General features: G+C 47.2%; 1 protein-coding gene across 1 annotated transcript; it reads left to right on the forward strand.

Annotated features, from left to right (window-relative positions):
• Positions 1-23,724: 23,724 nt before the first annotated feature.
• LOC137531712 (uncharacterized) lies at positions 23,725-48,873 on the forward strand. The gene is made up of 4 exons (XM_068251704.1): positions 23,725-23,802; positions 23,906-24,226; positions 46,997-47,305; positions 48,743-48,873. The coding sequence occupies exons 1-4, from the start codon at positions 23,757-23,759 to the stop codon at positions 48,871-48,873; spliced, it is 807 nt and encodes a 268-aa protein (XP_068107805.1). The 5' UTR covers positions 23,725-23,756.
• Positions 48,874-72,089: the final 23,216 nt, after the last annotated feature.

A 72,089-nucleotide genomic window follows, 5' to 3' on the forward strand; every position in this document is an offset into this window, starting at 1 on the left:
ACGAACTTATTATCTTTTGTGTGCCACCCCCACCCGAGACACTCAAATAGCCGGCGGTCATTGCTTCATTGTGATACGCAAGCCCCTTCACCGCGGCAAGGTAATGATCACGAAGGGGGATGGGCACATGTACATGCCTTTTGATCTTTTGTTGCAGCCGCCACGCAGTGCAGCCATAAAAATTAGGCAGGCATGTACACGCACCAGAAAAATTAGTGTAGCGACCGCTGCTAGCAGCGGCCTTAAAAATTCAGGAATCCGCCTAGAGTCCTGGACCCTGTTGGTGGTGGCGGAGAAGGCAGTCAAGCGGCCTGCAGGCAGAGATGCTGTGTGTGGGGACTGACTTAGTCTTCGGTCGTGCAGTAGCCCTCCGTGATCCATTCCTCATTCATTTTGATAATGGTCAGGTACTGAACACTGTCGTGACTTAGGCGACTTCTCTTCTCAGTAACTATGCCTCCAGCTGCACTGAAGGTCCTTTCTGACAGGACGCTTGCGGCAGGGCAAGAGAGAAGTTGTATGGCAAATTGGGACAGCTCTGGCCACAGGTCAAGCCTGCGCAACCAGTAGTCCAAGGGTTCATCGTCGCTTTTCGCAGTGTCTACATCCACACTCAAGGCCAGGTAGTCGGCTACCTGCCGGTCCAGGTGTTGGTGGATTGTGGATCCGGAAGGACTATGGCGAGGAGTTGGACTAAAGAACGTCCGCATGTCCGACATCACTCTGAGATTGCTGGAGCGTCCTCTCCTTGCTTGCGTGGACTTGGGAGGAGGAGGGTTACTGCCAGTGGTACCTTGATTGCGTTGTGCAGCCACATCACCCTTAAACGCATTGTAAAGCATCATCGACAGCAAGTGCTGCATCCTTTCCACCTTCTGTGGAGTTGGTAACAGGTCCGCCACTTTGTGCCTGTACCGAGGGTGTAGTAGCGTGGCCACCCAGTACAGGTATACTGGTAGGTGATCAGAGGCACCAGCAGAATAAAATTAATATAAAATTGTTAAAAATTGCCGGGAGGGAAAGAGGTGGACTTCCCCTCAATAATTAGACACCAAGGTCTGTCATCAAATCAGAGGTGCTAAATTCACTGCACATTGATTGCTGTGTTTGTTGTCCCCGTTTTATTGCCTGAAGAAGTGGGTCTGTTCCCACGAAACGCATTGCAGATTTTGGGGTACTATTGAAATTTATTCGTTTGATTTGATGACAGACCTTGTGTCTAATTATTGAGGGGAAGTCCACCACTTTCCCTCCCGGCAATTTTTAACAATTTTATATTAGTTTTATTCTGCTGGCGCCTCTGATCACCTACCAGTATACTTGAGTCCACCCCAGGTGGAGGGGTGACCCTACCCCATTTTTTCTGATCTACAGAGAGCGACTTCTTAATCCTGAGTGAGGACAGGTCTAATCTCCTCACCTGCCTATACAGTGGTTGCCTGAGCGGTAACCCATGTTTGTGAGTATAACCATCTCACTTATTCATTTCCCTTCGTATCTCTGACATACTACACCATATTGGGCTCTCGATTTCTCTCTTTTCTACCCAGTACAGGTAATTCGCCTTGAGGTTTTTGATACGGGGGACCCTCAACAGGTTGGACAACATGAAAGAGGACATCTGCACAAAGCTGGATGCAGACGTACTCTCCATCTCCTCTTGCTCTTCCTCAGTGATGGGACGCAACTCCTCTTCCTCCCCCCAGCCACGAACAATACCACGGGAACGTGGAGCAGCAGAAGTCCACTGTGATGGCTGCCGCGGTTGTTCTCCTTCCGCCGCCTCTTCCTCCTCCACAGAATCACCTTCCTCATCATCACCATCATAAGAGTCTGACTCCTCTCCTTCCCCACACGACTCCTCTTCCTCCTCCTCCCCCCTCTGTGCTGCCGCAGGTGTTGTGGAAACATCGGGTTCATGTGTAAATGGCTCCCACGACTCCTGCTGCCGTAACTCTTCTTGTTCATGCTCCTCCACAGCTGTATCCACCACTCTACGCATGGCACGCTCCAGGAAGTAGGCGTAGGGGATCAAGTCGCTGATGGTGCCCTCATCGCGACTCACCAGTTTGGTCCCCTCCTCAAAGGGCTCCATGACCCTGCATGCATTTCGCATCAGTGTCCAGTTGTTGGGCCACAACATCCCCATCCTCCCAGATTGTGTCCTTGTACTGTAATTATACAGGTACTGGGTGACGGCTTTCTCCTGGTCTAGCAGGCGAGAGAACATCAGCAGGGTGGAATTCCAGCGAGTGGGGCTATCGCAAATCAGGCGTCTCACCGGCAAGTTGTTTCTACGCTGAATGTCCGCAAAGCGTGCCATGGCCTTGTAAGAGCGCCTGAAATGCCCACACAACTTCCTGGCCTGCTTCAGGACGTCCTCTAAGCCTGGGTACTTGGACACAAATCTTTGCACGACCAGATTAAGCACATGTGCCATGCAGGGTATGTGTGTCAGCTTTCCCAAATTCAACGCAGCAATGAGATTGCTGCCGTTGTCACACACCACGTTGCCGCTCTCAAGCTTGTGCGGGGTCAGCCATTGCTCCACCTGTTTGTTAAGAGCAGCCAGGGGAGCTGCTCCAGTGTGACTCTCCGCTTTCAGGCAAAACATGTCTAACACTGCGTGACACCGTCGTACCTGGCATGCAGCATAGGCCCTGGGGTGCTGGGGCTGTGTAGCTGGAGAGGAGATCGCGGCACCAGCCAAGGAGGAGGATGATGACAGCGAAGCGGTGATAGCAGGTGGAGAGGAGGTGGCTGGAGGCCTGCCTGCAAGCCGTGGAGGTGTGACAAGTCGGTCCGCTGCGCAGCCACGTACTCCCTGCTTGCTGCCATCAGTCACCAGGTTGACCCAATGGGCTGTGTATGTAATGTAGTGGCCCTGCCCGTGCTTGGCAGACCAGGCATCTGTGGTCAGGTGGACCCTTGACCTAACACTGTGTGCCAGAGATGACACCACTTGCCTCTCAACTGCACGGTAGAGTTTGGGTATGGCCTTTTGTGAAAAATAATTGCTGCCTGGTATCTTCCACTGCGGTGTACCAATGGCCAAAAACTTACGGAAAGCCTCCGACTCCACCAGCTTGTATGGTAATAGCTGGCGAGCTAATTGTTCCGCCATGCCAGCTGTCAGACGCCGGGCAAGAGGGTGACTGGCAGACATTTGCTTCTTACACTCAAATACTTCCTTCGCGGACAGCTGGGTACTGCTGTGGGCAGAGGAGAAGGAACTGCTGAAGGGAAGAGGCGGTGTGCAGGAGGGTGGCTGTAAAGGTGCAAGGGAGAAAGTGGATGAAGACGATGCAACTGAAGGGGGAAGAGGAGAAGGAGGGTGGCTTTTCTTTTGAGGGGTGCTGCTTTTCCTCAAGTGTTCTTGCCATAGCTGTTTGTGCCTTTTCTCCAGGTGCCTTCGTAAGGCACTTGTCCCTACGTGAGTGTTGGCCTTTCCACGGCTCAAATTTTGCTGGCAGAGACAACAGATGGCTTTGCTCCGATCTGAGACACACACGTGAAAAAATTTCCAAACCGCTGAGCCCCCCTGGGGTGATGGCGCTACGGTGGCATCAGCAGCTGACGTTGAAGGGCATGTTGGCTGGCTGGCCATAACTGGAAATACATGGCGCCGGACACTGCCCCCAGCTGTTTCTGAGGACGAGCTCCCTCTGCTTCTATCATGGAGTCGTCTCCTCCTACTCCTCTCTGACTCCTCCTCTGAACTGTCCCCCTGGTCATCTCCTCTACCGGGAACATATGTGGTATCCGTATAATCGTCATCATAATCCTTCTGGCCAGCTTCGCTTTCCTCAGACACCTCCTCAACTGCACCAACTTCAGGTGGTTCATCATCCCCCTCCTCACACGTTACGTCCATACTATCGCCACCTAACTCAGACGTAGGAGGTGGTGTACCTGCGCCTTCTTGTTGATGCAGTAGTGGCTGGGAATCGGTGATTTCACCACCACCACCAAATAACTCCTGCGAAGTGTCAAATGCAGTGGATGTGGTGCTTGTTGTAGCGCTGGTGGCTGCGGGAGATGAGGTGTTCTGTGTTAAATACTCAAGCACCTCCTCACGATTTTGGGAAGTGATGGCACGTGCCTTCTTCTGAGCACTGTATTTTGGGCCAGGTCCGCACGAAATCACAGCAACACCACCTCACACAGACCTGCCGGTGCCTGGTGGCTTTCCTCTGGGTCTGCCTCTACCTCTTCCTCTACCTGGTTTGTCCATTTTGTCCATCTCGGGGGGATGCTAAGTATATGCAGTGAGGTGGGTTCACTCAACACAACAGGTAATAAGATGCAGTGAGCTGGGTTCACTGAACAGTAAAGGTACTTAGATGCAGTGAGGTGGGTTCACTGAACACAACAGGTAGTAAGATGCAGTGAGCTGGGTTCACTGAACAGTAAAGGTACTTAGATGCAATGAGCTGGGTTCACTGAACACAACAGGTAGTAAGATGCAGTGAGCTGGGTTCACTGAACAGTAAAGGTACTTAGATGCAGTGAGGTGGGTTCACTCAACACAACAGGTATTTAGATGCAGTGAGGTGGGTTCACTGAACAGTAAAGGTACTTATATTCAGTGAGGTGGGTTCACTCAACACAACAGGTAGTTGGATGCAGTGTGCTGGGTTCACTAAACAATAAAGGTACTTAGATGCAGTGAGGTGGGTTCACTCAACACAACAGGTAGTAAGATGCAGTGAGCTGGGTTCACTGAACACAACAGGTAGTAAGATGCAGTGAGGTGGGTTCACTCAACACAACAGGTAGTTGGATGCAGTGAGCTGGGTTCACTGAACAATAAAGGTACTTAGATGCAGTGAGGTGGGTTCACTCAACACAACAGGTAGTAAGATGCAGTGAGCTGGGTTCACTAAACAGTAAAGGTACTTAGATGCAGTGAGCTGGGTTCACTGAACACAACAGGTAGTAAGATGCAGTGAGCTGGGTTCACTGAACAGTAAAGGTACTTAGATGCAGTGAGGTGGGTTCACTCAACACAACAGGTATTTAGATGCAGTGAGGTGGGTTCACTGAACAGTAGAGTTGGGCCGAACCTCCGATTTTAGGTTCGCGAACTTTCGCGGAAGGTTCGGTTCGCGTTAAAGTTCGCGAACCGCAATAGACTTCAATGGGGATGCGAACTTTGAAGAAAAAAAAAACTATGCTGGCCACAAAAGTGATGGAAAAGATGTTACAAGGGGTCTAACACCTGGAGGGGGGCATGGCGGAGTGAGATACACGCCAAAAGTCCCCGGGAAAAATCTGGATTTGACGCAAAGCAGCGTTTTAAGGGCAGAAATCACACTGAATGCTAAATGACAGGCCTAAAGTGCTTTAAAACATCTTGCATGTGTATACATCAATCAGGTAGTGTAATTAAGGTACTGCTTCACACTGACACACCAAACTCACCGTGTAACGCACTGCAAACAGCTGTTTGTGTAGTGCTGGACTGGTGCGCACCATGGCGAGAGTGCAGGTTTTGGTGGCTTTACAGCCCATATGGTCGCCTGGCTGATGAACAGAACAGGTATGCAGTGGCGGGTTCACTGAACAGGAATACAGTGGCGGGTTCACTGAACAGAACAGGTATGCAGTGGCGGGTTCACTGAACAGAACAGGTATACAGTGGCAGGTTCACTGAACAGAACAGGTATGCAGTGGTGGGTTCACTGAACAGGTATGCAGTGGTGGGTTCACTGAACAGGTATGCAGTGGTGGGTTCACAGAACAGGTATGCAGTGGCAGGTTCACTGAACAGGTATGCAGTGGTGGGTTCACTGAACAGGTATGCAGTGGTGGGTTCACAGAACAGGTATGCAGTGGCAGGTTCACTGAACAGGTATGCAGTGGTGGGTTCACAGAACAGGTATGCAGTGGCAGGTTCATTGATCAGAACAGGTATGCAGTGGTGGGTTCACTGAACAGGTATGCAGTGGTGGGTTCACTGAACAGGTATGCAGTGGTGGGTTCACAGAACAGGTATGCAGTGGCAGGTTCACTGAACAGGTATGCAGTGGTGGGTTCACTGAACAGGTATGCAGTGGTGGATTCACAGAACAGGTATGCAGTGGTGGGTTCACAGAACAGGTATGCAGTGGCAGGTTCACAGAACAGGTGCAGTGGTGGGTTCACAGAACAGGTATGCAGTGGCAGGTTCACTGAACAGGTATGCAGTGGTGGGTTCACAGAACAGGTATGCAGTGGTGGGTTCACAGTACACGTATGCAGTGGTGGGTTCACATAACAGGTATGCAGTGGCAGGCTCACTGAACAGAACAGGTATGCAGCCAGGAACAAGCTAAGCCTAACTAATCTTTCCCTATGAGAGACAGTCTGCAGCAGCTCGCCCTACTCTCACTAACGCAGGCACACGAGTGAGCGTAATGGCCGCCGCTGCCTGCCTTTTATAAGGGGGGGAGTGGCTCCAGGGGCTAGTGTAGCCTAATTGGCTACACTGGGCCTGCTGACTGTGATGTAGAGGGTCAAAGTTGACCCTCATGGTGCATTATGAGGCGAACCGAACTTCCGCAAAAGTTCGCCTGCGGGACGCGAACGCGAACCACTGAAGTTCGCATGGAACCGTTCGCAGGCGAACCGTTCGGCCCAACTCTACTGAACAGTAAAGGTACTTAGATGCAGTGAGGTGGGTTCACTCAACACAACAGGTAGTAAGATGCAGTTAGCTGGGTTCACTGAACAGTAAAGGTACTTAGATGCAGTGAGCTGGGTTCACTGAACACAACAGGTAGTAAGATGCAGTGAGCTGGGTTCACTGAACAGTAAAGGTACTTAGATGCAGTGAGGTGGGTTCACTCAACACAACAGGTAGCTAGATGCAGTGAGCTGGGGTCACTCAACACAAAGCTAGGTATATGAAGTGATGAGGTGGGTTAAGTAAACACAACAGGTACTGGGTATATGCAGTACTGGGTAGTACAATGTGCAGCTCCCTGTCACACACACAGGTAGTCAGTCACTGAATGTGCTGGGCTGCTGGCAGTGGCACACACACTATCAATTAGCAAGGCTGTGCATGCAACAAAAGTGTCAGTTTGACACACAGTAAAAATAAAATAAAAAAAAAGTACAGGATGAGCTCTGAAAAGAGCTATTGAGGGGTGCTTTAAAAGCAATAATAATAAGCCAGGAGCAAGCTAAGCAGCCAAGAACCTAACTAATCTGTCCCTAGAAGAACAAGTCTGCAGCAGCTGTCCCTACTCTGTCTCTAGCAGGCACACGAGTGAGGCTAATGGCCGCCGCAGCCTGCCTTATATAAGGGGGGGTGGGGCTCCAGGGCTTAGTGTAGCCTGAATGGCTACAATGTGCCTGCTGGCTGTGATGCAGAGGGTCAAAGTTGACCCTCATAGTGCATTATGGGGCGAATCGAACTTCCGCAAAAGTTCGCCTGGTGCAGGCGAACGCGAACCCCCAAAGTTCGCCTGGAACCGTTCGCAGGCGAACCGTTTGCTACACCTCTAGCGGACACAAACCAAATAGGTTCCTAATTCCCAAGTCCGCTGAAATTTGTGGGAGAGGGATCTGAGAGAAGCCGGGAACCCCAGGATAGGGGAGAGCATGAAGGAACATGATACCCAGGCCAAGCCTCGGCCATGGATCTGCCATAGTTTAATTGTAAATTGCACAGAGGTGAGGACAGAGTAATTTTAGGCGGGCTATTTAATTTCAAATGTTTCCATATGCATGGCAGTACTGAACATGGTTTCTGTTTCTAGAAGGACTAATCAAGCATGAGGGGATTTCTTAGCCCATTCTATGATTTGCTGAAAATGCGATGCCCTCAGCTTTTTAAGTATTTTTATTGATTTTTTTTAATGAAAAGTAATATAAGGCATTTCACATCATAGGCACTTGCATTCAATGTTTACATCTGAGCAGTGTTTACATATTGTATATAGCTTTGACAGGAATCTTAACAGAATCTTATAAGTAGCCTTCTGTATTTTATTAATTCATTCTTCATTTGTTAACCAGCATATTTTCCTACATTGTTTATCAATAAATATAGTCTTTTAGTCTGTTTCACATTTATTTGGAAAAGTGAGGGTGCCCTACTTGTTTTCCTTGGTTCCTGCCCTTGACAAAGTTCTTCAAAGTGAATGTAAGGTGTGAATGCATTTCCATTTTAATCCTTTTTTTTTTTTTTGCTGGGCAAGAAGTACGTCACTGGGATTACCGTAGATCCGTGCATGCACACCGCAACGCACAACGCTCCATCGTTACCACTGTGTCTCCCATAGACTTCCATTGCCCCAAGCACTGTCCGTTTAGCCTGGTGCTTGCGGTAATGAGTTGTTGCCCATTCGTCATATCAGATAATTCCGGCGCACCGCAATGAACTGTCTGCAACAACTTTGTAAGTCTCCATAGACTTTCATTGATTTTATGGTCCCTTGCCCAACATAGGGTAACCCAATGCTGGTTTACTCTGCAAGTGTAAAATGGGCCTAAGAGGCAGAGGATTAGCAGGCAGGCAATTGCTTGAAAGGAAATAAATATTGCAGCCTTCATGTCCCTCTTACTTCAGTTCTCCTTTAAGACGAAGGCACTAAGTCATCTGCAGTTATCAATCTTTCAAAGCAGATTATTGTCAGATGAAAACAGTTTTTCATCATTTAGAAAATGAGAAGTAAAAAAATAAAAATAAATAGATAGAAGTAATATCACACTTAACTAAATTTAAAACAACTTCTTTCAGGGAAAGTTATGTATGCTGGGCGCTGATAATTTATTTCATTAAGGTGTGAAAACATCTCCAGTTAGAAAACTCAACAGTTAAGATAGGATATAAGGGGCTTGATTCACAAAAGGGTGCTAAGTGTTAGCACACCTGTGAAAAGCCCCTTAGCACGCCTAAAAGAGCTTTTCGCGCGCTAATTCACACGCGAAACACATAGCACTAAAAGTTTTGCTTGCAAGACTCTGTGCACGATTTCTTGAAGCTTTGTGTGTGCTAACTACTTAGCACCAGTGCTGCTCAACAAGATTTCGGATATCCGGGTTACCCAGATAATCTGAACTTTTTCAGCTATCCGCTCGGATTCGGATTCTGGATACCTGGGCCCAAATCCGGATAGCTATCTGCGGATAGTTGTCAGGCAATCCAGATATCCACGGATATCCGCAGAAATCCGACTATTGAGATACTGTAACTAAGGAGATGACATCCCTGACGTCATTGAGCCAATCAGAGGGCTCCCAGCAGAAGCCCTAGCAACCAATCAGAATCAGAATCAATCAGAATCAGAATCAGAATCAAGTTTATTTCGCCAAGCATGACTGGGTCATGCCCGGAATTGGGTTTGGCACAAACAGAGAACTCAGCGACACAAAAAAGCAACACAAAAGGCAACAACAAAGACATTAAAAACAACCATGACATCTAGCAACCAAAAACAGTAAATGGATGACGCATTACAGTAAGCTAAGATGGGTGTGGCTTTAGCAGGGTAAGGTAAGGTAAGGCACTTTAGTTATTAGAAGTGGCGTTGGCGCTCCTTAACTAGACAACCTTCAAATGTTTGTAAGCAGTCCCAAAATTCAAATGTCCCAAATGCCACAAGGGGATGATCGCTACACATATGGGGATAGCAATTCCCCAATACTTGTATTTGATTAGATGTCTGTACAGCGCTCTATCCCCTAAAGAATTACACACAGTTCCACCATTAAATGCCCACAGTCTCTGATATCAAACAACACTCTGCATACAGTTCCACTGCTGCAAAGGGAAAAACCCGTCTCCAAGTCTCTGGTAGTAATATATACTCTCACCAATGTTGCAAGGCTGATTTGCCACAGATCAGCTAAACTCGTGTATGGGTGAAGATTCTTTCCTTGTATTTCTTCTTCCACCACTTCACTCCTGGGTCATTATCACCTCAGAGAAATATATAGCATATCATAGCGTGAACCTGTATATAAATTTTCCACATATATATATACAAGATTTGGGTGCACCCCAACACTGGTACGTGCTCCCCACTGTGTGTTCCACTTTACACCAATCCCACTCCAATGAGAAAAATTCCTGCTCACCAGATATATATGCTGACCTTTACGGACCAGCAACAGATCATATGGATGCCTTGAGTCTAGATATCCCTCCAGTACACCTCCAAAGTATTCCAGTATTTGCAGCACCTCTTTCCGCAGTTCCTCAGATAAGGAAAATTGAAAAGCACATAGTGTAAGCCTGTTCACAAAAAACCTACACCCGTGCTTGTTCACATGCAAGTGTTCCCCACTGTGGCCGCTACACACCCTGTGTCTCTATGAACTTCCACACCACTGTGCACAATAACCAGTAGTCGCTCACCAGATTTCCATGCTGACCTCATAGAGCCCAGCCAACAGCGCTTTCTGATCGCACAGGGTAGTTGCACAGGATGGGAGACTCTTTACCAACAGCGTTTTAAATTTCTCCCTGTAGAACTAATACACAGCTCCTCATAGCATAATACTGTTTTTATTCCTTAGTAAAATGTTAAAAGTACACTCGCATTCTGTAAAATCAATATGCGCATAGTATAAAACCTCCTGGACGTCCTCACCGCCACTCTCTCAGCGTCTTCCTGCCTGCCGCTTGAGGCCACGCGTGGCCTCAAGCGGCAGGCAGGAAGACGCTGAGAGAGCGGAGTTCATATGCCTAGCTGTCTTGGTGGAAATGGTCTGTAGCCTTCTTCCGGAAGGGAGCACATTAAAGTAACGGTGGCCTGGGTGTGAGCGGTCATTTGCGATCCTTTGTGCTCTGGAATGCAGTCTGGAGTTGTAGAGGAGGTCAAGTGAAGGGAGTGGTTTCCCAATGATTCTCTCCGCCGACCTGATGACCCTCTGAAGCTTGTATTTGTCCCTGTTTGAGGATCCAGCATACCACACCAGGATAGAGGTGCAGATGACGGATTCTATAGTGGCAGAGTAGAAGTTTGACATAAGCTCCTGTGCCATCCCAAACTTCCTCAGTTGGCGAAGGAAGAAGAGTCTTTGTTGGGCCTTCCTCTGTATGGTGCTCGTGTGAGTCTTCCAGCACAGGTCCCTGGTGATCTGGGTGCCAAGGAGGCGGACACTAGATACCTTTTCCACCTCCGTGCCTTCAATGAAGATTGGGGGTGGGGTGGGGGCCTGCTTCCTGAAGTCAATAACCATCTCAACGGTTTTGGCTGTGTTGAGGACCAGCCGGTTTTCCTTGCACCAATGGCAGATTCTGTCGACTTGTTGACGGTAGTCTTGCTCATCGTTTTTGGACACAAGACCAATGATGGTGGTGTCGTCGGCAAATTTGACGACCTTGACCGAGTCTGCTGTTGATCTACAGTTGTTGGTGTAGAGGGAAAACAAGATTGGCGAGAGGACGCAGCCCTGTGGGGTACCTGTGTTAGTAGACCTTACTTGGGAGGAGATCTTGCCCAGCTTGACGACTTGTGATCTGTCGGTCAGGAGGGAACCCTGGCCAGCCCCACCTGACCTTATTGAGCCAATCAGAGGGCTCCCAGCCTAAGCCCTGGCACCCAATCACAGAAGGGAACCCTGGCCAGCCCGTGGCACAAAAAGAGTGAACGCCACTCAAAGAACTATATAAATACAAAACTTTATTATGATCAATTGTAACAATTCCCAGTAACCCACTGGAATCCCCAAACCCAAAACCTCCCCCCATAAAAAACTGCATAGGCTGCCGTAACAGGAGCGCTCCTGAACTCACACACACCAACAGTTGACCACATACATACAATCGGGATCGGCCGATCTCCTCAGACTGCACCTTTATGAAACTGTGGGATTGCGAGCAAATGTCCAATAACTCTAGGCCTACTAATAAGACCCTTCAGGTGCCACTATGTTTAGCAGATCAAGGGCTAAATTGCTACTTCATCAATGGTAATTTGTCTATTCCTTCAGGCACCGTCCTGTTTGACAAAAAACGCCTGTATGACAAGCCGACAGCAATATTAGCAACAACAGCTATACCTGGCCTCAAAGCGTCCTTCACTGTCACTTACAGTAAGGTTGCGTCTTCCAACATCCGCACAGCGACAGCACATGCCTTTTACCTTCTCCTTGAAGTGTGTGGATGTTTACAGCAGAGTTGCGGCATCCCGCAACAGCCAGGTACCTGGTCTCAGAGGCCCAAGAGAGGACGCCAAGCTCTCACCCATGTGTGGAGTAGGGGTGCGGCAGTTAGCCACGCCCAACTCTGTTCACAAAAAAGGCATGTGCTGTCGCTGTGCGGATGTTGGAAGACGCAACCTTACTGTAAGTGACAGTGAAGGATGCTTTGAGGCCGGGTATAGCTGTTGTTGCTAATATAGCTGTCGGCTTGTCATACAGGCATTTTTTGTCAAACAGGACGGTGCCTGAGGGAATGGACAAATTACCATTGATGAAGTAGCAATTTAGCCCTTGATTTGCTAAACATAGTGGTACCTGAAGGGTCTTATTAGTAGGCCTAGAGTTATTGGACATTTGCTCGCAATCCCACAGCTTCATACAAGTGAAGTCTGAGGAGATCGGCCGATCCCGATTGTATGTATGTGGTCAACTGTTGGTGTGTGTGAGTTCAGGAACGCTCCTGTTACGGCAGCCTATGCAGTTTTTTATGGGGTAAGGTTTTGGGTTTGGGGATTCCAATGGGTTACTGGGAATTGTTACAATTGATCATAATAAAGTTTTGTATTTTTATAGTTCTTTGAGTGGCGGTCACTCTTTTTGTGCCATGTATCGATTTTTGTTGACCAGCCTTCCCAATGAATTGGGTGAACTAATTTATTAAAGGACCTGTGCACCGGATTCATACAATTTTGCAGAACCCTGGCCAGCCCCCCTGTATAATAAGGAGGGCTGTCATGATGAGAAATCTTGTCCTTGCTTGTGAATGCTCACTGAGAGACATGCTCCAGTGCTACTGGCCTAGCAAGTGCTGTATACTGTGATAATAAACCTAAAGCAGTTCAGTGATTAACCCCTTCACTATCACTACACTATTGTTATATTGTTAATTAGGTAACAGCTAGCTTGATTTCATTCAGTGAGTGACAGTCAGAGTATGTGCTGCAGGCCTGCTGCAGCTGCGATGTGTCTGTGTGTGTGCTGTAAACAGACCAGGCCAGCTGCTGCCTGCTGGCCAGCTAGCCTTAGCTACAGTATAGGTTAGGTTAGGGAATAGGATTACTGTGTTATTGTGTAGTTAGTACTGTAGTACTGCAGTCAGTGCTAGTAGTTGTTAGAGTAGTAGTATTACTGTGTTAGCTTACTACAGAACTGCTGTGCTGCTGAGCAGTGCCAGTGTGACAGTTAGTGTCTCCTCCTTAGCTGTCTGACTGTCACTTGGCACTTTGCACTTTGCACTTGGCATGTGGCACTTTGCACTTGGCATGTGGCACTTTGCACTTGGCACTTTGCACTTGGCATGTGGCACTTTGCACTTGGCTCGTGGCACTTTGCATTTGGCACTTTGCAATTGGCACTTTGCACTTGGTACATGGCACTTTGCACTTGGCACTTTGCGCTTGGCATTTTGCACGTGGCAGGTGGCACGTGGCACTTGGCACGTGCAAAGTGCCACGTGCAAAGTGCAAAGTGCCACTCGCCAAGTGGCAAGTGCAAAGTGCCACATGCCAAGTGCCACGTGCCATGCGCCACTGCCAAGTGCCACGTCCGGCATGCTCCTGGCAGACATTACACCTGCTGCTGCTGCATTGCCCTGCTCCTGCTGCCTTTGCTGTTCCCACCGCCAGGGTGCCACAGGTCACTGCTGCTTTGCTGATACCACCTATATTTAACCCAAAACACAATTGCTGCGTAATTTTTTGGAGGTGTCTGGGCTGAAAACTGTCATGTCCCAGTTGTGCAGTTGGACTTTGGACACAACGTGGGCTGCACGACCGCTGTCGCTCCCCACATCATCAATTACTGTTTCTCTTTAAAAAATAATGGTGCTACATGCCTCATTTACCCTAAAAAAACGTTTTTAAAGCAATTTAAAGGCCACTTCTGGTTTTTCTATCCAGCTATCCGAATCCGCCCGGATACCCCGGATACAGAGGTCGGATATCCAATTCGGATTCGGATCAGAAAAGTTTGAACTCGGATATCGAGCCCAGATAGGATATCTGGGTATCCGGATCCGAATCCAATCCGGATTTTGAAAAGGGGTATCCGACCACCACTGCTTAGCACCCTAGTTAGCAAGCCCAAAGCCTTTAGGTGTGCTAACTAGGCTAGCACCGCTTTGTGAATCGAGCCCTATGAGTGTGAACTGCAACTGAGACTGGACATAGCCAGTAATACAGAGCCTGCATGCAGCAAGTTGGAATAATGTGATCCGTTACAACGCAATACTCACCATCCTCCTGGGCCGCTCAGATCCCCCACTGGACAGCCTGGTACATCTGAGAAGTCGTGCTTCGCCATGCATGAGTGGTCCAGACCATCACACGTTCGTGGCTGGGAGCATTCTGAAGTAGTACTGTGCAGGCGCAGAAAGCTCCCGGCAACGGGATCACGCGTGTGGCAGGACTGTGCATGTGCCAACTGAATTTGACTGGTTGATTTTATAGCAAAGAATTGAGGTGGCTCGGGAAGTCGGTATAATTTTTTTTCCCCATCTTAGCTACACTATAAATATGCAACTTATTAATCAAGAAGTAAAAGTTTTAAAACTCATAAACTACAATAGTACTACAATAGTTCTGTGAATAAACAATGGCTTTGCCAGCAGAGCATTAATGCCAATTTGGTTTAAGTTCACACCCATTTTGCAACCACAGATATGCATACATGCAATGATATTCAAATCACATGAGATCATTTTGTCTTTTGATATTTCGCATACAATATATAGGCAGTTGGAATGGATTACAGGTCATCTTCTAAGTGTACAGAAATAATTTAAACACTGATCATGAAGACTTTACTGAGTGCTCTTATCCTACTTCATTTTTCACTAGGTAATTGTAATTCCAAAATAATTTTGTAATATTTTACATGTACAATTGGGTCCTAATGTTACATTTGTTTCTCAGGTGTCCAATCTGATCCCCAACTGGTCCAGTCTGATGCAGTGGTGGTAAAGCCGGGAGCCTCCCATACACTGACCTGTAAGGGATCAGGGTTCACATTTAGTGGCACCTGGATGAGCTGGGTCAGGCAGCTACCTGGTGGACAGTTACAATGGTTGTGTGACATGTATAACAGTGCAAACATACGGTATCTTGATTCTGTTAAAGGAAGATTTACAATCTCCAAAGATGACAGTAACAATATATTAAGCCTGAAAATGGACACCATGAAAACTGAGGACACTGCTTTGTATTACTGTGCAAGATACACACTGATACAAAATGTATCTTATGTGCAACAAAAAACAACATTGCACTATTTTATTAGACCAGCAGATGGCAGTAGAACATGTTGAAAAAATAGGTTAAAGACTTAAAGAGACACTGAAGTCTCTTTTTTTTTTAGTAGTTATGGCAAATTCTATGGGCTTGATTCACAAAAGGGTGCTAGCTTAGTTAGCACGCCTAAAAGCTCCTTAGCACACTTAAAGCCTATTAGGATGTGTAAAGTTTCACGCACTAAGTTAACGGTGCGACTAAAACATTGCACTGGGTGCGTCTGAAACGTTGCACCGTGCGCCGTTTCGGGCGCACCCGGTGCAACGTTTTGGGGGCACCCGGTGCAACGTTTTAGTTGCACCCGGTGCAACGTTTCGCAAGCACCGCACAGTGCTAAATTTTGCGCGTGATCACTAAAAGCTTTTGGCATGCTAACTGCTTATCACCCTTTTGTGAATCGAGCCCTATATCTGCATTTAAAGGGGGCTTAGATGCTTTCCTTGCATTGAAAGACATCCATGGCTATAATTACTAGGTAATGCCCAGTGGTGTTGATCCAGGGATTTTATCTAATTGCCATCTGGAGTCGGGAAATACATTTTTCCCTTTTGGGGCTAATTGTACCATGCCTTGTAAGGTTTTTTCGCCTTCCTCTGGATCAACAGAGATATGTGAGGGAGCAGGCTGGTAATGTACTTTGTTTTCTGGTTGAACTCGATGGACGTATGTCTTTTTTCAACCCAAATAACTATGTAACTATGTAGGTGTCTTTCCCCTGGAAAATTGGCTTATTATCATTAAAGAGAACCAGAGATGAAGCACCCTCTTGTATTTTACCTTATAAATCAGTGGGAACATGACAGTAAACACCTAATCTGCTCTTTGTTTCATTGTTCTCTGTTTAATCTGACTGTTATCACCTCTGATAAGAATCCCGGACTGAGCACTCAGTCTATCTTTGCTACGGAAAGATTATTGCTGAGTCTGTCTTCTCTGGTTTCTTTTCAAGCCCAAGCCTGCCCCCTTGTGGCTCTGCTATAATGACTCAGCTATAAATATTCCCTGCAAAGCCAGACTGAATACTCAGTCCGGGATTCTTATCACAGCTGAAACAGACACTTTTAGCAGTGAGGATGAAACAGAGAGCATGGTAAGTGTTTTCTCTAATGTTCTTACTGATATATATGGTAAAATACACAAGGGTGCTTCGTCTCTGGTTCCCTTTAAGAAGGAAGTGTGAGGCAAGGTTCACACTTATTAACCTCCTTGCCGGTTATCCCGAACACAGTTCGGGGTAACTTGCGCAGGAGGATTTCTCAGGCCCCGCTGGGCCGATTTGCATAATTTTCTTTTCCTACACGCAGCTAGCACTTTGCTAGCTGCGTGTAGTACGCGATCGCCACCGCTCGCCGCCGATTCGCCGCTACCCGCCGCGCCGAGCCGCCCCCCCCCGCCCCAGACCCCTGCGCAGCCTGGCCAATCAGTGCCAGGCAGCGCTAAGGGGCGGATCGGAGTTCCCTCTGACGTCACGACGTCTATGACGTCGGTGACGTCATCCCGCCCGGTCGCCATGGCGACCGGGGAAGCCCTGCAGGAAATCCCGTTCTCAACGGGATTCCCTGCATACTCTGATCGCCGAAGGCGATCGGAGTGGGTGGGGGGATGCCGCCGCTTAGCGGCTATCATGTAGCGAGCCCTGGGCTCGCTACATGATTTAAAAGAAAAAAAAAAAAAAAAGTGCGGCGCTGCCTCCTTGCCGGATTTTTTATAACGGCAAGGAGGTTAAAGATCAGCTGTGTTTTCTGAATGTGTGAAAATGTGTTCGCCACATATCTAATGAAGATCAGTGGAGAATCACACTTCTGCTAAAGTTTGCATTTTTGCGTTCGCATTTTAGCATGCATGAAAAAAAACATACTTCTTGCACCAAAAATTTGCACATCGCATGCAATTTCCTACTGACTTTCATTAGCTTCTCTAAAAAGAAAGCACAGGAAAAAACCACACGAAGCAAAGCCTAAACCATCTTCTTAAAAAAAATCTGAACTCAAGCCTTTGGGTTCTTTTACATGAGTGGCTGCCAGCAGCACACTGTACTGCTTATCAGCCGCTCCTGTTTCTATGCAGGGCACTTGCAGCTGGCTGCAAGCGTCTAGCACTTGTGCCCACCACTGCATGTGTATCCAAGCTGGCAGCAGCCGGCCCTGGATGCTGGAGTGGTAACCGTGCGTGTCAACAGCTGACACTCTTGTGGTTACTGATGCTCCCATTTGGTTGCATTATTTCGTTGCAATAACCCAGCTATCCGTCCTGACACCTGATTGTAGCCATAATCATTACCCTGAACAGCGCTTTTGTTTATTCAACCCAGCCATCCTGTCACTTGATCCAGCGATTGCAGCTATAAACACACTAGCAAATACTGGATGAACATTTACACACTGGGATTATTGACTCCCTGAGCGATTTGGATGCAATTAAAGATTATTATTATTATTATAAAGAAACAGCAACTTTCAACATTACTATCCATTGAGTGGCAAATGCATTTAATGCTCTCATTTTTAACTTTTTTTACTTTTACTTTCTACATGTTTACCCCTAATTGTATTTTAATTTTAATTTTTGTTTTTATATTTTTGCAGACATCTATTTTTTTTTCACTGCAGTGAGTGTGTGGATGTGAGTGTGACTTAACATCACCTCTTAGGATGCTATTTGAATGCATATAATTTGTATTTACAGCAATGATCAACTGCAATAAGATAGACCAATTTTAATTTTTGCAGCCTTGTGTAAAATTTATATATGTTGATTGATTATTGAATAAAAATCATTAGTATTCACTATTGATTATATCGGCCTTCTTGTGGTCACAATATATTTCATTAATAGGACAATAACTAGCGCAGTTTGAATATCCTTCTCCAGTGGTGGTAAAGTCTTCCATACGCTGATTAGAGATGGGCCGAACGGTTCGCCGGCGAACGGTTCCCGGCGAACTGCGGTGGTTCGCGTTCGCCTCCTGCAGGCGAACGTTTCCGGAAGTTCGGTTCGCCCCACAATGCACTATGAGGGTCAACTTTGACCCTCTACATCACAGTCAGCAGGCCCAGTGTACCCAATTAGGCTACACTAGCCCCTGGAGCCCCACCCCCCTTATATAAGGCAGGCAGCGGCGGCCATTACGGTCACTCGTGTGCTGCCTGCGTTAGTGAGAGTAGGGCGAGCTGCTGCAGACTGTCTCTCAGGGAAAGATTAGTTAGGCTTAACTTGTTCCTGTCTGGCTGCATACCTGTTCTGTGAACCCACCACTGCATACCTGTGCTGTGAACCCACCACTGCATACCTGTGCTGTGAACCCACCACTGCATACCTGTTCTGTGAACCCACCACTGCATACCTGTGCTGTGAACCCACCACTGCATACCTGTTCAGTGAACCCACCACTGCATACCTGTGCTGTGAACCCACCACTGCATACCTGTTCAGTGAACCTGCCACTGCTTACCTGTTCTGTTCAGTGGACCCGCCACTGTATACCTGTTCAGTGAACCCACCACTGCATACCTGTGCTGTGAACCCACCACTGCATACCTGTTCTGTGAACCCACCACTGCATACCTGTTCAGTGAACCCGCCACTGCATACCTGTTCTGTTCAGTGGACCCGCCACTGTATACCTGTTCAGTGAACCCACCACTGCATACCTGTGCTGTGAACCCACCACTGCATACCTGTTCAGTGAACCCACCACTGCATACCTGTGCTGTGAACCCACCACTGCATACCTGTTCAGTGAACCTGCCACTGCATACCTGTTCTGTTCAGTGGACCCGCCACTGTATACCTGTTCAGTGAACCCACCACTGCATACCTGTGCTGTGAACCCACCACTGCATACCTGTTCTGTGAACCCACCACTGCATACCTGTTCAGTGAACCCGCCACTGCATACCTGTTCTGTTCAGTGGACCCGCCACTGTATACCTGTTCAGTGAACCCACCACTGCATACCTGTGCTGTGAACCCACCACTGCATACCTGTTCTGTGAACCCACCACTGCATACCTGTTCAGTGAACCCACCACTGCATACCTGTTGTGTTCAGTGAACCCGCCACTGCATACCTGTTCTGTTCAGTGGACCCGCCGTCACTACACAAACAGCTGTTTGCGGTGCGTTACACGGTGAGTTTGGTGTGTCAGTGTGAAGCAGTACCTTAATTACACTACCTGATTGATGTATACACATGCAAGATGTTTGAAAGCACTTTAGGCCTGTCATTTAGCATTCAATGTGATTTCTGCCCTTAAAACGCTGCTTTGCGTCAAATCCAGATTTTTCCCGGGGACTTTTGGCATGTATCCCACTCCACCATGCCCCCCTCCAGGTGTTAGACCCCTTGAAACATCTTTTCCATCACTTTTGTGGCCAGCATAATTATTTTTTTTTTCCAAAGTTCGCATCCCCATTGAAGTCTATTGCGGTTCGCGAACTTCACTGCGAACCGAACCTTCCGCGGAAGTTCGCGAACCCGGTTCGCGAACCTAAAATCGGAGGTTCGGCCCAACTCTAACGCTGATCTGTAAGAGTTCAGGATTAGCATTTAGCGGGTACTGGATGCACTGGGCCAGACAGGTTCCTGGTGGACAGTTACAATGGCTGTGTGACATGTAAAACAGTGCAAAGAACCAGCATTTTGATTCTGTTAGAGCAAGGATTACTCCAAAGATAACACTAACAACATGTTCAGCCCCGCAGACTCAGGCACACTATTAATGCAGTAGGCAGAGGTAACCCCCAATAAAGCTAGCCAGAGGCCCTCTGTACTAGTAAGTCAGACATAGCTCTCCCCAAACCCCGTGTAGTAGCCAGAGGAGCCCCAGCATTAGCCAGATGTACCCCCCCAGTATAGGTAGCCAGATATGCCCTGGATCTTGGTAGCCAGAGCACCTCCCATCTTGGTAGCCAGACTGCCCCCTGTCTTGGTAGCCAGAGTGCCCCCCATCTTTGTAGTCAGAGTGCCCCCATCTTTGTAGTCAGAGTGCCCCCATCTTTGTAGTCAGAGTGCCCCCATCTTTGTAGTCAGAGGGCCCCCATCTTTGTAGTCAGAGTACCCCATCTTTTTAGTCAGAGTTCCCCCATCTTTGTAGTTAGAGTGCCCCCATCTTTGTAGTCAGAGCACCCCATCTTTGTAGTCAGAGAGCCCCCCCCCCCATTTTTGTAGCCAGAGAGCCTCCTGTCTTGGTAGCCCGAGCGCCCCCCAGTAGCCAGAGAGTGGAGGGGGAAGAGGGAGTGTGTGCAGGGCAACTCTGGAGTATTTACATGAACTCATCTGCCTAGATCCAAGCATCACATTTACTCTATCATTCCTTGTATCCTGTCACTCTCACTGATAGCCTAGAGGGCGCTGTTACCAGTGAGAGACACTGGATGCAAGGAACCAGGAAATAAATGTGGTGCGTGGATCCTGGCAGGTGAGTTAATGTAAATACTCCAGAGTCAAGCTGCTCACACTCTGCAGAGAGCCCCCTCCTTGTAGGTATTCAGGGTGCCCACCGACCGTGTAGGTAGCCAGAGAGTCCAGCATGTAGGTAGCCAGAGAGTCCCCATTTAGGTAGCCGGAAACCTCACCATTGTTTAGATAGTCAGAGAGCTCACCCGTTTAGGTAGCCAGAGCCCCCCATTTTTGTAGGCAGAGAACCCCATTTGGAAGCCAGAGAGCCCCTGTCTTGGTAGCCAGAGACCCACCCCATTTTGGTAACCCCAAGCAAAACCTCGCCCTTCTTGCCCCTCGAAACAGGCATGATTCAGACATTACTGATGCATGAAAAATCAGCAGGATGCCATTCAACTGTTTTTTTTTTTCTTTTTTAAAGGTGCCCTTTAAGTATATACACATTCTAAATCCACTTGTCAAAGAGGGCAAGTAAAGTGTCTGTATTTCCTCCAATGGTGTAGTAGAATCAGGTGCTTTAGTTTCCTAGCATATGCCTGGTGGCATGTAGGGATGGTCAGAATTCCTGTTTTCCAAATCCCAACGAAGTTCTGAAATTGTACATGGAATTCCAAACAAGTTCTGAATACTGTGAATTCCAAGGTTAATTGCAAAATTGTAAGTTATAAGATCAATTAGGGTTAGTGTGAATTTGCATAACTTTGTTCACAATAGAAGAAAATTGTGCTTAGAATTTCCACATTTTTGCTTAGATTTTCCTGATTCATGTCCCTTGAGCATGCTCAGTAAACATTTTTCACTATGCGAAAAAAAAACATGTATGCATTACATGAAAGTAATTTCACTTACGGTAACATTCAGCATTGACATGCTGCAATTTCGTAATTCCCAAATTCTAATATTGAAATTAAAATTCTGAACTTCCAATGTGAAAGTCAGAATTCAAGCTGATGAGAGAGCCCATTATGAAATAATAGTTCGAAGACCTCTACCACCTATTAATTTTTTCTGTCCTCCTATGGATGAGCCCACTTTTGGTTAAATGTTATTAGTTGTACTTTTATGTATGGAAATTAGTAGTTGGTGGGACAGTACATACAATACAATACAATACAATACAATAACATTTCTATAGCGCTTTTCTCCCATAGGACTCAAAGCGTTTAGGCTCTCTCAGATTCAGTAATTAGTAGGATGAAGTATTCACACAACAAAAGTTATATTTCTGCAAATGCCAAACTGAACAGGTGGGTTTTCAGTCTGGATTTAAACACGTCCAGGGATGGAGCTGTCCTGATCTGTTGAGGTAAGGAGTTTTAAAACGTAGGGGCAGCATGACAGAAGGCTCTGGGACCAAAAGTTTCCAAGTGGACTCTGGGTATGACTAGATTATTAGAACCTGTGGATCTGAGAATGCGGGGATTGCTACGCAGCTGTAACATATCTTTCATGTATCCAGGGCCTAGATTATTCAGGGATTTAAATGTCAGTAGGCCGATCTTGAATAGGACCCTCCATTCTATAGGCAGCCAGTGAAGGCAATGCAGATGGGGTGGAGGAGGTTCACTTGAACTTCTTGAAAGACCAGTGATCAAAGCAAATGGCTAGGAATACCGACAATATGCACATTTGAAATGTTCATAAATAACATGATAGTTTTTTTTTTCTACTTTTGCATTAAATATTGAAGCCAATGACTGTCATTCTTAACATTTTTTTCATATTTAGGAACTTAAATGTAGTGAAGACGGCGTACGTTAATTAAAGGCGCCTGAAAATTTGGGCCAATAGTAAAATATTTGTAATACCAATATTTTACTATAAAAGTGTAAAATATCGGTATTAAATACCGATATTTTACTACAGCCATACCTTACCCTACCCGCACACAGAACCCTCCCCCTGGCCCTAACACCTAATCCTTAAACCTCCTCCCCCGCACAATCTATCTACTTAAAGCCTAAAACTAACAAACACTACCTGCCTAATGCCTAAACCTAACCCACGCCCCACACAAACTACCTGCCTAATGCCTAAAAATAACACCCCCCTTGGACACATTACCTCCCTAATGCCTAAACATAGCACCCCCCCCCTCCCGGCGCACACTACCTAGCCAATGCCTAACCCTAAACTACTCCCCCGCACACATACTACCTACCTATAGCCCAAAAAAAACCACTAGCTGCAGTGTGATGCAATCATCGAATCACATCTGTGGCAAAAAGAACCCCGAAAAATCTTGGGCGCCTCAAAATATCAGCATTTTGTTGCCCACAGTTCCCAATTTATAGCGGGTGCTGTATCAGCAAATTTCTGCTCCAGCACTTCTATTGGCGCCTATGGCAGTGCCCAATTAGTCAATTTGGCGCATGCGGTAGGGGCCTACTTTTTATTATGTTGACTGTTTTTTATGATCCCGGGCATTACAGTTTCACTTTGTAGTGTGTGCAGAAGGTTTTCAGATTCTCCCGCTGGAGATGTTGCTGATGTGACAGTAATGATGATTAAATGATCCATTATTATTATTTCTATAACATAATTGTCATTTTCTGTTTGTTTTGACTGATCATATCTGCACCAAAGACTGCTTTCGGTCAGGGTGCTGTGAAACCTAAGACTGGTCCTGAATACAGGTGTTTTCGTGAACTATTACAGATGGGTACTTGCAACTTGTTTATTAAAAAAAGCAAATGACTTGATTTGCATTTGTTGCATAGATAAGTTATTTCTATGGAAGGTTCATATTATCCTAATCGTATTTAAATTCAAATATTTTTACAACCACTTATACGAAAGTGATGATATGCAAATAATATGATGCCATTTTGTCTTTTGAAATCTCTTATACAATATATAGATGGTAAAGACATCCATCTTCAGACTACCTACTGAATGTACAGAACAGCATTCCATACAGAATAACAATGCAGACTTTACTGAGCATGCTGATAATTCTGATTTTTTTTCCAGGTAACACCTAAAATAATATTTTGTCAGTTATTCCTATTTTATAGCTTTTGCTATATATAAAAAAGAACTGTTTATCTGATATTTTGCATTTTGTGTCTTTCAGGCATCCAGTGTGACCCCCAGCTTGTGCAGTCAGAGGCAGTGGTGGTAAAGCCGGGAGCCTCCCATACACTGACCTGTAAGGCTTCTGGATTCACATTCAGTGATTACTGGATGGGCTGGATCAGACAAATGGCTACTGGACAGTTTCAGTGGTTGAGTCTCATTCGGGGTGATAGTGGAGAAATACACTATCACGATATCATTAAAGGGAGATTTACAGTCTCCAGAGATAACGGTAACAGTATGCTAAACCTGAAAATGGACAACATGAAAACTGAAGACACTGCTGTGTATTTCTGTGCTAGATACACACTGACAGAAGGTATATTGTTAGTATAACAAAAACTAGCCAGTCCTTATCTTGTTATATCAGTAGATGGCAGCACAACCATATTAAGATACACGGGTATATTCCTGTGTACATTGTTAGAAGTAAACATATCGCACTGATTCAAGCAGATGTGTACAGAAACAGTGAAATCTATTTATAAAACAGCAATTAGTCACTGTATTACTCTTAAAGGATACCTTAGTGCTGTTAAAAATTTAAAAATGGGGGAGCAGGCATGTGTAGGAAGTTCTCCTAATGCCCACCGCTCTGATCCCCCGTTCTCCTCCGCACCCCCCTCTGTTATCTTCTAAAGGCCCCCGAAGCTACTTAGGGGTCGGCCGGGTTGGTGAGCAGTGCGCAGGCACTGCCCGGTGATACGCATCCTTGATAGCGTGCCTGTGGCCGGGAACACTCTGCGCATACGCATGACATCATCACTATTATTATAAAAGTGTGTGGCCTACATGCATAATGAAGGGGAGGGGGGTTGCAGAAATTGCAAGACCACCTATCTATCTAAGCTATTAATCTATCTATCAAGTATATAATCTGCAATAAAAATTTGACTGACAGTCAGATTGTCTATTTGAAACTATATATTTGACTAAAAGTAGCTAGTAAACTAGCTACTGTCTATCTGCCTGATCTAACAATGATTTTAATGCAGGGATGCTTTGAAAAACTGTGTCTCACTAGCAGTTGCTACTCACATGTGCAGGTGAAGCCCAGCTCTATCCTTATATACAGCTTCCCTAATGTCATGTGTGTGGCAGAGGTGTACGTATACGTATGGTAAAATATTGTTCCACCCCTGAGTCGGCACAACCCGGAGGGAGATGTAATTAGGGGTCCGGCAACTGGGCTTGGGCCCCAAATCACCCTTATGCGCCTCACACAGTATAACATTACTGCTATGTGGTGCCTGGTTTCAGCCCTCAGCGATGAGCGCCAGGCGCCAAAACCACCTGCTTCGGCGCAGAGAGCAATAGGCTGCCGGCCACAAAAATGGAGGAGCGGGTCCTTGCATTGATTGGAGGGCCCTGGGTATAATGGGGGGGAGGGGGGTTATGGACACTAATGGAGCACCAAATTTCTGCCATCGAAGCACATGTTTTTCGGGTTGTCAGTCAGTGTCACAGTGTGAACAGCCATATTCGGGTTGAATAAATGACCCAAATTCAAACAACAACATTACTGACAATATCTAGTTTTAAACCATTTACCATTTCACCACTGGCATAGCTACGGAGCTATGGGCTCCGATGCAAGTTTTACACTGGGCCCCCCAAGCACTCTATACATAAAAATTGATATGGTGCACCAAAACCTGCCAATGGCAACTACAGTGTCAGAGGTGCAAGAAGGGGATGGGGAACAGCTTGTTAATGATTACCACTATTCAAAGCATCCATAGAAGTGATTATTATGAGCACAAGACCAATAGAGAGCTAATACTGCAGTTGAGGGAGGGCCCCTCTGGCCCAAGGGCCGCTATGCAGTTGCTACCTCTGCACCCCCTATTGCTACGCCCCTGCATTTCACTCTCAATACATATGACAAAATCACCTGTACCGACAGCTGTTCAGTTAACCTGGGGTGCTTGGGGCCTAGCGGGTGTCAAGGGGCCCACCAGCCACCTTCTCTGACCTCTCTCCACTTCAGCTTACCAAAAAGACCACAAGGTGGGCCCAAATCTACTACATTGCCTAGGGCTCCATTACATCGTAATCTATCTCTGTACAACCCTAATGGAGAGAGCAGGTGTCTGTCTGACCACAGCTTAGCTAAAAAAGAAGTATTTACCTCTGAATGCCACACCTTACATAGTCAAAATTGTTTGCAAAAATGGAAGTATCAATGCAAGTGGCCATTCTGATTGTAGCAGACCCATAAACACCCACTTGATTATACAGTACAGTACATCTACATTGAAATATTCAGGCTCAGGGGTGAGCCTGGGGTGCCTGGCACCTGAGTGCAAGATTTTCTCTGGTGCCTATGGGAGTGGTTAAATTAACAGCGCCCAACCACATAACCACACCCATGGGAATTTAAGTGGTACATACATGGTTAACCATAAATCATAATAAAGAAAAAACAAAACACCAGGTTGGATGTAAAATGGCCGTAGGCACTGTTTATTGCGGTTTAATTTAATTAAATAATTAATCTTTATTATAAACTTTCATCATTAAATCGGAAATCATATAACCAAATAAAACTCCAAACAGTATAACAATAAATATTCCAAAATAAATATTCCAAAATACAGTCTTTAGACTAGTATTATACCAAGTAATCCAAGTCAAACTAGACAACTCACAATCGTGGGCGACTTTAACCGCCAATAAAGTCAATCAGCCTACGACAGTTCCTGAACAAAAGGGAGGGCGGGTGGGTGCTCCCAGCTTGCCTGACTGGAAACTGAGGAGATACACAGAGTGTCAGAGATGTCTTGACAGGACCCCCTCTGTGATTGGCCGGACAAATCTTGGCTCCAAGTGACTGCGGCCAATCACAGAGAGCTCCTCTGGGCATCCGCACAGCGACTGCATTCCTCACAGGCTTCCTAGGGACAGCCCATCACCTGAAAGAGAAGAAAAGCACAGCCAGCATCAAACAGAAAAAACAATTTAACCCTATGAGTACCACTAATCCTGTCAGTAGTATATAACTATCCCTACCTGAGCACCTTCATTAGCTGTATATATAGATCCTACCAGCAACTTGCTAACTAACATGTAAACCTATATGGAGACCCCTAACTGTCTGCCCACCAAATTCCCAAGAGGCCTGCGTTTTATACTGGCACTATGGCCTTCCATGTCTTGCCTAATCACACCCACACCTTCCACCTCTTTATGCATGCATGTGATACCCCATTCCTACCCCTCTTCCATGCATAGCAATGACTCAATCCATTTTCCAATCTAAAGATAAATAAACTGAGTAGACAGACATTACCATGTTCAAAACAAAGAAAACTTTTTTTATATAACAGGGCGGGCGGCACTCTCTCACACCCACACACACTCTGCTGGGATTGCTCCTGGCTGGCTTTGGCTGCCTGCGAGTCTGCTAGTCTCTGGATTGACTCAGGCTGAGAGGCTCTGCAAGTGCGACGCAGTCACACACTGCGTATTTATGGCTGCCTGTGGCCACCCTACTCTCGCTCGCCATCGTCGGCTCCTCCCCCCGCCAAGCCCAAGCGTGAGGTGGGCTGCCCAGGGGCATAGCTAGCCCTATTTTGGGGTGGCACGTGCCCCCAATCTGTCCTGGGGTGCCACGGATCTCAGCGGCTCCCTCCAGCCGCCGCCGCCGCGTCACTCAGACCTCAGGATCAGGCGGCGAGCCGGCGACCAATCATGCGGGCGCTAGGACCCAGCGTCCGCACTGATATGCGGAAGTGACATCACTTCCGCATATAGAGCGGGTGCGTCCGGCGCCCGCTCGTACTACTGGTCGGGTCGCCACTGATCCTGAGGTCTGACTACACTGCCAGGTGAGGGGGGAGCGGCGGCTAGAAGGGGGGCCTCGCTGTCACTTACTCACTACCTAAAGGGGCTCCCTGTCACTCACTCACTACCTAAAGGGGCTCCCTGGCACTCACTCACTGCCTGAAGGGGCTCTCTGGCACTAACTCACTGCCTAAAGGAGCCCCCTGGCACTCACTCACTACCTAAAGGGGCTCCCTGGCACTCACTCACTACCTAAAGGGGCTTCCTGGCACTCACTCACTGCCTAAAGGGGCTCCCTGGCACTCACTCACTGCCTAAAGGGCCTCCCTGTCACTCACCCACTGCCTAAAGGGGCTCCCTGGCACTCACTCACTGCCTAAAAGGGGCCTCCCTGGCACTCACTCACTGCCTAAAGGGCCTCCCTGGCACTCACTCACTACCTAAAGGGGCTCCCTGGCACTCACTCACTACCTAAAGGGGCTCCCTGTCACTCACTATCGGGGTCCCTGTCACTCACTACCTAACTGGAGGCGCCTGTCACTCACTAGCTAACCTGGGGGTCCCTGTCACTCACTACCTAACTTGGGGGGCTACCATATTAAGGGGGCATTCTGCCTATTTATGTGAAATGCTGTCTATTTATGTGCCTCATGACTGCTGAATTTGTCTTGTTGGGAGCCTTATGATTTGTTGGGGGCTTTAAGATTGCTGAATTTGTCTTGTTGGGGGCCTCATGATTTGTTGGGGGCCTCATGATTGCTGAATTTGTCTTGTTGGCGGCCTCATGATTTGTTGGGGGCCTCATGATTGCTGAATTTGTCTTGTTGGGGGTCACATGATTGCTAACTGTGAGACTATGGGAAAAGATGAATCCTTATCATATGAGACAATAGCATTAAACCTACTTTTTTAGCTTTTTAAAACAGAAAATAAAACTGGGAGGTTCTAAAAAATTGAATACATTTTTCAGGAGTAGGATGGATGAAATTGTTTATCTTCACAGTTTATTTTCAACTTGGATTTTCCATAATGTTCATGTATGAGTTAAAACGTTTGTACAGTATTTACTTTAAGTTGCTGTTGCCACTTTGCGATAGATAAGTGACTTTTGGGTTGCAGTTTGGGCACTCGGCCTCCAAAAGGTTCGCCACCACTGTCATAATCTAATGTCCCACCATTGCTAGGTTCATGTAAATTTGTCTCCACCCGTTACCACACCTATATTCTGGTCCATGGCCCACCCATTTTTCGGTGCGGCGCGCTAAGCACGCCGCACAACGTGATCCTCATATTTTTGGCACGCTAGCTGCAGTGTGCTGAATTCTGCTGCCTACAGTATGTACAGTATACGCTGTTCTCTAGTGCCTGCACTGTGTGCTGATTTACCTCCAGTGTGTACAGTGTAAGGTGTTACTCTGTGCCTTTACTGATTGTAAACCAGCTATATTGCGCCGCATATACCTCCCAACCTAGTGCCCACAGGTGCCCCCGATCTCCAAGGACCCTAGAAACGCCCCTGGGGCGGCCTGTATCTTTCCCATTGCGCCGCGCAGCCGTCCAAGCAGTCCAAAAAGGAGGACTTCTGCCCAGGGGCGGACTGACAACTCATGGGGCCCCCATACCAGTGTTTCCCACCTTTCACGTTATATTTTTACAGACTAAGATATAATAATTTACTGCCAACAGTAAATATGTTATTTTGTGATATTTTAGATTGATAAAAACCCAAAAAAATGGGTGTGGTCACGCAACAGAATGTGGGCGTGGTCATGGGTGGGGAAAAATATACATGAGCAGTGGTGTAAAAGGTCTGCCGGGGAAGTTTGAACTCTGCCATAGTGTTTCCCCCCAAAATACATGTAATCTGACGGCATTTCACCAAAAATCCATGCAATTTGGCAGAGGTTCCTCCAAAATACAGATAATATGGCAGTCGTTCCCCCAAATTAGACGTTATCTGGCAGCAGCGGTTCCCCCAAATACACATAATTTGGCAGCGGCTCCCCAAAATATGCGTAATCTGGCAGCGGATCACCAAAAATACATGTAGCAGCAGTGGTTCCCCCAAAATACACAGAATCTGGAAGCAGCAGTTCCCCCATTATACACAATCTGGCAGCGGTTCCCCAAAAATACACATAATCTGGCAGCTGTTTCCCAAAATACACTTAATCTGGCAGCAGCAGTTCCCAAAAAATAGTTAATCTGGCAGCAGTTCCCCCAAAATAGGTGCCCCCAGTATAGGTAACCAGGTCAAAAGCTATCCCCAGTGGAAGTAACCAGGTCTATAGGTTTCCCAGTGCAAGTATCCAGGTCTATAGGTGTCCCCAGTATAAGTAGCCTAGTCTACAGGTGTCCCCAGAATAGATAACCAGGTCTATAGATGTCCCCAGTTAAGATAGCCAGGTCTATAGGTATCCCCAATATAGGTATCCAGGTCTACAGGTGTCTCCAGAATAGGTAGCCAGGCCTATAGGTGTCCCCAGTATAGATAGCCAGGTCTATAGGTGTCTCCTGTATAGATAGCCAGGTCTTTAGGTGTCCCCAGTATATGTAGCCAGATGTATAGGTGCTCCCAGTATAGCCAGGTCTATAGGTGTCCCCAGTATAGCCAGGTGTATAGGTCTCCCCAGTATATGCAGCCAGGTGTATAGGTCTCCCCAGTATATGCAGCCAGGTGTATAGGTCTCCCCAGTATATGCAGCCAGGAGTATAGGTGCCCCCAGTATATGCAGCCAGGTGTATAGGTGCCCCAGTACATGCAGCCAGGTGTATAGGTGTCCCCAGTATATGAAGTCAGGTGTATAGGTCTCCCCAGTATATGTAGCCAGGTGTATAGGTGCCCCCAGTATACGCAGCCAGGTGTATAGGTCTCCCCAGTATATGCAGCCAGGTGTATAGGTCTCCCCAGTATATGCAGCCAGGTATATAGGTCTCCCCAGTATATGCAGCCAGGAGTATAGGTGCCCCCAGTATATGCAGCCAGGTGTATAGGTGCCCCAGTACATGCAGCCAGGTGTATAGGTGTCCCCAGTATATGCAGTCAGGTGTATAGGTCTCCCCAGTATATGTAGCCAGGTGTATAGGTGCCCCCAGTATATGCAGCCAGGTGTATAGGTCTCCCCAGTATATGCAGCCAGGTGTATAGGTGCCCCAGTACATGCAGCCAGGTGTATAGGTGTCCCCAGTATATGCAGCCAGGTGTATAGGTCTCCCCAGTATATGTAGCCAGGTGTATAGGTGCCCCCAGTATATGCAGCCAGGTGTATAGGTCTCCCCAGTATATGCAGCCAGGTGTATAGGTCTCCCCAGTATATGCAGCCAGGTGTATAGGTCTCCCCAGTATAGCCAGGTCTGTAAGTGCCGCCAGTATATGCAGCCAGGCTCGTAGTGTCTCCAGGAGGGGAGACAGCCAGTGAAGGAGGGCGATGGGCATAGCAGCGGAGAAGGGGGGAAGTTTCCCCCATCCACTTCCCTCACCCTGGGGCCCCTTCCTGGCTCTCCCCTCCGGAATCTGTAAAGTGTCGCACAGCAGGCAGCGGCTGACAGCGGGCGGAGACTTACCACTGTACAGCCACCAGAGGGAGTGCTGATCTGTGTGCCGCTAGTGTGGGCTTGAGTAGACCATACTAGCGGCACACAGATCAGTGCTCCCTCCGGTGGCCGTACAGCGGTAAGTCTACGCCCGCTGTCAGCCGCTTCCCGCTGTGCGACACTGTCCTGCCCGTCCTTCCTTGCCTTCCGCCGGCGCCTTTCGGAGACAGGCGCCTGGGTGCAATGCACCCGCAGTACCCGCCCAGGCGCGACCCTGTTCAGGCTGTGCTGGCAGCAAAATATTTGCCCAATTCAGTCACACTGATCTTGAACTATATTGGGCACTTTTCAAACAACTATGTTACAGAATCTCAAACTACCATTCTTACCTGATGCAACTCCCACTGCAACTAAATAAGAACCCCGCGATTGGTATATTTCAACTTCATGTTGATTCTTCTTCATCTTGACTAGTTGAAATCTTTGGCATCTTATGGGAATAAGACCTGGATGAAAAATCATGATTTTTTTTTTTTAACTTTGCATACCAAACTCTTTAACCACTGGGCATATTTCCCAAGCACTTCAACACATGGCTACAGCACATTTTGTTTAAATAAATGATGCCAGTGGTCTGCAGTGCTCAGTGGTGAATTGGGCATGTGATCATGGGCGTAACAATAGCCCCAGCAAGGGATGAAGGCACAGGGGGCTCATGGGGGGGGGGGGGGGGAGTGAAGTCTGGTGGGAAGCGCACCCAGGGTCATTTTTAGTGGCAGGAGGTGGGCAGTGGGTTCACAGTGGCAGGGAGGGGTGCCCCATGAAAAGTTTCACATGGGGCCCAGTGATTTCTAGTTATGCCCCTGCATGTGAACTTGCATGCACTATTTCCCTGTTCACTTCAGAAAAGCCAGTAGTGGTGGCTGATGTGCAGAGAGACCCATTGGAGTCTAGTTTACAGCACATCACAGCAGGCAGGCTGGGTGGGTTGCACTGCACATGGTCCAGTGATCATTGCCTCGTGATTAGCTGAAAGATGCAATTCGCAGCTCTTCGACTCAATAAATTAGCCCCTGTATCACACTTTACAGGGCTACATGCAAAAAGGGCACTAGGTAAATGTGGGTGGCCAGAAAACCTAATAATAGAATAAGTGGTGTAAATTTACTGATAATATACTATTACCCGTCGAATGAATATCTGAGACAGGCCAGAAGTAGGTGGCATGCGCCAGGGTAATATTAATTACTTTTTTTTTTCAGTAAAGCCAATCTAAGTAGGACCAAATGACATACTGGGTGCCAAGCTGATGATGGTGCAGGATAGCTGTACCTATGGACAGGACGGACTTGAGGCCTGGAGTAAATGGCATGGCATGTGCCAGTTTGTTATAGTGATAGACACCAGTACAGGGGTCTTGTCACAAATCGTATTATGTTTTTTGATCACACAGTAGGCACTAGGCAGTGACCACCAACAAAGGTATATTGTTACCATTTAAATGATTTTTTTGACACAATGATATCACTGAAGACCCGCAGTGTGTTAGATCAGATGGGTGTTGGTGTGATGCTGTATGGGGGTAACACAGCAGCGCGCATCATGCCACAATTGTCAGATAGTCAATCACTTTTGTGCAGTGATGGTAGGCTATAACAGTGATGCAGCCACAAACTACACTGTACGTGGGTGTTTTGCTGCTAAAACACACCACACCACAAAAAGCAACAACAACAAATCAGTTCAGCAGGGTCAATGTCAATCCTCAAAAGGACTTTTGTGATCAGGATGAGTCCTCAAAAGGGGAGGGGGGGGGGGCCTAGGTGGTAAACTGCAAGTAGCAGAGTGTTAAAAACCTGAACGGAGGAACAGGTGATGACCACAGTGTTCAGCGATACAGACACTGAAACAAGGAATAATGTGCAGTAATGGTTTATTATGACCAAATCGTGCAAGCGAACAAGATGCAACTCACATGCACCACACACACTATATACAGAGCTTTCACCAAATAAATGTGCAAAGCCCCAAAGACCCTAAGGGCCTGATTCACAAAGCGGTGCTAACAGTTAGCACGCTGGTGAAAAGCCTTTTATCATGCCTAAACTCAGTTTATTCATGATAAGTTTAGGGGCTCGATTCACAAAGCGGTGCTAACCCAGTTAGGGACTTTAGGCATGATAAGCCTTGCACCGCTCTGGTGAAAAGCCAGTTTAGGTGTGATAAGTTTAGGCATGTTAAGTTTAGGTAGAGTGACCAGACGTCCCGGATTGCCCGGGACGCGTCCCGGATTCGGGGTCCGCTGTCCCAGGCAGCATGAGGTCCCGGGAAACGTCCCGCTTTCAGCAGCGGGACGTCCCGGGCCTCGGGGCTCTGGCCACTCCCACTCTCTCTACATGAACTGGCAGCGGCGTCTATAGACGCCGTGCCAGTTCATTTCCTGCAGCCCCGCTCCAGCCTCCTCTTCCGGTGTCTGTTCCGACACCGGCAGGCGAGCAGGGCTACGGCAAGATGGCTGCCGAAGCCCTGTACTGGAGACCTATTTGTGTCTCCAGTACTGGGCTTCGGGCGCCATCTTGCCGTAGCCCTGTCAGCGCGGGAGACCAGAGAGAGCAGGAGGAACAAGACGGTCCCGGGACGGAGCAGCGCGCCAGAGGAAGACTTCTGCCAGGTGAGTAAATGGTTTTTTTCCAGGTGTACTTTGCCCGCATTGCGTTTCATTCCTGGTGAAATGTTTGCCCGCATTGCGTTTCATTCCTGGTGAAATGTTTGCCCGCATTGCGTTTATCTTCTGGTCAAACGTTTGCCCGCATTGCGTTTCTTGTCTGGTGAAATGTTTGCCCGCAGTGCGTTTCTTGTCTGGTGAAATGTTTGCCCGCAGTGCGTTTCTTGTCTGGTGAAATGTTTGCCCGCAGTGCGTTTCTTGTCTGGTGAAATGTTTGCCCGCAGTGCGTTTCTTGTCTGGTGAAATGTTTGCCCGCAGTGCGTTTCTTGTCTGGTGAAATGTTTGTCTGCAGTGCGTTTCTTTTCTGGTGAAATGTTTGCCCGCATTGCGTTTCTTTTCTGGTGAAATGTTTGCCTGTATTGCGTTTATCTTCTGGTGAAATGTTTGCCCGCAGTGCGTTTCTTTTCTGGTGAAATGTTTGCCCGCAGAGCTTTTCTTTTCTGGTGAAATGTTTGCCCGCATTGCGTTTATTTTCTGGTGAATTGTTTGCCCGCATTGCGATTCTTTTCTGGTGAAATGTTTGCCCGCATTGCGTTTATTTTGTACTGACATGTTGCCCGCATTGCGTTTATTTTGTTCTGACATGTTGCCCGCATTGCGTTTATTTTGTACTGACATGTTGCCCGCATTGCGGTTATTTTGTACTGACATGTTTGCCCGCATTGCGTTTATTTTGTACTGACATGTTGCCCACATTGCGGTTATTTTGTGCTGACATGTTGCCTATTGCGTTTATTTTCTGGTGTCCGGGGTAACTGTTACTGCATTTATTTTTTAATGGTCATAGATGGCTATGTTTGCTGTTTTGTGGTTACGGTATACTATTAGCATCACACAGTTTCTGCACACCCGTGATGCAAAGTCTCGTTTGTCCACATCATGGTGTAAACACTGCTTTCTTACTGTTACATCATTACGTTAGCTCCGCCCATACAATGTCATGGCCATGCCCATTTTTTGCAGCGGCGCAGGCCCCCCCCGGTCATCGTCGCTGCGCGCTCCTCAGTCCTCCCCACTTTTCGCCGCGGCGCGCTGCGCGCGCCCCCCCCCCCACCCCCCCACCACGCCCCCCTCCCCGTCCCAGGGACCCACAAAAATATGGTCACTCTAGCTTAGGTGTGATAAGTTTAGGCATGATAAGTTTAAGCACCAACTGGGTTAGCACCGCAGTGCACAGCTGATCAAAAGTTTTGCGCTACCAAAGTCTGGTGCACTTCGCATAGAGTTTAATGGCGCTGCTTTGCGTGCGGGACTTGGGGCTTGATTCACAAAGCGGTGCTAACAGTTAGCACACTGGTGAAAAGCCCTTTATCATGCCTAAACTCAGTTTAGGCATGATAAGTTTAGGTGTGATAAGTTTAGGTGTGATAAGTTTAGGCATGATAAGTTTAGGTGTGATAAGTTTAGGCATGATAAGTTTAAGCGGCAACTGCGTTAGCACCGCAGTGCACAGCTGATCAAAAGCTTTACGCTAGCAAAGACTGGTGCACTTTGTATAAAGTTTAATGGCGCTGCTTTGCATGCGGGACTTTGCAAGCGATCTAAACTTATCTAAACTTAGCATGCCTAAACTTATCACACCTAAACTTATCACACCTAAACTTATCACGCCTAAACTGGCTTTTCACCAGCATGGTGCAATGGTTATCATGCCTAAAGTATTTTAGGCGTGCTAACTGGGTTAGCACCGCTTTGTGAATCGAGCCCTTTGCGTGCGATCTAAACTTATCTAAACTTAGCATGCCTAAACTTATCATGCCTAAACTTATCACGCCTAAACTTATCACGCCTAAACTGGCTTTTCACCAGCATGGTGCAATGGTTATCATGCCTAGGGCTCGATTCACAAAGCGGTGCTAACAGTTAGCACGCTGGTGAAAAGCCCTTTATCATGCCTAAACTCAGTTTAGGCATGATAAGTTTAGGTGTGATAAGTTTAGGTGTGATAAGTTTAGGCATGATAAGTTTAGGTGTGATAAGTTTAGGCATGCTAAGTTTAAGCGCCAACTGCGTTAGCACCGCAGTGCACAGCTGATCAAAAGCTTTACGCTAGCAAAGACTGGTGCACTTTGTATAAAGTTTAATGGCGCTGCTTTGCGTGCGGGACTTTGCAAGCGATCTAAACTTATCTAAACTTAGCATGCCTAAACTTATCACACCTAAACTTATCACACCTAAACTTATCACGCCTAAACTGGCTTTTCACCAGCATGGTGCAATGGTTATCATGCCTAGGGCTCGATTCACAAAGCGGTGCTAACCCAGTTAGAGACTTTAGGGGCCTGATTCACAAAGCGGTGCTAACAGTTAGCACCCTGGTGAAAAGCCCTTTATCATGCCTAAACTCAGTTTAGGCATGATAAGTTTAGGGGCTTGATTCACAAAGCGGTGCTAACAGTTAGCACCCTGGTGAAAAGCCCTTTATCATGCCTAAACTCAGTTTAGGCATGATAAGTTTAGGTGTGATAAGTTTAGGTGTGATAAGTTTAGGCATGATAAGTTTAGGTGTGATAAGTTTAGGCATGATAAGTTTAAGCGCCAACTGCGTTAGCACCGCAGTGCACAGCTGATCAAAAGTTTTACACTAGCAAAGACTGGTGCACTTTGTATAAAGTTTAATGGCGCTGCTTTGCGTGCGGGACTTTGCAAGCGATCTAAACTTATCTAAACTTAGCATGCCTAAACTTATCACACCTAAACTTATCACACCTAAACTTATCACGCCTAAACTGGCTTTTCACCAGCATGGTGCAATGGTTATCATGCCTAAAGTCTTTTAGGCATGCTAACTGGGTTAGCACCGCTTTGTGAATCGAGCCCTAGGTGTGATAAGTTTAGGGGCCTGATTCACAAAGCGGTGCTAACAGTTAGCACCCTGGTGAAAAGCCCTTTATCACGCCTAAACTCAGTTTAGGCATGATAAGTTTAGGTGTGATAAGTTTAGGTGTGATAAGTTTAGGCATGATAAGTTTAGGTGTGATAAGTTTAGGCATGATAAGTTTAAGCACCAATTGCGTTAGCACCGCAGTGCACAGCTGATCAAAAGTTTTGCGCTAGCAAAGTCTGGTGCACTTCGCATAGAGTTTAATGGCGCTGCTTTGCGTGCGGGACTTTGCACGCTATCTACACTTATCTAAACTTAGCATGCCTAAACTTATCACACCTAAACTTATCACACCTAAACTTATCACGCCTAAACTGGCTTTTCACCAGCGTGGTGCAAAGGTTATCATGCCTAAAGTCTCTAACTGGGTTAGCACCGCTTTGTGAATCGAGCCCTAGGTGTGATAAGTTTAGGCATGATAAGTTTAGGTGTGATAAATTTAGGCATGATAAGTTTAAGCGCCAACTGCGTTAGCACCGCAGTGCACAGCTGATCAAAAGTTTTACGCTAGCAAAGTCTGGTGCACTTCGTATAAAGTTTAATGGTGCTGCTTTGCGTGCGGGACTTTGCAAGCGATCTAAACTTATCTAAACTTAGCATGCCTAAACTTATCACACCTAAACTTATCATGCCTAAACTTATCACACCTAAACTGGCTTTTCACCAGTGTGGTGCAATGGTTATCATGCCTAAAGTCTCTAACTGGGTTAGCACCGCTTTGTGAATCGAGCCCTAGGTGTGATAAGTTTAGGGGCTCGATTCACCAAGCGGTGCAAAGTGTTAGCACCGTGGTGAAAAGGCCCTTTTCACGCCTAAAGTCACTTTAGGCATGATAAGAAGAAACTCGCGCGAAGTTGCCGCGCGTACGCGCGTAAGTGCGCGTGCAGCACCCGACGCTTCGCGCGAAGCTCCCATTAAGCCCTATGGGACTTTGCGCGCGCTCTCACGCGCGTACGCGCGAACGCGCTTACGCGCGGTAACTTCGCGCGAAGAGCAGGAAAAATCGGTGATAACTCAGTGGTGAAAAGGTCATCACGCCTAAAGTCTTTTAGGCGTGATAACTGGGTTATCACCGCTTTGTGAATCGAGGCCCTAAACTTATCACGCCTAAACTGGCTTTTCACCAGCATGGTGCAATGGTTATCATGCCTAGGGCTCGATTCACAAAGCGGTGATAACCCAGTTAGCATGCCTAAAAGACTTTAGGCATGATAACCATTGCACCATGCTGGTGAAAAGCCAGTTTAGGCGTGATAAGTTTAGGGGCTCGATTCACCAAGCGGTGCAAAGTGTTAGCACCGTGGTGAAAAGGCCCTTATCACGCCTAAAGTCACTTTAGGCATGATAAGAAGAAACTCGCGCGAAGTTGCCGCGCGTACGCGCGTACGCGCGCACGCGCATAAGTGCGCGCGCAACACCCGATGCTTCGCGCGAAGCTCCCATTAAGCCCTATGGGACTTTGCGCGCGCTCTCACGCGCGTACGCGCGAACGCGCTTACGCGCGGTAACTTCGCGCGAAGAGCAGGAAAAATCGGTGATAACTCAGTGGTGAAAAGGTCATCACGCCTAAAGTCTTTTAGGCGTGATAACTGGGTTATCACCGCTTTGTGAATCGAGCCCCAGGTGTGATAAGTTTAGGTGTGATAAGTTTAGGCATGCTAAGTTTAGATAAGTTTAGATCGCTTGCAAAGTCCCGCACGCAAAGCAGCGCCATTAAACTTTATACAAAGTGCACCAGTCTTTGCTAGCGTAAAACTTTTGATCAGCTGTGCACTGCGGTGCTAACGCAGTTGGCGCTTAAACTTAGCATGCCTAAACTTATCACACCTAAACTTATAATGCCTAAACTTATCACACCTAAACTTATCACACCTAAACTTATCATGCCTAAACTGAGTTTAGGCATGATAAAGGGCTTTTCACCAGCGTGCTAACTGTTAGCACCGCTTTGTGAATCAAGCCCTTAAAGTCTCTAACTGGGTTAGCACCGCTTTGTGAATCGAGCCCTAGGCATGATAACCATTGCACCACTCTGGTGAAAAGCCAGTTTAGGGGCCTGATTCACAAAGCGGTGCTAACAGTTAGCACGCTGGTGAAAAGCCCTTTATCACGCCTAAACTCAGTTTAGGCATGATAAGTTTAGGTGTGATAAGTTTAGGTGTGATAAGTTTAGGCGTGATAAGTTTAGGTGTGATAAGTTTAGGCATGATAAGTTTAAGCACCAACTGCGTTAGCACCGCAATGCACAGCTGATCAAAAGTTTTGCGCTAGCAAAGTCTGGTGCACTTCGCATAGAGTTTAATGGCGCTGCTTTGCGTGCGGGACTTTGCACGCTATCTACACTTATCTAAACTTAGCATGCCTAAACTTATCACACCTAAACTTATCACACCTAAACTTATCACGCCTAAACTGGCTTTTCACCAGCGTGGTGCAATGGTTATCATGCCTAAAGTCTCTAACTGGGTTATCACCGCTTTGTGAATCGAGCCCTAGGTGTGATAAGTTTAGGGGCTTGATTCACAAAGCGGTGCTAACAGTTAGCACGCTGGTGAAAAGTCCTTTATCATGCCTAAACTCAGTTTAGGCATGATAAGTTTAGGTGTGATAAGTTTAGGCATGATAAGTTTAGGCATGATAAGTTTAGGTGTGATAAGTTTAGGCATGATAAGTTTAAGCACCAACTGCGTTAGCACCGCAGTGCACAGCTGATCAAAAGTTTTACGCTAGCAAAGACTGGTGCACTTCGTATAAAGTTTAATGGCGCTGCTTTGCGTGCGGGACTTTGCAAGCGATCTAAACTTATCTAAACTTAGCATGCCTAAACTTATCACACCTAAACTTATCATGCCTAAACTTATCACACCTAAACTGGCTTTTCACCAGAGCGGTGCAAGGCTTATCATGCCTAAAGTCCCTAACTGGGTTAGCACCGCTTTGTGAATCGAGCCCTAGGGGCCTGATTCACAAAGCGGTGCTAACAGTTAGCACGCTGGTGAAAAGCCCTTTATCATGCCTAAACTCAGTTTAGGCATGATAAATTTAGGTGTGATAAGTTTAGGTGTGATAAGTTTAGGCATGATAAGTTTAGGTGTGATAAGTTTAGGCATGCTAAGTTTAAGCGCCAACTGCGTTCGCACCGCAGTGCACAGCTGATCAAAAGTTTTACGCTAGCAAAGACTGGTGCACTTTGTATAAAGTTTAATGGCGCTGCTTTGCGTGCGGGACTTTGCAAGCGATCTAAACTTATCTAAACTTAGCATGCCTAAACTTATCACACCTAAACTTATCACACCTAAACTTATCACGCCTAAACTGGCTTTTCACCAGAGTGGTGCAATGGTTATCATGCCTAAAGTCTCTAACTGGGTTAGCACCGCTTTGTGAATCGAGCCCCAGGTGTGATAAGTTTAGGCATGGTAAGTTTAGGTGTGATAAGTTTAGGCATGATAAGTTCAAGCACCAACTGCGTTAGCACCGCAGTGCACAGCTGATCAAAAGTTTTGCGCTAGCAAAGTCTGGTGCACTTCGCATAAAGTTTAATGGTGCTGCTTTGCGTGCGGGACTTTGCACGCTAGCTACACTTATCTAAACTTATCATGCCTAAACTTATCACACCTAAACTTATCACACCTAAACTTATCACGCCTAAACTGGCTTTTCACCAGCATGGTGCAATGGTTATCACGCCTAAAGTCTCTAACTGGGTTAGCACCGCTTTGTGAATCGAGCCCTAGGTGTGATAAGTTTAGGCATGATAAGTTTAGGTGTGATAAGTTTAGGCATGCTAAGTTTAGATAAGTTTAGATCGCTTGCAAAGTCCCGCACGCAAAGCAGCACCATTAAACTTTATACGAAGTGCACCAGACTTTGCTAGCGTAAAACTTTTGATCAGCTGTGCACTGCGGTGCTAATGCAGTTGGCGCTTAAACTTATCATGCCTAAACTTATCACACCTAAACTTATCATGCTTAAACTTATCACACCTAAACTTATCACACCTAAACTTATCATGCCTAAACTGAGTTTAGGCATGATAAAGGCCTTTTCACCAGGGTGCTAACTGTTAGCACCGCTTTGTAAATCAGGCCCCTAAAGTCTTTTAGGTGTGCTAACTGGGTTAGCACCGCTTTGTGAATCAGGCCCTATCTATCTAATCTAGCTAACTAATATATGCAAATATATACACAGGATAATATACACAGGAATAATATACAAATAATCACAGTACCAAAAGAGAGCAGGCAGAAATCACAGTCAAAACGTAATGCAAGGTCAGGCAACAAACTAATCAAAGTACAGAGGAGCAGGCAGGAATCAGAGTCAGGCAAGAATACAAGTTTCAGAAACAGAAAGGCAAATACAAATACCAGGGCAAGGAACAGATCAGGTAGCAGGTTGTCCAGAAACTCATGGCTGCAAAGAACTACTAAGCTCTGGCAACCAGCAGGAGGAAAAGGCAGTGCTTATATAGTCCAGGTAGCAAACAGGATGCATGTGGGAATTGCTGAAGGGCTACTCACAGTCCACAGAGCCCTCTGCTGGTGGAGGACAGCACCCCAGGGCTGCTACATGTCCATAAAGTCCCCTGCTGGTGGCATAGTGCAAAGTCCAAGGCAGTCCAAATAAACACCACCACCAGCAGGCAGGCACAAAGCAGCACATAGTTCGTAATACAGAGCACCTAGGATGCAGATACACACCACAATACCAAACAAACAGCCTACCCTCTTTCCCTGAAAATGAGACCTACCCTGAAAATAAGCCCTAGTTGGAATTTTGAGCATGCTTGAAATATAAGCCCTACCCCAAAAATAAGCCCTAGCGGAAGCTAAAGAGGAGGAAGAGGCAGCCAGTAAGTGGGGCCAGTGTGGTGCAGTGCCAATTGGGCACTGATCCTGTCATCTCAGCACACAGCAAGGTTATCAGCTGTGTGCAGGGAAGACAGAGCAGGCGCCTGATCATTACAGTAGCATACTTTCAAATCCATGAACATCACAATACAAAAGAACAGGAAATGTTCCGCTGAGAGACACTTCCTAATAAAAATATAAGACATCCCCTGAAAATAAGCCCCATCACATCTTTTAGAGCAAAAATTAATATAAGACACTGGGCTCGATTCACAAAGCGGTGCTAACAGTTAGCACCCTGGTGAAAAGCCCTTTATCATGCCTAAACTCACTTTAGGCATGATAAGTTTAGGTGTGATAAGTTTAGGTGTGATAAGTTTAGGCATGATAAGTTTAGGTGTGATAAGTTTAGGTGTGATAAGTTTAAGCGCCAACTGCGTTAGCACCGCAGTGCACAGCTGATCAAAAGTTTTACGCTAGCAAAGACTGGTGCACTTTGTATAAAGTTTAATGGCGCTGCTTTGCGTGCGGGACTTTGCAAGCGATCTAAACTTATCTAAACTTAGCATGCCTAAACTTATCACACCTAAACTTATCATGCCTAAACTTATCACACCTAAACTGGCTTTTCACCAGAGTGGTGCAATGGTTATCATGCCTAAAGTCTCTAACTGGGTTAGCACCGCTTTGTGAATCGAGCCCACTGTCTTATTTTCGGGGGAAGACGGTATCTCCCACAGTCCCTCTATCTGCAGCAGCAGCACTTCTCCCTATTTTGACAAACGCCGGAACCATGCATTTATGGAAGGGAGTGACCCAAGTGGTGATCAGGTCTGATTGGCCATCCTGTCCCACCTGACTTCAAGGTTAACGGTCAAAAATGATTTCATGGTTAAAGTATGGGGCGGTCACAAATGGTCCATATAGTTTGCATCAGTCGCAAACGGGCAAGCAGCAATAGTTTTTCAGGAACCATTTGCCAGTGAGAACACCTTCAGCCATCACTAACGTTGAAGTCTAAGTCATGTTTGACATCACAACTACATTCCTGGTGTTCATTCAGCTTCTATGCAGAGAAATTATGACCTACTGAACTTTTAGTCAAATCCTGCTATTATGAGTGTTTGCTCAGACACACAATAGTTTTATGGCTTCTAATTTGTTTTCAGGAAGGTTGGTGCTGCAGTCTGACTGCATAAATAATGCTGATTTATTAGCCCATGCGATGACAAAAAAAGAGAACACAGGCAGCTCCTAAGTAGGAATGGCATAGTATGTTTACATGTTTATGTCCGAAATGGACAATTTGCACACCAGCGGCACCAGGGAAATGTTGGTGTTGTTGCCCTAGACGTCCATAATGAAATAAGAACATACTGGCTACAGCCAGAAATTTAGGTGTGGGGGGGTGACCTGGCAGTAGAGTTCCACTACTATGTAGTGGGACTGTGCAAGAAAGGCGACTGACTGTAGCTGAACCCTTGTGCAAAATAGTGGTGATTGGGAGAGGTTAGTGTTGGTGGGGGTGGTTAGTGTTAGGAATATACAGTATGTGAGTTGGTTAGTGTGCGGAGTTTGAAGGGGGTGGTTAGGGTAAGGAGTAGTCTAAAGACAGCTGATATTTGTAACTCAGTTAGGAGATGTTTTCATTGGCTCCTGACCCCCTAATCACTGTGAGTTAATCACAGTGATCAGGAAGTGCAAAAAGAAAAAATATAGGCTCTGGTCCTTAAAGGGGGCCTTTGGTCTGAAACGAGTTAATATGCAGCATACCCAGCTTTATAAGCACTAGACTGATCAAAATGCAGGCCCAGATCAATGCATTACTGAGCAGTTTTCAAGGTAACCTAACATGAAATAAAGGTGGCCAACTTAACTTACCTGGAGCTTCTTCCAGTCCCCTGTAGTCTTCCTGGTCATTCACTGTCTTTCCATACATTCAGCAGATTCCACCCCTGCCAATGGGCAGGGGCATTCTGCACTTGAGCAGTTAGTAATAATTACTACTGAATGTCTGCCAAATGCTCAAGACAACAGGAGCATGACTAAGGAGGTGCATGGTGCTGGCAGCGCATGCACAGTAGCAAGCAACTGGCCCAGTCAACCAGCTTGCGGGGAGAGGCACAGCAGCTGAACAGAACAGAGCAGAATGATGGCAAGGGACCAAGATGACTGCAGGGGGCAGAAAGAAGCCACTTTTATTTCACTTTAAGTATCATTTAACCAGATCGGCCTATCTGGACGAGCTTACTCGTCCAGATAGGCACTGCTTCTGCCGCCGCATGGTGCGCGCGATCGGGCGCGCTTCCCAGCGCGCTCCCGCCGCTAGCCCCCGATCAGTGAATGGGAACAGTGGCGTCCCTACCATAGTGCGCAGGGGGCGGGGCGCACCGGGTGTCAGACACCCAGGGGGGTGTCACCACGACCCCCCACAGCAGCACAGCAGGAGGGAGAAGCAGGGCTAGAAGGTGGGGCAGTGGGGGCAGCGGTGGGGAGGGGGGAAATATCCCCCCCCCTCCCTCACCTGGGACCCCTCCTTCTGCCTCTCTCCCCCTCCAGAATAGCGGCGACAAGTGCGGGGCGGCCGGAGGCATATGAACAATTACTCACCTGATTTCCGCGTTCCAAGCGTGGAGCGCAGCGTCATGACGTCACAGGTCTCCGTCTTCAATGCCGCCCACTGTGCTTCCTGATTAGCGGAAGCACAGTGGGCGGCATTGGAGGCGGAGACCTGTAACGTCATGACACTGGGAACGCGGAGATTAGGTGAGTAATTGTCTATACGCCTCCGGCCGCCCCGCACTTGTCGCAGCTATTCTGGAGGGGGAGAGTGAGGCAGAAGGAGGGGTCCCAGGTGAGGGAGGGGGGGGGATATTTCCCCCCTCCCCACCGCTGCCCCCACTGCCCCTTCTTCTAGCGCTGCTTCCCCCCCTCCTGGGCATCTTTACTGGGGGGAACTGTACTAGCTATACTGGGGGCAGCTATACTGGGGGCAGCTATACTGGGGGCAACTAAACTAGCTATACTGGGGGCAACTACCAGCTATACTGGCGGCAACTATACTGGGGGCAGCTATACTGGGGGCAACTATACCAGCTATACTGGGGGCAACTAAACTAGCTATAGTGGGGGCAACTATACTAGCTATACTGGGGGCAGCTATACTGGGGGCAACTAAACTAGCTATACTGGGGGGCAACTATACTAGCTATACTGGGGGCAACTAAACTAGCTATACTGGGGGCAACTAAACCAGCTATACTGGGGGCAACTATACCAGCTATACTGGGGGCAACTATACCAGCTATACTGGGGGCAACTATACCAGCTATACTGGGGGCAACTATACCAGCTATACTGGGGGCAACTAAACTAGCTATACTGGGGGCAACTATACCAGCTATACTGGGGGCAACTATACCAGCTATACTGGGGGCAACTATACTGGGGGCAACTAAACTAGCTATACTGGGGGCAACTAAACTAGCTATACTGGGGGCAGCTATACTGGGGGCAGGTATACTAGCTATACTGGGGGCAGCTATACTGGGGGCAACTAAACTAGCTATACTGGGGGCAACTAAACTAGCTATACTGGGGGCAACTAAACTAGCTATACTGGGGCAACTAAACTAGCTATACTAGGGCAACTAAACCAGCTATACTGGGGCAACTAAACCAGCTATACTGGGGGCAACTATACTGGGGGAAACTACTAGCTATACTGGGGCAACTATACTAGCTAATACTTTAAATTACAGTTAGCTCCGCCCTCATCCGGTCATGACCAGGCCCATTTTTGCCGCGAAGCACGCCGCAGGTTGTGGCCACGCCCATTTTTTTTTTGGGGGGGGGGGTGTCTTTTAATACCCAGCACCGGGTGCCAAATGCCCTAGGTACGCCACTGAATGGGAATATAATTCCCATTCACTGATCTAACTTCCCTGCAGAAAAAAACAGACGCTTTCTATTCAGAGAGCGCAGTATTTCTGCCCCCAGGAAACTTCTCCACTTCTTTTTAGTTCCTGGATGCGAGATCGTTCGCATCCAGGACTTTTTTTTACTGTTGCCATCTTGTGGCCAAATAGTAAACTGCACCCACATACATTTTTAATTAAACAATTCTATAATTTTATATTTAAAATTAGCAGTTTCCCTCCCACACCAAAAATTACCCACATACACTTTTTATTAAAAAAATAAATTAAAAAAAATACGATAAAAAACAAAACAAAAATTACATAAATAGTTACCCAAGGGTCTGAACTTTTTAAATATGCATGTCAAGAGAGTATGTTATTATATTATTTAAAATTATAAGCTTATAAATAGTGATGGACGCAAATTGAAAAAATGCACCTTTATTTCTAAATAAAATATCGGCACCATAAATTGTGATAGGGACATCATTTAAATGGTGTAATAGCCGGGACAGATGGTCAAATAAAATACATGAGTTTTAATTACAGTAGCGTATATTGATTTCAAACTATAATGGCCAAAAACTGAGAAAGAACGAATTTTTTTCATTTCTTTCTTAAGCTTCCTGTTAAAATGGATTTAGCAAAAAATAATTCTTAGCAAAATGTACTACCCAAAGAAAGCCTAATTAGTGGCGGAAAAAACAAGATATAGATCAATTAATTGTGATAAGTAGCAATAAAGTTATTGGCAAATGAATGGGAGGTGAACGTTGCTCCGATGCATGAGGTTTTCGACACTGCGGTGCTGAACGGGTTAAGATAAAGAGGTTTTCATTATTTTCATCACTGATGCGTATTTATAGAATATCTGTAATTATATTGCATTTTAAAAAAGTATTTATTTTACTATCATGAAGCGTGTTATATACAAAATGATTTAATTCTATTTTTTTCTGCCAGCCAGCAGAGCAGGCAAAGAAAGTAAAATAAAATAAATAAATAAAGTAGACTTTCATAAGCAGGCAGATAAACAAGTTTCCTTTCGTCACCTCTTTTTGAATTGCGTTGTTTGATTACTGCTGGCACCTTCAGAGTACTTATATGAGAAGCAAATACTGTGAAATGTGCCATCACATGTAAATTGAGTGACATCATTTCCTTTTTGGAGAAATATCACACAGCATAAAGATGGGATGCTGTTTTATCATTCATCTGACTGATGCAAGTCAAAGACCTTCTCACAACAATGATCATTTTACAGCTTTTCTTAATATCTTTACCATGGTTATCAGGTGAGAGATTCATTCTGTCCCAGTGTGATATGAAATGCTCCTAATACTGCTTGTATCTTTCACTAAAGCAACTTCCCTCTGTGTGTTTTCAGGTGTCCAGTCCGATCCACAACTTGTCCAGTCAGACTCAGTGGTGGTAAAGCCGGGAGCCTCCCATACACTGACCTGTAAAGGCTCTGGATATACCTTCAGTTGCTGCTGGATAAACTGGATCAGACCGACTGCTGATGGACAATTACAATGGCTTGGTTATATTGCCAGCGGTGGAAGCACAGGCTATCTTGATTCTGTTAAGGGAAGATTCACATTCACCAGAGATGACAGTAACGCTATGGTAACTCTAAAAATGGACAACATGAAACCTGAAGACACTGCTGTTTATTTCTGTGCTAGACACACTGGTACAAAATGTATCAGATGTGAATCAAAAACGATGTAACTAGACCATCCCTCATGACCACCAGTAGATGGCAGCACACATATTGAAATACAGTAGTAGCAGTAGAGTATTGTACCGTGTTAGCCATCAGTAAAAGCAAGAAGTTTTAAAGGGGAACTGAAGAGAGAGGTATATGGAGGCTGTCATGTTTATTTCCTTTTAGACAATACCAGTTGCCTGGCAGCCCTGCTGATCCTCTGCCTCTAATACTATTAGCCATAGCCCCTGAACAAGCATGCAGCAGATCAGGTGTTTCAGTGGTTCAGACTTATAAGTCTGATCTGACAAGACTAGCTGCATGCTTGTTTCTGGTTTTAATCAGATACTACTGCAGAGAAATAGACCAGCAGGGCTGCCAGGCAACTGGTATTGATTAAAAGGAAATAAACATGACTTCCTCCATATACCTCTCTCTTCAGTTGCCCTTTAAATCAGGATGATACCATTTATTGGCTAACTAAAAATGAATAAAAATAGGCAAGCTTTCGGCCTTGCAGCCTTCGTCGGGCTTATATCCTGTTAGTTTGCAGGCTGGTGGTACAGACAGCTTTATACATGCAACATCAAAAGGGAAAACAGATATTTTTTTCAAGCATAAATACATGTCATTAAGATGCCTTAATTCAAACAGACCATCTAAATGGGGTTAGAGGTTGTTGAAATACATAAGAACATTAGTTGCATTTTGAAAAAAAAATTGTGACAAATAGCACCGGAGAAATATAAAGTACAGTAAAACCCCTTGTTGTACTGGATAAATTTAGTGGTTTCTTGAGAGAATCCCTTTCCATCTATGCAAAGCAAAGGAGCAGCGGAACGACTCACTGCCAGGGCCGGATTTGTACTCTTTACTGCCCATGGCCACTGTCACAAAGACCCCTCGTGGCCAGACCGCAAATTGCCTTCCAATTGGTTTCAGCACACAGACCATGCAAGCTGTGGTCGCAATCTTTGCGCAGAAACTGACAGAATTTGGGCAGCAGCCCAACTAGGAGGGAGCCTGTGAGGTACGGTAATTACAACTTACACACTATTTCAGGGTATAACTGCCACCCCCTCTGTTACCATGGGACAGAGGAGCCCGCTGACTGTCTGAGCCTAGATCTACAAATAAAAACGGTTAAACACACTCTATTCTGTCTAGCTAACAACAATACAATAGTAGCGTTTCTTTAGAAGTCTGGATTCAGTTTTTGTATATAGCTGAATAATAGGGTTGCTGGAACAACAACTGACGATAGAGTCGGTTTATTGAAAGCAATATAAATAATTAATATATACAGAAAATTATTAAAATCAACAATTATGGAAACATTAATAGCCTGTATGAAAAGAAAAGGATAAAATACTCAGGTTCGTGGAAAGATGTCCATTCTGGGAAAAAGTTATTTTGTTTCAGTTCAGTTCAAAGTCCAAACAAACCAGGTGCCAGCATGTCTTCAAGCTGGCAAGGATATAATCAGCATGATGTTCAAAGTGGAGGACCCTGAGTTTGGCTCCTCTGCCATTCTTATGCCCCTGATCCAGTAGGAGGGAGTGAGGGCGGGAGCCACACCCCCCCTTAGAATATGAGATGAGTCCTCCCCTTCTCCTGGGGACCAGAAATCATATCTAACATATATATGGGCTCTATCTCACAGAACCGTACAGGTCAGGGCAGATTTACTAACATTTTCAGGTCTGTCTCGATTTACCCAGAAGCCTGATACCAAACATTAGGGGTAGGACCCCTGTGGTATCATCAGGGCACTTTCGAACTGCCTCACTGGCAGTCTTTACCTCAGAATGTTCTGAAACATTTTCAGAGCCAGCGCCAGACCAGGCCCAGCATGCTCTGGGAGTTTGGGGAGCCTGGCAATACAGGAAATATGACACATATAGCAGTTTATGGAATATTATATACATCTGGGATTTACAGCAGGTCATTCCCAGGCGAAGGCTCTTTTGAAGCTTGGGGGCAGCAAGCTACGTGTCAGCTCCCCTGCTGGGATTGTAGCCAGAGAGTCTGACTTTTTCCCCAATAAATTGGTTCTGCCATCCTGCTTACCAACTCCATCTGATGGATGGGCCATTAGCACAGCTTGATGCCGGGGACACTCTGCAGCAGGCTCCTGCCTTTTGGTGGGAGGAGGTCTTTTAAAAAAAAAAAAACAGGAATGTCAGTTTCTGATTACTGCAATGGCTGGCAAATCTGACCAAGAAATCGGAAAAATCGATGACGTTCCTCCCGGCTGTTCCGTGACAGCTGGGAGAAAGAGAAACTCCAGGTTGCTACAGGTAGCCCCTACACAACCAATCCAGATTCTATTGATCTGAATCTCTGCATCGATTGCGGTCGCATTTTCTTCACGGGCGGTTCAAGGACGCGTCTGCGGCCACGCAACCGTCCGTGACAGCCACTGTCAGCAGCTGCTCCCTTTCAGTATAGATAGCCAGTTCTTCCCCCCTCCTGTAAAGGTAGCCTGATGACCATTCCCCCTCCCTCCAGAATAGGTAACCCGTTTGTGACGAACATTATGGAACATTATGGAAAGTCGTGCGCAATCGCCAACGACTTGCGTAATGGTCCAGCCCATTACTGTCAGTCCTGTGTAGAATAAAACAAATGTCTTTCCTTTCGAATCTGAAGGGAAGCAAGCCCCTCACCCATTCTCCAGTGTCCTGATAACACAAAGAGGAATTTCACACCTAGCCCGACCTCCCGGGGAGGACCACTTCCTGCCACAGCCCTCTCTCCCAAAAGCCAGATCGAACTGGCCAGATAAGAGCTCCCTCCAAAACCTTACACTCAGACAAAGGAAACTTTAATGTATTTGTAATTCAAAATAGGCTTGCCACAGAAAGACAAAAAATACATTTTCTGATACCCATAAAGCAGTAATATCATTTACCTGAATTACTAATTTCTAACTGTCAGGACTCAGTAGGGAAACTGCTTTATCTGGCCTGCGTAGAGCGAATGCGATAGAAAAGGCATGTGTAGCCTCATTTGATACAGGGTCAAAGGCCGCTTATGAATATAGCCTCGGATTTGCGATGCGCCAATCTGGGGCGGAGTCACACAGATTATTTATAATTGGTACATTTTCTTGCTTTGAGTCTGGGGGTGGCAACCTTGCTGCCAGGAGATAACCCCGCCTTCCCTCCACCTAGTTTGGAGGTAACCCAGCCCCAATTCTAAGACTGTATAAATATGGGGCCAGCAGAGCCCGCCCTTGTCTTTCCTCATTTCATCTGCTAAAAAAAGAGTCTGGAGCATGCGTTCCACAGAAGGACCGACGCATGCAGTTTCCCAAGGACTCCTAAAGCTCATTTAAAATGGACTGCTCAGCCATAACTATGTAAGAACTTTCCGATTTTATTTTATTCCTTTTTATTTTTAAGCTCTGTGTGTATATGTTAATTGGTGTATATAACTGTATGTAATGCATTTTTGCTATTAAACGTTTTAAAAAATCGTTTAGCGGTTTTGACCTGTTGCTGAACATACACAATCGTACCCATTCTCCTGAAACAGCTACCGTGTTTAATAGAAGTGTACATTAATAACCCGTATGCGAGAACCCGGCCCAGATATACAGATCTGACCCAGGTTCCTGCATACTGCTAAGGGTAATAGAGCGTTCTCAAAATATTAGCATAATTACAGTAGCGGGCTGTGTAACCCGCTTGGTGGCAGATCTTTGAATTGTATGTGTGTGGTGAATCCTTTGGCGTCTGAACACTCCCTCCATAAGTCAGTTCATCAAACTGTGAAGTCAGGTTTACGCTTCGTGATGGACAAAATGACAGTGTGAGAGGATTTCTGACTCTGATCGATTGACCCGCCCGCAGACTGGCCTTGCGGTCTGTGACATTGGTTGGCAGCTTATTGGGATTTGTGTATGTTCAGAACATCAACGGCAACGTTATTTGATTGACCTGCCAGAACAGATCAAAAATCTTTGGTCGATAACCGGTGCATTACCATTTATATAGACTAAACGTGTAGCACAGAGTCCCCCCCTCCCCCCCAATCTTTTTTGCTATCCTATCTTTTATTTGGCAAAAATGGCTGCAGCAAGATATAAGCGAATGTCAGTGCCAGACCTAGTAAAATTGTGTGAAGAAAAAGGCATTGTGACTTATAGGAAATAGAAAGCGCAATTGGTCGAGGACTTATTGCGACTGAATACCCAGCCGGAGCAGATGCTGGGAGAGCACACTCCTGGTTCAGACGGTGCTGTAACTGGGGCAGAGGGAAGTGAGCGGTTGGAGCACAGTGAGCCTATAACGATTGGTGTCAGCTAACAGAATTTTCTGATTATTGGTGTTCTGCAGTATCACCAATAATACAGACGCTATACCTGATTATGTGGTGATCTGCAGAATCACCAATAATGCTAGTATAGCCAGACACAAGACTACCAATGTGAGATAGTGATTGGTGCAACAGTAATGAGGAAGATAAGGTCTCCCGAGGAGCGGGTGACTACAGACAATACTGCAGCCAAGGATCACCTGAGGAACAGGCGAGTCCGGCTGTGTAGCAGTTAAAGAGCACCTGAGGAGCAGGAGCTACTAGTATGCTGCAAGGTTGATCACCTGAGAAGCAGGTGATTCAGACAGTACTGTAGCCAATGGACACCTGAGGAGCAGGTGCCACTGGTAAGCTGAAAAGGTGATCACCTGAGGAGCATGTAATTAAGACTATACTACAGCTATTGGATACCTGTGGAGCAGGTATTACAGACAGTACTACATTAACGCTTCACCTAAGGAGCAGGTGACAGCTACAGATCCCTCACCAGTGGCTAGGCCCACTGGCGAGGATAGAGAGGTCAGACAAGCAGAGTTGGCAACGTACGGACAGATAAGGTACAAAGACAGAAGGCTGATTCAGAGTTGTTTTTCAGGCAGGGTCGGCAACGTGAATCAGATAGGCGGAGGTACAGAGTCATCAAGCAGGAGAATAGTCAATGAAAGCAGAAGTTCATAACAGATAATACAATGTAATTAGTACTTTAAGCTATCAACAGAATCTGGCTAAGTGTGCATCCCCGGCTCCGGCCGGTTCTAGCACACTTTGGGATCTGACTAAGGTCTGAGCGTTCACACGCAAGTATTTACAACAGCAGACACCGAGCAACTGACAGTCTGGTACTATATACACTAAGTTGCTGTTGGACTGTTGGAGTCAGCTGACTTGGCAGATCAGCTGACTCCCCTTCTATTTGCATAAAGGTCCTGTCGCCTGGCACGTAGCTCTCAATCTATGTGCAATGGAAGGACCAGGTAGATCAACCTGAGTATGGGAGTATCACCCGCATGAAACTGCGTGGCAGAGGCCGCCGGCTGATATGCGGAGACAGCTGCCATGCCGCCTGTCTCCGCTAACCCTTACAGTCCGTTGCCCCCCCCCCCCCCCCCCCCCGAGGACACTTCTTTCCCGGCTTCTCAGGGTGTAACTCATGAAACTCTTTCTTTAAATCCTCTGCATGCATGCGACAATCCGGCACCCAAGTTCTTTCCTCCAGACCATACCCCTTCCAGTGGACCAGGTATTGTACAGAATTCTGCACTAATCGAGAATCCAAGATCTTCTCGATCTCATACTCAGGTTGGTCATCAACCATCACAGGGGGGGAGGGAGAGGAACCCACGTGCACTGCAGGCTTCAACAAAGAAGCATGGAATGATCTCACACCTCTCGTGCTGGCTGGGAGAACAATCGCATATTTGACATCATTAATTTTCTTGGACACAGGGTATGGGCCTATAAATCTGGGTCCTAACTTAGGTGACGGTTGTTTCAATGCTAAATGCCGAGTAGATACCCAGACCATGTCCCCTGGGGAAAACTTCCACTCTACAGACCGCCTTTTATCCACTTGTTTCTTCTGAGTCTGGAAAGCCTTTCCCAAATTCCTCTTAACTAACACCCAAATCTCCTTTAATGCCCTTTGCCAATCTTCCAACGCTGGGAAAGGAGTAGATGCCACAGGCAAAGGAGAAAATTTGGGAGATTTTCCCATCACCACCTGAAAAGGGAAAAATCCAGAGGAGGCACTTTTGAGATTATTATGCACAAATTCTGCGAATGGCAAGAACTTTACCCAATCTGACTGGGCATCGGCCACATAACACCTGAGAAATTGTTCAAGAGACTGGTTAACTCTTTCGGTCTGACCATTGGTCTGTGGGTGGTAGCCTGATGAAAACGAAAGGACCATACCTAATTGATGGCAAAAAGCTCTCCAAAATTTCGACACAACTGCCATGCCATGCAGCTGGAAAACGTGCTGAATGAAGAGATCAGCTAACTCCTGGGCCGAGGGGAGCCCTTTCAGGGGAATGAAATGAGCTATCTTACTGAACCTATCGACTACCACCCAGATGACCATTTTGCCTTCAGACCGGGGGAGTTCTCCCACAAAGTCCATGGACACATGAGTCCAGGGTTCGTTTGGCATGGGTAAGGGTTGTAATGTACCCACTGGAGCCTGGTGAGAGGGCTTACTTCTAGCGCAAACTGAGCACTCTCTCACAAACTCTTTACACTCAAGTGCCAGTGAAGGCCACCATACACATCTGGCTAACAGATCCTGAGTTCGGGCAGCCCCTGGATGCCCAGCATTCTTTTGGGAATGAAATAATTGTAAAAGTTGTAGGCGAAAGGGAAGTGGTACAAACATAACCCCATCAGGCTTCCCTTCTGTAATGTCCTGTTGGTACGGGCCCAGAGTAGCCGTCCAGTCCTCCCAAATTTCAGTAGCTGCCAGCACCACCTTTTGAGGTATGATGGTCTCAGGGGTTGAAGGCCGAACTGTCTCAGGCTCAAAACATCTAGATAACGCGTCTGCCTTTACGTTCTTGCTACCTGGTGTGTACGTTATAATAAATCTGAACCTTGAAAAGAATAAGGACCAGCGGGCCTGTCGGGGACTAAGTCTCTTGGCCCCTTCAATGTACTCCAAGTTTTTATGATCTGTATAAACTGTGATGGTATGTTCTGCCCCTTCCAGCCAATAACGCCATTCTTCAAAGGCTAATTTTATGGCCAAGAGTTCCCAATTGCCGATATCGTAGTTCCTCTCGGCCGTAGAGAATCTATGAGAGAAAACGGCACAAGGGTGTAATTTTCCTTGAAGGCCTGAGCGCTGAGACAGTACATTTCCAACCCCAATCCCTGACGCATCGACCTCAACAATGAAGGGGAAGGTGACATCCACATGTCTCAGAATGGGAGCAGAGCAGAACAATTTTTTCAATGTGGCAAAGACGGTCTGTGCCTCTGGCGTCCAATGGAAAGTGTCAGCCTCCTTTCTGGTAAGATTGGCAAGGGGTGACACTACCGAGGAGAACCCCTTGATGAACTTTCTATAGTAATTTGTACTTTGTACTGGTTGAACTCGATGGACGTATGTCTTTTTTCAACCAAAATAACTATGTAACTATGTAATTGGTGAAGCCAAGAAATCTTTGGAGTGCCTTCAACCCTACGGGTTGGGGCCACTCCAAAACAGCAGAGGCTTTCTCTGGATCCATGGAGAGAGCAGAAGTGGAAATAATGTATCCCAAAAAAGGAACTGTAGTGACCTCGAAGAGGCACTTCACTAGCTTCGCGTACAGCGAATTCTGTATTAATTTCCTTAAAACAAACTTGACGTGCTTATGATGTTCTGTCAGATTAGGAGAGAAAATCAGTATGTTGTCTAGATAAACTAGCACAAACTTTCCCAGAACCTCCCTGAAGACTTCATTGATTAACTCCTGGAAGACGGCAGGGGCATTACACAACCCGAAAGGCATAACCAGATACTCGTAATGCCCATCAGGCGTGTTGAACGCCGTCTTCCATTCGTCACCGTCCCTAATGCGCACCAGGTTGTATGCCTCTCGCAGGTCCAACTTGGAGAATAAACTGGCATTGGTCACTTGAGCAAACAAATCGTCAATCAGGGGTAACGGGTAGCAATTTTTTACTGTGATCTTATTCAGACCTCGATAGTCAATACAAGGTCTAAGGCCACCGTCCTTTTTCTGTACAAAAAAGAACCCAGCCCCGGCTGGTGACCGGGAAGGACGGATGAAACCCTTAGCCAAGTTTTCCTTAATGTATTCCTGCATTGCCAGCTTCTCAGGCCCTGACAAGTTATAAAGATGACCTCTAGGGGGCATACAACCAGATCTTAATTCGATGGGACAATCAAAACTCCGGTGGGGTGGGAGTTTATCTGCAGACTTCGGACAGAACACATCAGCAAATTCAGCGTACTGCACTGACACCCCTTTGACCTGTACCTTGGTGGCACAAACAGCAACTCTCTCCAAACAATGATGATGACAATGGGTTGACCAGCTCTGTAGCTGACCTGAAGCCCAGTCTATCTGAGGGGAGTGGAGTTGCAACCAAGGCATACCAAGGATGATGGTAGAGGTTGCCATTTGCAGGACAAAGAACTGTAATTTCTCTTTGTGTAGCACCCCTATACTACATAATAACAAGGTAGTCTGAGAAAGAGGCTGTCTACACTGCAAGGGAGAGTCGTTTACCGCTGTGACCAATATCTGTCGGTCTAAAGGGTGTAAGGGAATCCCCAATTTTTTTACAAAGTCATAGTCTATAAAATTGGCTGCAGAGCCGGAGTCCACAAAAGCCTCTGTGAGTGTGGTCTGACCTTCCCAGGTAATGGAACAAGGAAGAAGCAGACGATTATTGTTTAGAGGTAAAGACTGCTCGCCTAGGGTATTACCTCTGACTACACCTAGGCGGCAGCGTTTCCCGACTTCTTGGGACAATTCTGGACAATGTGACCCTCCTCAGCGCAGTATAGACAAAGTCTTTCTGACCTTCTGCAATTCTTTTCCACTTGCGTCAACCGAGAGTGTCCGATTTGCATCGGCTCGTCTGGTGGTGACGAGAGTGGAGAGGAGGCGTAGGAGATAGATCTTACTGCATTCCTATCACGAGTCTGTTTCTGATAACATATGCGGCGGTCTACCTGCACAGCCAAAGAAATAGCTTCATCAATGGATTTGGGCTCAGGATGCCCAAACATCAAATCAGAGACTGCATCAGACAACCCTGACAGGAAACTGTCTAACAATGCATATGTTCCCCATCTAGCTGACACGGCCCACTTTCTAAACTCTGCCGCATAAACCTCCACAGGATTACGACCCTCCCTGAGAGCTTTGAGTTTCCTCTCAGCAGTGATCGTAATATCCAGGTCATCATATATAATGGCCATGGCCTTAAAAAATTCTTGAACTAAAGATAATGCCACATGCTCAGCTTGAAGACTATACGCCCATGTTTGCGAATCTCCTGACAAGAGGGTCTTTATAAATGTAACCTTCTGGTGCTCAGAACCTGACAAATTAGGCCTCAACTCAAAATAAGATAGCACAAGATTCCTAAAGTTTTGAAAGTCAGATCTATGCCCAGAAAACTTTTCAGGTACGGACATCCGAAGGTCCGTGACTGGAGGAGATCGCACTGCGTTAACGGTTGTTTGAAGCACCTGCACAGTCCCAGACAAAAACATACTGTACCAAACCAGTCTCAATTAGTTAATCACAAAAATTCTTAATTTTTACCAGCATGATATTATACCAAACTGCATACAAAAAGAAGAAAAGAAAGCCATTGCATACAAATGTGCATGCTAAATCTAGTGTCGTATGTATTCATCCAATTACATTAACACAAAAAAGTTCATGTAAATATTCACAATTACAACCATACGAAATTATGATTTGGACATTCAATTGATTCTGTAGTAATCCATTCGTAATTAATCATAATTTTTCATGTAATTTTGTGCCAACTTTAGTGGTTAATAACAAAGCCCCCATACATGCCATCATCACCAGAATCAATTTTAAAAATGCAGAGGAAAAATGTTTTTTAAACTCAGAAAAAATACAGTTTAAAAACCATTTTTCCTTTGCATTTTTTAATCAATATCCTCAAAAATTACAAGGTCTTTTTGAAAATGTTTGCCTTGTTCCCACTATTCCCCTTAACTTACGTAGCAATTTTGGTGCACATAGCATGTATGGGGGCTTTGCTAATAACCGCTAAATTCGGCAAAAAATGACTCAACAAATGTTGCAAAAATGTGAAATGATGGTTCTTGATTATGGTTATAAATGACATTAATGATGATTTTCCCAAAATGTTGCATTATGATTTTGCATTGTAATTGGGAATTACACTGCAAAATTACTGTCATAGATGAAATGTGATCCAGCATATAGAAAATAAAGAGACTGGGAGACTAGTGAAGAAGACCCCAGATCAGGGGTGTAATGAGTGCAAAAGGTACTGCTGAAATTAAGTTTCTCCTGATAACTGGCTTCTTACACGGAGGAAGTGATGCACCTGGAAGGGGCGTGGCTTAACCGAGACATATACCGGACACTTTCTCTTTCCTCCATTAGTGGAAAGCAGCATGATGATGCATCGTATAGACACGAAACAGCCGTTTCTGATGCGTATAGACGCGAAACAGCTGCAATTTTTCTGATGCAGATTTTTCCATAGGCATTCATTGGAGTCAGTTTTTCTGCATCCATTCTGCATCCAATTTGCGTGTAGTGAAAACAGGCCCTTAAAGAGGAACTCCAGTGAAAATAATGTAGTAAAAAAAGTGCTTCATTTTTTACCATAATTATGTATAAATGATTTAGTCTGTGTTTGCTCATTGTAAAATCTTTCCTCTCCCAGATTCACATTCTGACATGTATTACATGGTGACATTGTTACTGTGGGCAGGTTATGTAGCTGTTTCTAGCTGTTTTGGCTGTTACAGACAGCTTTAAACAGCCATTTCCTGTCTGTGAACATTGTTACATTGTGGCAGTTTGCCCAGAGTACCGCGGTATTCAGAGCCTCTTGTGGGAGGGGTTTCAGCACAAAATTAGTCACACAGCGCCCCCTGATGGTCTGTTTGTGAAAATCATTCTATTTCTCATGTAAAAGGGTGTATTAGCTACTGATTGGGATAAAGTTCAATTCTTGGTTGGAGTTTCTCTTTAAAGCTAAATTAGCACAAATACCTTCTGTTTGAAAGAAAATCTGTAATGAAAAAAACTCCCCTGGGGGGTACTTACCTCGGGTGGGGGAAGCCTCCGGATCCTATTGAGGCTTCTCCTGTCCTCATCGGTCCCATGGCGGAGGCAAAAATCCTGCCGGAGCAGCGACGATGTAAATATTTAACTCTTGGGCTCCAGCGCAGGCGCAGTATCCGCTCTTTCCACGGAGATAGGCGAAAATAGCCAATCTCCGTCGGCCCGCTCTACTGCGCAGGGGCAAGTCTCCTGAACCCGCGCAGTAGAGTGGACGTGACGGAGATCGGCTAATTTCGCCTATCTCCGTCAGAAGAGCCGCAACAGTGCCCCCACTGGAGTCTGGAAAGGTAAATATTGAACAGGCTGTCGGATTTGTCGCCTGTGCGTTCCTGGGGCTGCAGCGAGACCGCCGTGGGACACAGGAGGACGGGGGAAGCCTCGATAGGGTCCAGAGGCTTCCCCCTACTGAGGTGAGTACCCCCCAGGGGAACTTTTTTTCAGTACAGGTTTTCTTTAAGAAAGCAAACTACACTGAGTATTGCTTTTTATTAGGAGGGCTTTTAAGTCTCTTTTAGTCTCCTTACTCCCCTATACTTTCCTAGTAATTTTGGGTCACCCTGAGCTGCTTGGGTATTCTGTTGTACGTAATAGGGTGATTCTACAACTAACATTCACCGAGTAAATGGTGATTGACTATAACTTCTGTAAAAAAATACATTAAAAAAATTAAATGAAATAATTTCACAATTTTCTCCATGAGACATTAAAGAGAACCTGAAATAAGAGGAATACAGGGGTGACCAGTTCAATCCCTTATAAGCAATACCAGTTGCCGGATTTCAATGCTGATAATAATACTTTATGTGTGGAAGAATAAGTAGTACAAACTTGCAAGGACTATCCTATTGGATGATTAATCTTTATTTTTTTTTAAAAAAGGACATTAAAATGAGAAGAATATGGAGACTGTATCATCTTATTCTCTAATAAACAATGGCAGTTGTCTGACTTCTGTGCTGATGCTCTGCCTATAATAATGCAATGTTACTGGCCTAGAATGAGCACGCAGATCAGATGCTTGGCCTTCACTGTCTGTGCGCTTGTTTCAGGTGCGTAACTCAAAGGCAACTAATGCCAACATCTAAGCATGATAGCCAGGGAACTGGTATTGTTTATAAGGTAATGAAGATGTCAGCCTCCTTATTCCTCATACTTCAGGTTCCCTTTACTATTTGTGCACAGATAATGATGACAGATTACTACATATTTCTCAAGGTCTATAAGAAGAAGAAGAAGAAGAATTACTTTGTCTAGGTTTAGAATTATATTAATATGTGAACTTCAACAATTCAATAAATCACTCGCGCAAGAATTTTACTTTTATATGTTTACATTAAAATCCATTTGCATTTGGACTGACATGTTTGTAGATACATAAATAGAGGTAGTCCTATTCAAATGATGCAAATGATTCTGCCATGTAATTTTGTCTTGTGAAATCTTTCTCCCCATAAATAGACAGGGAACGTATATTGTCTGACTCATCTTCTGAATGCTCAGCTATAGATTAAATACAGAGAAAATGAAGAAATTACTGAGTATACTTATATCACTGATGTTTTTAGCAGGTAAGATCACAAATGAGGGTTGCCCTAATGTTATTCATTCTCTGAAGAAATTACTACACTTACAAGTGGAAACACGAATTCTCTGTTCAGATGTTACTTTGTATTATATGTTTTTTCCAGGTGTCCAGTCAGATCCCCAACTTGTCCAGTCAGACTCGGTGGTGGTAAAGCCGGGAGCCTCCCACACACTGACCTGTACAGCTTCAGGGTTCACATTCAGCAGTTACTGGATGAGCTGGATCAGACAGCTTCCTAATGGACAATTACAGTGGTTGTGTGAGATTAAGTATGATGCTACAACAAAGAATTACATTGACTCAGTTAAAGGGAGATTTACAGTATCCAGAGACAACAGTAACAACATGTTAAGCCTGAAGATGGACAACATGAAAACTGAAGACACTGCTTTGTATTACTGTGCTAGACACACACTGATAGAAACTGCATTGCTTATGTAGCAAAAACTAACCCATCCCTATATTAATTAACCACTAGATGGCAACAATAAATTGTAATTACAATGAAGAAATACACAAAATGTTGTACTTTTATTATTGCTTACAACTTCACACATTAGCATTTTTTATGTGAATAGAAGAATACTGTGCTTACAACTAAAATAAATGGACTTCTTTACACCACACTGCCATTAAAAGGCTACTGCCTATTTTTATTGGTGGACAAAAAATGATTAAAATGTAACCACCACTGAATAGCATAACACTATTAGATTAGAGGCAAGCAAAGCAGAATCAGAATCAGAATCAGTATTTATTTCGCCAAGTACAGCAAGAGCTGTAATCGGAATTATTTGTGGTACACATGGCATAGGCAGTGTAAAGACAGACAGAGAAAGACAGATACAAAACGCATACACTATACAAATACAAAAATAGGAATGCAGTGGTCAAGGACCGTTCTGGCCATATCACTGCTGTGCAGGGCAGTCAGGTAATAATAAGGTGCACTAAAAACGTCCACAGTCTCTTTCTGGATAAAGAACCAGGGCAGGCAGAGGCAGGAGTCGGCTGACCGACCCGGCAGTTAGAGATTCAGGCCGGGCCGGGGAAGGTTAGAGTTCAGTAGACGAACAGCCTGGGGGAAGAAGGTGTTTTTCCGCCTAGTAGTTTTGGATGGTAAAGTCCTGTAGCGGCGGCCCAATGGGAGGAGCCTGAAGTAGTGGCTGCCTGGGTGGGAGGGGTCGCGGGAGATCATGGTTGCCCTCTTTCTCATCCTAGAAGAGTGGAGGAGATCAAGAGGAGGAAGAGGAGAGCCGATGATCTTCTCTGCGTCAGTTATGACTCTCTGCAGCTTGTGTTTGTCGCTTGCCGCTGCGCCTGCATACCAGACAATTACAGAGGAGCAGAGGATAGATTCTGTGGTGGCGGTATAGAAGCTGGTCAGCAGCTCCCTGGGCATGCCAAATCTCTTCAGTTGGCGCAGGAAGAACAATCGCTGCTGGGATTTCTTCTGAATTTTGGTGGTGTTAAGCCCCCATTTCAGGTTGTTAGTGAGAGTCGTGCCGAGGAACCGAACCGATGATACCTTAGAGACTTCTGTCCCTCCAATGAGGACAGGTGGGAGGGGGGGAGGGTTTCTCCTGAAGTCAACGACTAGTTCAACAGTCTTTGCTGTGTTGAGGACCAGGTTGTTGTCGCTGCACCATTTGCATATTCTCTCGACTTCACTGCGGTACTCGTGCTCCCCGTTGCTACCAATAAGGCCGATGATGGTGGTGTCGTCTGCAAACTTGATGACCTTCACAGAGTCAGCGGATGAGATGCAGTTGTTGGTATAGAGGGAGAACAGCAGAGGTGACAAAACACAGCCTTGTGGGGCCCCTGTATTTGTGGTCCGGACGCTGGAGTAGTAGTTGCCAAGCTTCACCTGTTGCGTTCTGTTTGTCAGGAAGTCCTTGATCCATGCTCGGAGAGAAGGATCAATTCCGAGCTGCGTCAGATTGGTGATCAGGATGTCTGGGCAGATCGTGTTGAACGCTGAGCTAAAGTCTAGGAACAGGATCCTAGCATAGGAGGCGGGGCTGTCCAGGTGCTCAGTGATGTGAGCCATGCTGACATTGATGGCGTCCTCCACGGATCGGTTAGTCCTATAAGCAAATTGGAGTGGGTCTAAAAGGGAGTCCGTGGACCTCTTCAGGTGGGCAAGGACCAGCCGCTCGAGGAGCTTCATGATATTTGAGGTTAGGGCCACTGGTCGGAAGTTATTTAGCTCAGTACTGCCTGTTTTCTTTGGGACCGGTACAATTTTAGACCTCTTAAAACAGGAGGGGACTGTACCACCAGATAATGACTGCTTAAATAAGGAGGTGAGCACAGGGGCTAGCTGATCGGCACAGGTACGCAAGCAGATGGACGACACACCGTCAGGGCCGGAAGATTTCCTGGGGTTCAGCTTGCGGAGGTGCCGGAGTACCTCTGATTCCTGAACAGCACCCGGTGCCAGGGCGACAAGTTCACCCGAGGGGGGGGTCGGAGATGTTTGGCTCGCGGGCTGGTTGGGAGGTTTCTCGAACCTGCAGTAGAACTCGTTGAGCTCCTCCACCAGTCGGGGGCTAGGGGTCACCGTTTGGGGAGCCGGTTTGAAGTTCGTGGCTGCTCTCAGGCCCTTCCATACCTCCCGTGTGTTGGTCGACTGGAGGCAGAGCCCCAGCTTTTCGGCGTAGGCCCTTTTTGCCAGACGCAGTTCTCTTTTCAGGGCGTGCCTGGCCTCTCTGAATTCCTCTGAAGAGCCCGACCTGTGCGCTTCCTCTTTGCGTTTCCGAAGCCGGCGGAGCCTGTCGTTGAACCAGGGCTTGTTGTTGGGATAGACTCTGAAAGACTTCGACGGAATACACGCTTCTTCGCAGAAGCTAATGTAGGAGGTGACATTCTCGGCCCATTCGTCAAGGGTGGGTGCCTCCAGGGCCGACCAGTCGGTGGTTTCAAAGCAAGCTTGGAGCTCCAGTTTGGCGTCCTCTGTCCATTTCTTTGAGGTTTTGACGATGGGCTTTGAGGTCTCCAGGAGCCTCCTGTAGGTGGGGATCAGGTGTATCGTGTTGTGGTCAGAGTTCCCAAGGGGGGCTCCTTGGATGGCCTTGTAAGCACACTTTTGGACCGTATAGCAGTGGTCCAGGATGTTACAGTTCCTGGTAGGACAGGTGATGTGCTGCCAGTAGCGGGGCAACACATGCCGAAGGTTCGCCTTATTGAAGTCGCCCAAGATGATGAACAGGGCCTCCGGATGGGCAGTTTCCCAGCACGAGATGCAGTCACTGACATGGGCGTCCGCACATATGGCAAAACCGGGCATCTGCCCGAGCCTGGCCGCCCGCTGCCCCCCCCTGGCCGCGTGCCCGTGCAGCCAGCAGGAGGGGAACACGCAGAGAAGAGAGAGAGCGCTATGGGCACAGTGGGGAAGGGCGGACGTCTCCCCCCCCTTCCCTCACCTTAGGGGTCTCTCTCTCCCTCGCTGTCCCCTCCGGAATGAAGTGTGCAGCGGCTGGCAGCGGTGGGCGGAACTTACCTCCTCTCGCTCCTGCGCCGGAAGTTCTGGTGCCGCACTCTGGTCTGGATCAGGCCAGAGTAGCGGCTAATCCATCCGGCGCGTGCGACGAGAGGAGGTAAGTTCCGCCCACCGCTGCCAGCCGCTGCACACTTCATTCCGGACTCCGGAGGGGAGAGCGAGAGAGGGAGGGAGAGCCCCCTAAGGTGAGTGCCCATAGCTCTCCCTCTTCTCTCCGCTGCTCCCCTCCTCCTGCACACATGGCCACTTTTTCTGGGGACATATCCCCCTGGCTACATATACCGGGACATATACCCCTGCCTACATATACTGGGACATATACCCCTGCCTACATATACTGGGACATATACCCCTGCCTACATATACTGTCTGGGACATATACCCCTGCCTACATATACTGTCTGGGACATATACCCCTGCCTACATATACTGTCTGGGACATATACCCCTGCCTACATATACTGGGACATATACCCCTGCCTACATATACCCCTGCCTACATATACTGTCTGGGACATATACCCCTGCCTACATATACTGTCTGGGACATATACCCCTGCCTACATATACTGTCTGGGACATATACCCCTGCCTACATATACTGGGACATATACCCCTGCCTACATATACTGTCTGGGACATATACCCCTGCCTACATATACTGTCTGGGACATATACCCCTGCCTACATATACTGTCTGGGACATATACCCCTGCCTACATATACTGTCTGGGACATATACCCCTGCCTACATATACCCCTGCCTACATATACTGTCTGGGACATATACCCCTGCCTACATATACTGGGACATATACCCCTGCCTACATATACTGGGACATATACCCCTGCCTACATATACTGGGACATATACACCTGCCTACATATACTGGGACATATACCCCTTGCCTACATATACTGGGACATATACCCCTGCCTACATATACTGGGACATATACCCCCGCCTACATATACTGGGACATATACCCCTGGCTACATATACTGGGACATATACCCCTGCCTACATATACTGGGACATATCCCCCTGGCTACATATACTGGGACATATACCCCCTGCCTACATATACTGGGACATATACCCTTGCCTACATATACTGGGCACATATACCCCTGGCTACCTGTTCTGGGGACATCTCTACCCCTGGCTACCAGTTCTGGGGACATCTATACCGCTGGCCACCTATTCTGGGGACACCTATAGACCTGGGGCTACCTATTTTTGGGGAACCACTGCTGTCAGATTGAGTGTATTTTGGGGAACTGCTGCCAGGTGAGAGGTGTCTACATATTAAGGGGGCATTCTGCCTATTTATGTGAAAAGCTGTCTATTTATGTGCCTCATGACTGCTGAATTTGTCTTGTTGCGGGCCTCATGGTTACTGACTTTGTCTTGTTGGGGGCCTCATGATTTGTTGGGGGCCTCAAGATTGCTGAATTTGTCTTGTTGGGGGCCTCATGATTGCTGAATTTGTCTTGTTGGGGGCCTCATGATTGCTGAATTTGTCTTGTTGGGGGCCTCATGATTGCTGAGTTGGTCATGTTGGGGGCCTCATGATTGCTGAATTTGTCTTGATGGGGGGGGCCTCATGATTGCTGAATTTGTCTTGTTGGGGGTCACATGATTGCTAACTGTGAGACTATGGAAAAAGCTGAATCATCATCATATGAGACAATAGCATTAAACCTACTTTTTCTGCTTTTTAAAACAGAAAATGAAACTGGGAGGTTCTAAAAAAAATGAATAATTTTTTTCAGGAGTACGATGGATGAAATTGTTTATCTTCACAGTTTATTTTCAACTTAATTTTCCATAATGTTCATGTATGAGTTAAAACGTTTGTATTTAGTTTAAATTGCTGTTGGCACTTTGTGATAGTAAAGTGACTTTGCAGTTTGGACACTCGACCTCCAAAAGGTTCGCCACCACTGTCCTAATCTAATGTCCCACCATTGCTTAGTTCATGTAAACTTGTCTCCACCCACGACCACACCCACATTCTGGTTCATGACCACACCCATTTTTCGGCGCGGCGCGCTATGCGCGCCGCATGACGTAGCTCCATTTTTTGGCGCGCGTACACCAGCCCAAATTTTTAACTCCCCACTTTTTGCCCCCCCCTGGAAAATTTTCTGCGGACGCCCATGGTCACTGAGTACCTGCAGGGCAGTCTTGGAGCATGCGTCGGGAGGGATGTAGACCCCCACGAGGACAAGGGAAGAGAACTCCCTAGGGGAGTACCGAGGCCTGCAGTTTATAGCAAAGATCTCAACATCAGGAGTGCAGGCCTTGTGGAGAGTGGTGGTGTCGGAGCACCAGGAGGAGTTTATGTAAAAGCATACACCACCTCCTCTCGTTTTCCCAGAGAGGGCTGCGTCACGGTCTGCTCTTAGGAGGTCGTAGCCTGGTACATGCAGAGAGTTATCGGGGATGCTGTCGCACAGCCAGGTTTCGGTGAAACAGAGAACAGGGGTATACTTGCTGATCTGGGGTTTGCTACCGAGTAGGAGGAGCAGCTCATCCAGTTTGTTGGGGAGTGAGCAGACGTTAGCTAGTAGGATGGCAGGGACAGGTGACCGTAGGCCTTTCCTTTTGAGTCGGACCTGAGCCCCCGCCCTCCTTCCTCTGTGGCGGCGTTTGTTTGTGGCTGGCTTGGTGGAGAGATACTTGATGTGAGCGGTGACAGTGTTCCACAGGGGGGAGCCCGGTGAAAGGTTGGGACCATCCGGGGGTTCCCATTTAAGAAGGGCCTCTCTAGAGAGTGTGGCAGTCCGTACTCCGGCCATGGCACAAAATACCACAGTAGGTAGACAGATAGATGGCAAGAGGCAGGCAGCACGTCTCAGTTAGGGACACAATAGATGGGCTGGAGCAGGCGGCACAGTGTGTGGTACAATGGATGGTGCGGTGAACGCAGCACAGTAGTGGACGGTCTCAGGCCCAAAAACAGATGGTATGGGGCAGGCAGCAAAACACAGACCAGGGCACAGCTAGATGATCTGGCGCAGGCAGCCCCCCACAGTCGATGGCACGGATGGGGTGGTGTGGAGCAGGCTAGATGGTATGGAGCGACGACCCAGGTGGATGGATGGAGTGTAGCAGGCAGCACGGCACAGTCAAAGGCAGATGGATGGCATAGAGCAGGAGGCACAGCACAGGCAGAGAAAGGTGTGAAGCAGGCACAGCACAGGCAAGGCAAGGCACAGGAGATGGTATGCAGCAGGCACAGCACAGCAAACAGCGGAGGATCCCCAGTAGGAGGTGGGGAGATGGAACTGCAGAACTCACCAGGATGACACCGGTTGGTGGGGTGCAGGCAGGGCAGAGCGGAGTCCTCATCAGCAGTGGCGGGGAGCACTCAGGGTGAGGTGCAGCCCGGAGGGCCAGGTTGGTGGGATGCAGGTCGGGCAGAGCAGAGTCCTCCTTCAGCAGACTGGGACCACGTGGATGCCGGCCTCAGGGCGAGGTGCAGGCCGGAGGGCCAGGTTGGTGGGATGCAGGCCGGGCAGAGCAGAGTCCTCCAGGTGCAGGTAGCAGATGGGCCAGCCGGGACCACTTGGATGCAGGCCTGGACCACGAGGGTGCAGGCCTGGACCACGTGGGTGCAGCAGGAGGATAGGAGAGCGGGCCAAGGAGGTGTCTGTAGCGCCGGGAGCAGCGGCCAGGAGCAGCGTCAGGATGCAGGAGCTGGTGTTACAGCGGCAGTGTCTGTGGCTCCGAGAAGCAGCCGGGAGCAGCCACCAGGAAGCCGGGACCAGGAGCGGCGACAGGATGCCAGCTGGAGGTGTGGCGGCAGAGTGCGACCATGGGATCCGATGGAGCACGGACATCCGGGGCCACCCAGAGGCCGGGGGTGGCAGCGGCCAGGCTTCAGAGAGTTGTGGCCAGGAGCTTGCTGGGCTGCGGAGGGGCGCCGCCGATTGACTGGAGGCGGGCGATCCTAGGAGCACGTACAGCCGGGGCCACCCGGAGGTCGGGGGCCAGGCCTCAGTGAGTTGCGGCCGGGGAGCCTGCCGGGCTGCGGAAGGAGCCGCCGATAGACTGGAGGCAGTGTCCGGAGGTCGGGAGCCTGCCGGGCTGCGGAGGGAGCCGCCGATAGACTGGAGGCAGTGTCCGGAGGTCGGGAGCCAGGGCGGCATCGGCCGGAAGGTGTTGCTGAGGAGCAGAGCCGGGTGCGACGCTGTGCTGCGGGAGCCACCGAGTATCTGAAGGAGGTGTCCAGAGGCAGGGAGCCGGAGCGTCAGACAGGAGGCACAGGTAGAAGCACCAGAACTGGGGCCAAACTAAGATATGCAAAACTATACTAAAAAAACTAAAATAAACTAACTAAAAAACAATAAAAACTGCTTGAAGGTGGGAGCCATGTGACCGAGGCGACCTGCGTGGGCGCCATCTTGGTCACTACCAAAGCTTACCATCACTGTCTTGCCAATTCAGTGGGAGACTCTACCACCACCCCCCCCCCCCCCCCCCCCCTTGCTGCCCCCAACCCCTGAGGCAGACTAAGGCTTGGTTCAGATGGACAGTTCGACGATGGATTCAGATGAATAGACTGCCGTTGGTACTATCCCTTACTGCTGTTTATTGTTGTTTGTGCAAACGTCAATTTCAATGCCGATTTTCGCAAGTTATCTTCCCACCATTTAGCCTATCCTGGGCCGGGATGGTTTACCGCCACGCTTTAGTGGCAGTAAACCAGCCTGAAACACTGCCTAAACACTGCCTAAAGCCAACAAATGCTTTCTGCATGTTTTCAGAAAAGCTTTTGCAATGAGACGCCAGGCTGCTGCGGCCAACTGGTTCAGATGTCTGCATGGCTGCCTTTAGGGCAGTACAGAAAGTACTGCTGTATGGGGCCCCAAAACAGTCTGGGGCTCAAACAGTGGCAGTTCCACATAGGCCCCAGCTGTCAATCACTCCCCTGGCATGGCCCCTTTCAGTCACATGAGCTGTGTATTGAAACACTGTTGATGCCAGCTGCTGTATATCCCCTCTTCCCCTGCCGCGTGACTGGAGGACATGCGGCGGCAATTCAGGGAGGAAGGCTACAATGGATTGTGGCTCTGCCCCATCATGCTGTGGCCATGCCCCTGGGTTTGACCCTGTCCCCTTATGAGTCTATTATGGCAGGTGGAGGAGGCTTGCTACACCAAGAGTGGGGAGCAGGGTGCTCCCCACACCTGCTGGCCACTACAATACACCTATCACTACCTACCTGCTACTACAAGCTACCTATCAGATTGTGATTTGACATGTGGAGACACAAGGGAGTAAGGGGGCCCAGTCAGTTTGCCCAGTATGGGGCCCAGAAAATTGTGATGGCAGCCCTGGACGTCTGTCTAAACCAGCCATAAAAGCCTGGATACAACATTGTCCAGGCAGTTAGGGTATACATGTAAAAAAAAGTCAAATCAATTGGCAATGCAGCAGGACAGATAGGCCGTCCACCTGGGAAAGCAGACAGAAATTGGCAATAGAATGCAGTAGGACAGATAGACTGTCCGCCAGGGAAAACAGACAAAAAAAACCCACACTCATTAGACCCCACAACACCCAAGACAAAAAGGTTTGGGAAATTCTGAACTGTCTGTGTACGTGGAAAAAAGAAATAATCTTAAGAAATTCAAGAAATGTTTTGGAGAGTTATGACGTGACTATGTTTGAATAAATGCAGATTTTTTCGTTTAACCTTTTATCAGCTCCCCTTGGGTTATCTCATGTTAGATAATTCAGGGCAGGGCTGCTGCAGCCAGCTAAACTCTGACTTTTTCCCGCACAGTAAATGCAGAGCAGCACAGGAAGCGCTTGATATTTATGTGATCTGGACCCAGGATCAGCTCTCCTCTTGCAGGATCGGCTCTCCTCTTCCACCATTGAGTGGCTCTGACATCATCCTCCAGGTCCTGTTCACGTGATATGACATGTGATCAGGACCAAAACCAGGATGTCAGCCAGTGGTGCTCACCGCCAGGTCGTGATCACGCTTACGTGTGGATTCACGACCATTTTGACGCATTCCGCCTCGGACACGCTAAGCCGTGAATAGATTTTCAACCACGAAAATCTACTTCGGCTTCGCGTGAATGCGGACAGAAATCCGCATTCACGCTCGTGAAACCCGGTGCTGAAGTCGTGGTTTGCGGAAATGCGTCAAACTATGCGGAAGTGACACATTGCAGGCCAATCAGAGTGCCCCAGCCAGGCCCTAGCAACCAATCACAGGAGGGGAGCTATGCCCTCCCCTCCTGAATATAAATCGGCGGCCATGATGGAAAAGCTCTGTCCTTGCTAGACTGTGGTGCTGAGAGGATTATCTCCAGGCCATTGTTGTTTGAGCAAGTGCATTTATTGTGTTAAAAACAAAGCGTTTTTTTTGCTAACACTGCTCTTATACTGTACACAGTTAGCTAGTCAGTGAGTGATTGCTGTAGTTAGTTGTAGTCAGTGTAGTGTAGTGGGAGTGTGGGAGTCTAGTGATTATTTAACTGTGTGTAGTGCAGGCAGGTTCAGTGCTGCAGTGTAGTCAGTGTAGTGGGAGTGGGGATTATCTGTGTGTAGTGCAGGCAGGCAGGTTAGTGCAGCTGCAGTGTTCACTTGCATATTCCAGTGACAGTTATACACTTGTACTATTTGCAGGCAGCCAGTCACACCGCCGGCGCCGCCACTCTCTGCCAGCGCTGTTCATTCATTCTGTCTGACCTTGTGCCGTGCCCAGTGCCCACTGCTCGCTCGCTGGCATATGAGCATCTCATTACACAGTGTGACATCCTTGTGTGCCCACTGCATCCTTCAGTGACCTAGTTGTATATCCAGTGCCCACTGCTGTGCCCACTGCATCCTTCAGTGACCTTGTACTGTGCCCACTGCATCCTTCAGTGACCTAGTTGTATATCCAGTGCCCACTGCATCCTTCAGTGACCTTGTACTGTGCCCACTGCATCCTTCAGTGACCTAGTTGTATATCCAGTGCCCACTGCTGTGCCCACTGCATCCTTCAGTGACCTTGTACTGTGCCCACTGCATCCTTCAGTGACCTAGTTCCATATCCAGTGCCCACTGCTGTGCCCACTGCATCCTTCAGTGACCTTGTACTGTGCCCACTGCATCCTTCAGTGACCTAGTTGTATATCCAGTGCCCACTGCTGTGCCCACTGCATCCTTCAGTGACCTTGTACTGTGCCCACTGCATCCTTCAGTGACCTAGTTGTATATCCAGTGCCCACTGCTGTGCCCACTGCATCCTTCAGTGACCTTGTACTGTGCCCACTGCATCCTTCAGTGACCTTGTACTGTGCCTACTGCATCCTTCAGTGACCTAGTTGTATATCCAGTGCCCACTGCTGTGCCCACTGCATTCTTCAGTGACCTTGTACTGTGCCCACTGCATCCTTCAGTGACCTTGTACTGTGCCCACTGCATCCTTCAGTGACCTAGTTGTATATCCAGTGCCCACTGCTGTGCCCACTGCATCCTTCAGTGACCTTGTACTGTGACCATTGCATCCTTCAGTGACCTAGTTGTATATCCAGTGCCCACTGCTGTGCCCACTGCATCCTTCAGTAACCTTGTACTGTGCCCACTGCATCCTTCAGTGACCTAGTTGTATATTCAGTGCCCACTGCTGTGCCCACTGCATCCTTCAGTGACCTTGTACTGTGACCACTGCATCCTTCAGTGACCTTGTACTGTGCCCACTGCATCCTTCAGTGACCTAGTTGTATATCCAGTGCCCACTGCTGTGCCCACTGCATCCTTCAGTGACCTTGTACTGTGCCCACTGCATCCTTCAGTGACCTAGTTGTATATCCAGTGCCCACTGCTGTGCCCACTGCATCCTTCAGTGACCTTGTAATGTGCCCACTGCATCCTTCAGTGCCATTGTACTGTGCCTGGTGCATCCTTCAGTGACCTTGTACTGTGTCCACTGCATCCAGTGATTCATTACTAGCAACATGTCTGGCAGGGTTTCGCGGGGTGAGAGGAAAGGGAGTTCAATTGCCTCAGCCACTTCTGGGACTGCTCCACGTCCAGGGAGAGGACGCCCAGCTGTACGTGGTCGTGATGCAGCAGAAAGGGGGGCAGCAAAGCCTGGACCGAGTCAGCGGACGCCATTGTCCAAATATTTTAAAGTTTCTGGTCCCCATGTGGTGGTTGAGCAAATGGAACCTGACGTACTCATGGACATCATGACTTCCTCCCAGACCTCTACTGTGAGCACCACTCCAAGCAGCAGCAGCAGCAGCCAACGTCCCACGCTTGTTGTGACATCCACCCCAGCACCCACTGGTCAGCAGCCCTCCCAGGATGACAGCGTTCTGTCCCTCAGTCCGGCTTCTGGGAACCTGCTGATGCAAGAAGCTCAGGACTTACTTGGGACTGATGTGGCAGAGATTGAGATCGGGCCACAATCACAAGCGTTGTTGAGTTCTGGTGATGAAGAAGAGGGGTCTGTGTCTGGGGATGTAGGGACAGAAGAGGAGGTGGGGGAGTCAGAGGAAGAGCTGGATTATGATGATGCT

This window comes from Hyperolius riggenbachi, chromosome 1 (assembly GCF_040937935.1).
Source record: "Hyperolius riggenbachi isolate aHypRig1 chromosome 1, aHypRig1.pri, whole genome shotgun sequence".
Taxonomy (NCBI): Eukaryota; Metazoa; Chordata; class Amphibia; order Anura; family Hyperoliidae; genus Hyperolius; species Hyperolius riggenbachi.

What these genes read in the sequence shown, in the direction of transcription:
- LOC137531712 (XM_068251704.1), top strand. Translation starts at nt 23,757, where the DNA reads ATGCAGACTTTACTGAGCATGCTGATAATTCTGATTTTTTTTCCAG. An exon ending in AATTCTGATTTTTTTTCCAG is followed by an intron (nt 23,803 to 23,905) that starts GTAACACCTAAA and finishes TGTGTCTTTCAG; the next exon opens with GCATCCAGTGTGACCCCCAG. An exon ending in TAGATACACACTGACAGAAG is followed by an intron (nt 24,227 to 46,996) that starts GTATATTGTTAG and finishes GTGTGTTTTCAG; the next exon opens with GTGTCCAGTCCGATCCACAA.